The sequence below is a fragment of the Prunus mume genome, linkage group LG5 (genome assembly GCF_029339155.1).
Source record: "Prunus mume cultivar Tortuosa linkage group LG5, ASM2933915v1, whole genome shotgun sequence".
Lineage (NCBI taxonomy): Eukaryota > Viridiplantae > Streptophyta > Magnoliopsida > Rosales > Rosaceae > Prunus > Prunus mume.
Genome location: NC_142702.1, coordinates 17,828,244 through 17,899,965, shown reverse-complemented (window position 1 = coordinate 17,899,965; position 71,722 = coordinate 17,828,244). Strand labels below are relative to the sequence as shown.

Below are 71,722 nucleotides of genomic sequence, written 5' to 3'. Positions count from 1 at the left end.
CGTGCTGATTTTTTTATGTAATTCTCATGTCAACTTTTTAAGGCAAGAGCTGGAATCAGAGAAATTCACTTCCTTCCATTCAATCCTACTGACAAAAGAACTGCACTTACATATATTGATGCTGCTGGTAAAATGCACAGGGTCAGCAAGGGTGCACCAGAGCAGGTGAAATACAGATGTCAAAAAATTTCAGCAGTCCTGTAAACCTTAAGATTGCTTAAAAAATTTTGAGCTCTAATCAAATGTATGTTATGCAGATTCTTCATCTGGCACATAACAAATCAGAAATTGAAAAGAAGGTGCATACAATGATTGACAAGTTTGCTGAACGTGGACTACGATCCCTTGGTGTTGCCCGTCAGGTAATTAATGTCATTTGAATTCTTTACTGCCTGGTGGACTTGTTTTTTGGTTTAGATTTTTGAGACACAGATTTCCTCCAGGAAGTACCTGCTGGAACCAAAGATAGTCCTGGTGGCCCCTGGGAATTTGTTGGCCTTCTCCCTCTCTTTGACCCTCCTCGCCATGATAGTGCTGAAACAATCAGAAGAGCTCTGGATCTTGGTGTCAGTGTTAAAATGATCACTGGTACATACCACTGAGCTTAGAATTTTGTATTTTTACTGGAATTTTCTTTTCCCTTCATATACAGTTTCACCATAAGCTATTAGAGATGTAACCTTCATGTATCACCATTTGCAGGGGACCAACTTGCAATTGGTAAGGAAACAGGAAGGAGGCTTGGGATGGGCACAAACATGTATCCCTCTTCAGCTCTGCTTGGTGAAAGTAAGGATGGGGATCTTGCTACCATCCCCATTGATGAACTCATTGAAAAAGCTGACGGTTTTGCCGGCGTCTTTCCTGGTTAGCCTTGTTCTTTTATTATTTAAGTGCTGGTGGATTTGATTGTTTTATTCTGTTTCTCATCATATCTTTCTTTCCCTTCAGAGCATAAATATGAGATTGTGAAGAGATTACAAGGTAGAAAACATATCTGTGGAATGACTGGTGATGGAGTGAATGATGCCCCTGCCTTAAAGAAAGCTGACATTGGAATTGCAGTAGCAGATTCCACAGATGCTGCCCGCAGCGCTTCTGATATAGTCTTAACAGAACCTGGATTGAGTGTAATCATTAGTGCTGTGTTAACAAGTCGTGCTATCTTCCAGAGAATGAAAAACTATACGGTAACCTAATGATTTCAAAACATCCATGAACTACTTAGCAAAATATTTAATTGTCTAGAACACCTGCTTAGTTTCTTTTTCTTGTTTCCCCTTCCCAGATATATGCTGTGTCGATCACCATACGTATTGTGGTAAGCTTCCCATTTAAGTAACTTTTTTTATATGGAATCTTATAGAATGTTTCTTACCATCAATCTTATCTCATTTCCAACATAAATGTGTATTACAGCTCGGTTTTATGTTGTTGGCTGTCTTCTGGAAATTCGACTTTCCTCCTTTTATGGTTCTTGTCATTGCTGTTCTTAATGATGGTTAGCTTTTCTAGTTTTACCCTTTTCCATCCATTTAATGAATTTTTGCTCCTGCTCATTACCTAACTTGTTAGCTTGCTGATAGGTACTATAATGACCATATCGAAAGATAGGGTCAAACCATCTCCATTTCCCGACAGTTGGAAGCTCAGTGAAATTTTTGTAACTGGAATTGCTCTTGGTGGTTACCTGGGTCTAACGACTGTTTTGTTCTTCTGGATATCCCATGAAACCAACTTCTTTCCGGTAAATGGCCTCCCTTTTCTTGTCATGTTGTGAAGAATTTCATAAAACTTCGAACTTTTGTGGTTAGCTAACAAAATTCCGGGTGCCCTTTTAAATTTTATACATAGCAGAAGTTTTCTTCCTAAGTGTTTTTGTTACAAAAGAAGTTATGTCTTTTGTTGTTTAAAATAGGGTTGTATTCTACAGCTGATATGGTCATTGCAAAGTCTATTGTATGTTCGCTTAAAGAATAGATGAAATCGTGGATAGATTTTCATTACTTTCTTGACTTTGGACACTGACCTTTCTTCTTGCAGGAAAAATTTGGTGTAAGAGACTTCAATCAACACCATTTTAATATGACAAATAAGAAAGTTGCTGCTAAACTAAACAACCAGATGTCGTCTGCTCTGTATCTTCAAATCAGCACCATCAGCCAGGCCTTGATATTTGTCACTCGCTCCCGGGGTTGGTCTTTCACCGAAAGACCTGGCTTTTTGCTTGTTATTGCCTTCATCGTCGCTCAACTGGTAATGAGTTTATAATCTGGTTACATGAAACATACTTTCTGCCAAATATAGGATAGATATGGTTTCTGAAACAGACTATCAAAACTAGTTTAATTAATACAAAAGAGGACCTATTTGGGTCAACTGAAAACCATTCTAAAATCCACCCCCTCATTTTTCTTTCCTTTTCTTGAAGTGGATATTTTCTGATTTATTGCCTATAGTTTGATAAGATAATTCTAGTTTATATGAGATGTCTGATCTCCAGACACATCCTGAGATTCTAGATAAATTCTGGAGGGAAAAGCTTCATTACCTCTGCCCTCTTAATGTCTCAAATTCAGTTTATTAACAGTTCCTACCTTGATATTACCCTTTCAATTCCAATGTTCCGAAATATTTTTAACAGCGATTAATTTTTTGCAGATTGCGACTGTAATATCTGCCACTGCCACCTGGAAATTTACTAACATCAGAAGTATTGGTTGGGGATGGACTGGTATAATTTGGTTGTACAATATTATCATTTACATGCTCCTTGATCCCATCAAATTTGCTGTCCGTTATGCTCTCAGTGGACAGGCATGGGGTTTGGTAGTAGATCAAAGAGTGAGTACCTGACTTCACCTTGATTGCTTAATATTGTGAACAAACTTCTCATAAAATATGCAACGGTGATGAACGAAACTATTGTATACCTTTAATCATCATGAACTCCTTAGTTAAGACTGATTTGGTATGCTTTTATCCATCTTACCAGACCGCATTTACCAGCAAAAACGACTTTGGAAAGGAAGCACGTGAGGCTGCATGGGCAACTGAACAGCGAACACTACATGGACTCCAATCTGTTGACAGAAAAATGTTTTCGGAGAGGAACACTTTTAGGGACATTAATCTCATGGCAGAAGAAGCTAAAAGGCGGGCAGAGATTGCAAGGTAAAGCTTACAATGGTAGAGATAATAGCTGAGTTAAATGCTGAGATATAATGAGAATTCATTTGCCTATTTGCTTATCCTTCTGTTTCTTACTTTGGGTTTTTGACATTGCAGGTTGAGGGAGCTTCACACTCTCAAAGGCAAGGTTGAGTCATTTGCCAAGCTTAAGGGTTTAGATATCGATGCCATTAACCAACATTACACTGTCTAACTGCTGTGATCTTGATAGTGATCCCATTCACATTCTCCTTTATACATATACGTTCTTCATGTATTCGTTAACAAATACCAAGTCCAAGCTGGATTTTGAATAAGATTGATGTATTTCCTGATGATATCTATATAACAAGTCAAATGGAAATGCAGTTATTTAAAACATGTGTCGATACGGAGACATTCTCGTTGTCGCTTTTTCTTACAAGAACACCAAACACCACTGGAAACAAGGTTGTGGGCTTCTGTGAGAATGTCACATTCTCATTTGTCTCTCATTCATCTTAGAGCTCATGATGTTTGACACAGTGGAATTGCAGTTATCAAACCACACCACTGCTGCAATGTTCTGTGTAAAACAGAACTTGGTTGAAATCTAGAGGAAAGCACAAAGTTAAACGAGTGTAACTAAAATCTAAAGGCATATACAACATCAAATTGTAGAGGCAACAGGGAAAGAAAAAAGAAGTAATAAATCGATTCAATATTAAATCATCCAAAACCTTAACAGTAGAAGTGATTGGTAATAAGAAAAACACATGTATAGTTGAAACAGAAGAACAAATAAACCAAAAGATCAAGCACACAAACAAATAAAATAACAGTAGAAGCACATACAGATTTTTTTTATTCCATAGTGGTGCCAGACCAACATCAACAGAAATGCAGACTGCACTACAGACTCTACAAAGGGTAGAAGGAGAAGGGAAAAAGCACAGAACACAGAGAAAACAGAGAACAACAGCAGATGCAAAGCCTAATAAGTAAACTCAATTTATTCATTCCAAGCTCTCCCTTTTGGTTATCATCAGTCTGATCATTCCAACAATCTTAACAAACAAGTCCTTCCTCCTTGTGATTGCGACGTGCGCAAGAACCACTCCAATGACCAACCCACTTCCCAATCCCGCCAAAACAAATTTCCAATCAAATTCAAATGCTCCAGCTGAGCCTGAATCATTTTGTTCCACGCTTGAAGGCGGCTGTTGAGGGGTCTTAGTAACTCCGCATTTGTTTTGCAATGGACCTCCACACAATCCAGGGTTTCCCTCATATGAAGTGCTATCGAATGTAGTAAGTTGCCTTCCTTGTGGTATAGGACCTCTAAGATTGTTGTGAGAGACATCAAATTTTCCAGGGAAGGTAAGCTGCCCCAGTTGTTGAGGGATCTCTCCTGAGAGATGGTTGTGTGAGAGGTCTAATGATTCAAGCTGTGTTAAGCTCCCCAATGATAATGAGATGGAACCAGTGAGAATGTTGTTGGACATATTGAGTGAGCGAAGCCCCTTTAGGTTCCCAATAAATTCAGGAATCCTTCCTTCGAATTTGTTGCTTGAGAGATTAATGACCATAAAGTCTTCTCGAATCTTTTGAAAGTATCTCTCCACACCTTTATTTGTTATTGTACTTGAGTACGGAGCATCTATACCAATTACAGGCAAATCATAGACAAATATGGTTGCCCCCATATATGTGGGCTGGTTTAGAGTGATGCCTCTCATGCCATTCCCAGAGAAAATGTATTCAAGTGGAAACTCACCTGTGAAATTATTGTAAGACAGATCAAGAAAGCGCAACTCGAGGAAATGAAGATTCTTTTGGGGCTTGCCTATCACATCATAGAACTCGTTATGGTCCATGGCTAAAAATTTTAACCTTGGGAGAGTCCCAAACCACAAGGGGAAGACGTCATTGAATTCATTGCTTGACAGCACCATAAACTCAAGCATCACACAATTCGCCAATGACCTTGGTAGTTGCCCTTGCAATTGGTTATGACTAACATCAATCATTCTCAGGTTGCTTCTGCTAGCCGTGGTGTATGTTTGAGGAAGAATGCCATGAAAAAAGTTGTTTCCGAGATTTAAAACTTGCAGATCATCACTAAAGTTTCCAAGACACTGCGGAAGCGTGCCACTCAATCTGTTATCCGACAAATCAAGCAACTGAAGCTGACTCAAACTGCAAATCAATGGTGAAACTTGTCCAGTTAAGTAGTTGTTTGAAATTTGATAGTATTGGACGTTTGGCGGAGGTATAGGTAGTTCTCCAAATAGCATGTTGGATGACATGTCGATGTACTTCAAAGTTTCTGTGCTTGCGTTCCAGATCCATTTCGGTACTTCGCCACTTATTTTGTTTCCAGAAAGCCTCAACCACTTCAAGTTTTCTTGATATCTCAGGAAATCTGGGAACCCTCTTAGGTTGCATGAACCCAGTCCTAGACTCCTAAACTGTGGAATAGTTACGTTCATAGTTCTCGATTCAATGAAACTGAGGTGAAGCTTTTCTAGGGTGGTTAAGTTTCTAATGAGGCTTCTCAAATCGGATTCTCTAATACTCAATCCTTCATCATGAAAGGGATCCAGATTGAGAGATAGATCAAGGGATGATAACTTGGACAACTGTGAAAGCTGGGATGGGACTTGACCAAAAAAGACAGAGGCAGATAGTTGAGGTACGTCAGCTGTGGAAAGTTCCCAACGGTAGTAGGAATTTGGGAGTAATTGAAGTTAGTGTGACCAAGGTTGAGCCTCTGGAGATGAACAAGACGGAAGAGGCTACTGCTGGAGTTGATAGATCCATAGAGACAACTGCTACTAAGATCAAGGCTGATCACATGACCCGTCCTCTTATCACACTGGACGCCGCTCCATGCGCAGCAGTTGCTAGTTCCTCCTTCAGCCGTGTTCCACTATGAAACCCTTGGATAAGCACAATTACCCGAAGCAGATTCGTCAATAACAAAGCCCTGCTTGAATTGCAGCAAGGCGGCCCTCTCCTCATCATGGCAAGAATACGGTTTTAAAGAGGAAAAAGCGCTAGCCACCGCCACAAGATGGAACAAAAGAAGTTTCAAAAGCACACACATGGAAGACCCCATAATATATGTTTTGGAACTCTTGATTTTGGACATAGAGTGTTAAGAAAGAATTGAAGTGAAACTGAGGGATATAGACTCAAACTCTTGAGCAGTATATATATCGCAATATTCTTCGAACAAGTTGAGGATAGAGAGTGGAAAACAGCGTGCCTTGCAATTTGCATAGACTTGTAAGAATTAGTTATTGACGTTGGAAGTACGCTAAGTCAAGTCCGCGCCCAGCTTTTGAAATGGGGTGAGGTGAGACGTTAATATGATCTAATCTTTCATTTGTTATCCTCGTCATGTGCACTAAGTCAAGTAGTATTGACTACTCTGTGCATTAAAAGTCATCAAGAAAACGACATGCAACAAGCTTCATTATTGTTTTGTCCTATGGCAGAATTTTTTTATATAAAAAAACAAAAACAAAAACAAAAAAACCACATGTTTTTACTTCCAAATTATTTACCGTTCTTATTCATTTGGTGGAACTTTGGACATGATGGATTTGGACAATGAATCTGCTGTCCTTAGGAGATGGTATGGACAATGAATCTGCTCTCCTTAACAAGGGGGTATATAGTTGGTAGACATAAGGGCGGAGCCACCTTTAGGCCAGCCGGGTGGAAAACAGCGTGCCTTGCATTTTGCATAGACTTGTACACCAAGTCAAGTCCGCGCCGAACTTATGAAATGGGGTGAAGTGAGAGGTTAATATGATCTCATCTTTTATTTCTTGTCCTTTTCATGTACACTAAGTCAAGGAGTATTGACTACTCTGTTTCTTAAAAGTCATCAAGAAGACGACATGCAATAAATTTCATCTTTGCAACTTGCAAGGCAAGATTTTTAACTCTACTTCTATTAGTCTGGGGTTGTTTTGTCCTATGGCAGAATTTTTTATTTTATTTTATTTTAAATAACATGTCTTTACTTCCAAAATTATTTGGTGGAACTTTGGACATGATGGATTTGAACGAAGAATCTGCACCCTCTAATAAGATGGCTGTGAGACTGTTGGCAAAATGGCAAGTCAAGGAGACAAGGGAACAACTCAACTATATTCTGATGGGAACAACTCAACTATAGTATGATAGGAATACCATTTACAAGGGGGTATATAGTTGGCAGAAAAATGTATTGACAATGTATATTGAGTATATAGGGTTTCTTACAACTTTAGGGTTCTTTTGTTTCTTATTTAAGCCAACTTATGTAGTTGTATTGGGACGTTTTATAATATTATCAATAAAATTCACAAATTTTTCTCTATTTTCTGGTGGATTCCTATTCTTCTTTTAGGATTTGACATTTGTCGATCTCTTTGATCATATTTTCATGCTTTGTTTGTTTGTTCATTGACTTCCAATTCTCATCAAACCAAAGTTGTCCTTTTGTAACACTTATTGAAGAGGAAGTTCCCTATTCATAGTGGGTGGGTTGTCCTCAGTAACTCGGGGCATAGGGCGTGATTAATGCAACCTAACACATCAAATGGCAGTGAACAAATTTTGTGTGTGTGTGTGTGTGTTTTGAAGGCATTGAACAGATTAGACCATCTTGGATCTTGCCCACAACGCAATCACTCTACCTGTATAATATTTTGGCTCTTGGGCATCCAATCAATTTTCCATTAATCTTGCCAATGTGGTGGCACATGTGGGCTCCATCTATGCTGATAATGACAACATATGTGTGCCAGGAGGGCATAGAAATGAAACCAAAGTTGCCCATATTTTCATGCTTTGATTGTTAGTTCATTGACTTCCAATCAAACCGAAGTTGTCCTTTTGTAACACATTGTAGAGGAAGTTCGTCTATTCATAGTGGGTGGGTTGTCCCTACTAACTCAGGGCATAAGGCGTGATTAATGCAACCTCACACATAGTGGCGAAGCCAGAATTTATGTGTGTAGGCCTCTCACAAAATATAAACAATAAAAAATTTGAACTCACAAAACATACCAAGACATCAAAAATCATATTATGTATTCATTACAATCATCATTGTTCTTGACGAGTTTTCATATTTTGAAATCATTGCATAACAATCTCGTCATCTATACTATTGAAAATGTCTCTCTCAATATATGCAACGAAGCAATCATTTATACATAAATTGAAGATCTATTAAAATCAATAAAAAAAAAAAATCAAAATTTTATGAACTGAAAATAAATAAAGAAAGAAAAAAATAAAAAAGAGAACTGCTAAAAAAACTTTAATTGAATAAATTAACCTAATTAAAACTTGATAGTTTAATATGGAGTTTGAGAGAAGAACTCACAGGCAGTGCATTGAGAAAGTCTGCTTTGTTGCTTGTGTATCTCCAAGAAAGGAGAAAAATGGGTTAGGATTTTATCAATTTTTTTAGAAGAGTAAATATATAATAATAAGAGCCATAAACCTTTGGAAAAAGGAAAAGAAAGTGGCTTACGCTTGGTGGAAAGGAAAACAGGGTTTGGCTGCTGGCCCACGTGATAAAATAAACATATTAATTAATATAAATTATTCAATAACAGCAATACATATTACATTTTTAAAAGAAAGAAAAAAAGTTGAGTGGGGGCCAGTGACTGCACTGGTCCCTACGTGCCTCCGCCCCTGCTCACACACCAAATGGTAGTGAACAAATATTTTTGTTTTTTTGGGTATGAAAGCAGTGAACAAATTAGACCATCTTGGATCTTGCCCACTTAGTTTAGTCTCCATCATAGGCAAATCACAACGCAATCACAGTACCCTGAACTATACGGGTGATTATACATTAACGTATATGGCTATCAAAACGTTGCAATATAAACCCTAATATTTTGGCTCTTGGGCATCCAATAAATTTTCCATTAATCTTGCCGATGTTGGTGGCACATGTGGGCACCATCTATGCTGATAGTGACAACACGTGTGCCAAGAGGGCATAGAAATTAAAATTATCAATAACACTGACATTTCTTTTGTTGAAAAGTTATAAAGACTTTTTTTTGGGAGGAGGTGTATCCAATTCATATTTATAAAGACTTTTTTCAATCAAGTGACTTTCATAGAGTTTGAATTGGATACACTAGAGTCTAAACCTAAATTGAAACCTTACCTGACCAAATTTATGTGATTTGGGTCGGGTCTCAACTCTCACCTATACAAAACCGACATCCTTGTAGAATTTTTTTAGAGATTTACTATTCAAACCCCACACTTCTCTTAGTTCACCGCAATACTTAAATCATTAAGCTGTAAGTTTTGTTATTGTGTAAAAAGACAAAAAAGGTCATCACCACACCCCATCACTCTTCATATTAAGTTTTAAAAATATACAAACTCATGTACATTGTATTGCTAGAGATGTAGAACATTGACGAGCATGCCTTTTTAAACTCTGCGTGGGAGCCAATGGAAAGACTTTTTGATTGTTTGGCTGTAATGATCTTATTTTCTTCCCTTTGGTGATTGCTTGGCTGTTGATTGCTTCTTCTTTTTTAATACCTTATGCTTTGGTAAAGTTGTACTATTTCTCTAGAAAGTAATAAATTTCGGATTTGGAGTTCCATTTGTTTGTGTTTTTTTTCTACTGGGAACAGTAATAATAGTCACTTGAGAATTCGGTATGCATCTAAAATCATAATCCTGTTGCTGCTGCTTCAATAGTTGGGTTATTTTTCTTGTTGCTTTTCCACTCTGATAAAAGCTTCAATGTATTCTCCATTGACGGCCGATCAGATGGCCTACTCCTAGTGCAAAGTGTAGCGACCTCAAGTACCAGTTTTATCTCCTCTTGCACGGAACGTTCAAAAGAGTTATCGATTTCAAATGCCAATGAAAATTGACTACCTCATTGTCATTATTAAATACTCAAGAGAGAAAATGATAAAATGTCTATCTTGTATGGTTTAAATAGAAAATTTCTTTTATTTCTTATTTTTTCAGCTTGGGGTATATTTAAGGGTAGTTTGATAAAATAGTGGAGTTTTCTTAGAAATTACTAAAATTTAAATTAAAAGTTGAGATGAACTTGGAATATAAGGTGAACTAAGAGCATCTCCAGCGCTCTTGGGCGGGAAAGGCTGCCCGCAGCCGAGTTGAGTCAGCGGGCCCGGGCCGATTTGGTGGCGGGTCCCACGAGCCCGAAGCCCAAGGGCAAGTCTTGCCGGCTGAAGCCCGAGTTGGTGGCGTCGTGGCGTCGGACGTGTGCCGACCAGCTCCAACGGCGGGTGCCACGTGGCGCGCGGGACTCTCCGATTGAATTTTTCCGGACATCCGGGTCCTCGTTTTTGGCTAAAAAATTGCAAAAATCGAAAAAAATCGAAAAAAATCTGAATTTTTTTTTAAAAAATACCCAAAAATTCTGTATTTTTTCTCTATAAATACCTAACCATTGTATTTACTTTCCACACTAAAATCTTCATACAATTTCTTCTCCATCCCATATTTTTTACTCTTTACTCACATTATTCACTTTCCACACCAATTCTTCATACAAACTTTTCTCCTTCCAATTTTTTTGTTCATCTCCACTCACATTTTTCACTTCCACACCAATTCTCCATACAAACTCTTCTCCTTCAAATATTTTTTACTCTCTTTCTACTACTTTCCATTTGTATAAAAAAAAACAAATGGCATCTTCTATTGAAGTCGGAGGCTCGTGGTCAACGAATGAAGATATTGCGTTGTGTCAATCTTGGGTGAACATTAGTCATGACCCTATCACGGGTAATGAGATGAAGTTTCATCACATGTGGAGCAAAATTCATGGAGAATTTTGTCAAAGATCGGGTTCTATTCGGACCGAAATGGCGTTGTCTAGTAGATGGAAACTTCTTAATAAAGAGTTAGGGAAATGGAGAAATGCCTTGACAAAAGCAAAGGCGAACATTCAAAGCGGTCAAAATTTAACGATGAGGTAAAATATTTATAATTGCCATTTTAATCAATTCAATGTCACTTTTTTTCATATTCTATTTGTTTTTCTTGCATAATTTCTTTTTCTTGGTGCACCTTTAATTTGTCTATATTTTCTTGCATAATCAATTTTATTTTTGCATTTCAAAATAGTTTATATTTTCTTGCATAATAATTTTTGTTTCTTGCACTTCCAATTATTTATTTTTAATAGATGGTACAAGCACAAATGTGGTTCGGTGCCATGGGGCAAGGCAAAAAAAGTTTCGTGCATTTCCAATGTTGGGAAATTGTGAAGGATTGTTCGAGATTCAAAATTATTCCCACCGGTCCGCGGTTGTGATGAATGAGACGCCACTCCACGATTCAACATCAACCGATTCTCCATTGGACTCCCCAATGGAAGGAGTCACCATTTGTGCCACGTCCGCCAAGACCTATTGGGAGAAAGGCGGCAAAGGCCAAGAGAGGGGCCACTTCGACCAATGATTGTGTACAATTATTGGAGCATATAACTAAGAGCGCCTCACTAAGAATGGAGAGAGACTTGAAAAGAGATGAAATGGACAAGGCACGAGAGGAAGCATTTGTTCTCCAACAACAAATGGCACAAGAAAAAGACATAGAGGATAGAGAGATTAAAATCATGGCTATGGATACGAGCCATATGTCTCCCGAAACAAAGGCTTATTGGAAGCAACGAAGAAGAGATGTCATGAGGAAAAAACTTTTCAATGACGACGGACCTAGCAATACGGATTGGTTAAATGATGAAAACCATTAGGAAGCAATTGAAACACCTTTGCCATATGTTGTATTGTTGTATTGTTGTATTATCCTTTAAGTTGTTGTATTGTTGTATTATCCTTTAAGTTGTTGTATTGTTGTATTATCCTTTAAGTTGTTGTATTGTTGTATTTTCCTTTCATTTGTTGTATTGTTCCCTTATCCTTTAATTTGTTGTATTGTTCCCTTTTTATTCAATCAAAAAAGCATTAAATTAAATGACTATTTATTAAAAACATTTGAGCATCAAAACAAATATTAATTCAAAAAAACCTTCATTGATTGCAAACAACACACAAAACAAACCATACATAAAAGCATAATAATAAAAAGCCTAATTCCAAAAAAAAAACCACACACAAAATGAAGCATAATTAAAAACAAGGCATAATTCCAAACAAAGCACTAATCTTGACTTCATCCATTGTGATTGCCTTTCATCTCCCACAAGTGCTCGATCAAGTCACGTTGACGTATCTCGTGAACATATGAAGATTGCATTTCTTGATACCGATCAATCATGGGGTTGTTGAATTGACCATCCCGAAGTATTGGTTCGGGCTCCAGTGGTAGTCCATTTGGTCCAATCGGCCTTTCATATATTCTTGTCAACGATGTGTTCATTGGATCGGGTTCAAACACCTCTTGAGCATCATAGTCATACTCATCCTCCACAATCATGTTGTGAAGGATGATGCAAGTCATCATAATACTCCGCAGCACCTCCTCATCTAGCATCCGAGCAGCACCTCTAATAATTGCCCAGCGAGCTTGCAAGATACGAAACACCTCTCCACGTCTTTCTGTAACCTTCTTGAAAGGAAGCAAAGTTTCTTTCCTTCTCGGATTGGGGATTCGGAACTGTTTTCACGAATGTCGTCCACCTAGGATAAATTCCGTCGGAAGGTAGTGCGCACCAGAGTAAGCGGTATTGTTGATTTGATACGTGACACGAGGGGAATGACCTCGCGATACCTCATCGAACAGGGGATTGACCAAGGACATTGAGGTCATTCGAGAACCGGCAACCCGAAGAAGGCATGCCAAACCCAACAATCGAATGAAGCTACGGCCTCCAAAATTATACTTTTTTGGCCCTTCCGATTCCCGTACTCCCCTTGCCAAGCGATGGACAGTTCTTCCTTTGCCGGTGCATACAATCGATGCTTCAATCATTCCTGGAAACCTCGGGCCTCGCCTTTTTGTAGAAGCCGTTGCAGGTCTCTTGGCGTTGGTTTGCGAAGGTACTCCCTCGTGTACAAATTTTCCACTGCATCACAAAATCTCACCAAGCACTCTAGGACAGTAGATTTTCCCATCCTTGCAATCTCATCCACCTGCTCTGCAGATGCCCCATAAGCAAGCATCCGCAGCGGTATCGGTTTTGCTCGGGATAAGACCTACGGCTCCAACACATCATGCTTTTGAATGAAGTATGTGTCGTAATTACAAATATCATGCATGATTTTTTGGAACAAATGTGGTTGCATTCTATATCTTTCTCGAAACTTAGAAGCAGGATATAACGGATTTGGGATAAAATAATCCTCCATGAGATTCTTACCAAGAGACTCCTATGTCTGTCCACATTCGGGCACGAGGACGACGGTTTTGCCTTGATTGATCCATCATACACACCGCGCAAGCGTAGTTCCTCTTCTTCATCGGCTTCGATCTTCTTGACACGTCTACGCCTTGTTTCTTCCCTTTGTTTCATTTGCCTCTCCAACACCCTCAACAAGTTTGACATTGAGAGTAGAATGTGTTTTCTACAATCTGAGAAATGAAGGAATAGATAAGAGATGGTGTGAGGGGTTTGAAAATCAGGTATAGTTTATAGACGGATTTAGAAGATTGAGATGACACGTGGCATAATTTGAGAGGATGAAAATCTTATCAAAAATCTGAGATTAAATTTTAAAAAATATCTGAAAATGTTATCGACATTTGACACGTGGCACATTTGTAGAGGTGAAAATCTTATCAAAAATCTGAGATTAAATTTTTTTAAAAATATCTGAAAATGTTATCGACATTTGACACGTGGCACAATTGTAGAGGTGAAAATCTTATCTAAAATCTGAGATTAAATTTTTTAAAAATATCTGAAAATGTTATCTAACATTTGACATGCACAATTTTAAAAGGAATTTTCTTTGAATAATTTTTATTAAAATCTAAAATACTGAAAATTAACTACGAAACTTTAAATGCCGTTTTGGAAGGCCAAACGACCTCAAAATGCCAAAATCCATCATACATCACGAAAAGCTGTGAGTTTGACTCGTGGCGTCGTTCCCTTTCCGAAATGGTATTTTGCGTCCTAATCGAACTCGGACGACAAATCTGCAAATTCCACTACGTCCTTTTTCTAACTCAAGCGATAAAATCTGACATTTGTTCTACATCAGACGTGGCACAATTTTAGAGGTGAAAATCTTATCCGAAAATTTAATTACAAAAGATTATCAAAATTAATGGTTTAAACTATAAAAAAATTGAAAATAAAGTACAATGAATAGTAATTGCCTTAGACTTGCCTAGACTTTGCGTGGGTGGAGAAATCTGGTGACACTATTCACGTGAATAATGCCTTGCACTAAACTTTGCTTGTGGGTGGAGATCTCTAAGAGAAGTGTTTTAAATAGAAAATCTCAAAATTTATTTAAAATAAAAAAAGGGAAACCCCGCCATTCAACTGACAGGGAAGCAAAACTGAGAGAGTTGTATGATGAGAGAGGAAGTATGGAGATGGAGCTCATTAGAAAGAAAATGCTTACACCTTCTCCAACAAACGAAAACAACACCCTCACTTCTCCAAATACACGCCTTCATGCTCCGAAACTCCCTCGAAACAAATGTCAATCTCCTCACCAAATTCATCACAACCTGCGGTTCCATCGCCCTTTTCGCCTCTCATCAAAACACACTTGCTCTGATTCGACATGGTCGCCGCGTCTTCAATTACAGACCCAATAAAGATGACACATTTTTCTGTAACTCTATGATCAGAGCCCACACGGATATGCGCCAATTCGCTGAATCTTTCACTCTCTATAGAAATCTTAGGAAGGACACGGGTTTCAAGCCCGATGGCTACACATTCACAGCTTTGGCAAAGTCGTGTGGTTTAGATGTGGCCGTCTGGGAAGGGCAAGAACTTCATTGTCATGTTATTAAAGTTGGTTTGTGCTTAGATTTGTATGTGTCGACTTCAGTGGTTGATATGTATGCAAAGTTTGGGAGGATGAGTTCTGCAAGTAAGTTGTTCGATGAAATGACGGAGACAAGTCGAGTATCGTGGACAGCTCTCATTTGTGGGTATGCAAGGTTAGGAGATATGGGTAATGCAAGGAGGCTTTTTGATCAAATGCCTGAGAAGGACTTGGCTGCATTTAATGCTATGATTGATGGTTATGTCAAATTGGGAGATATGGGCCCTCCTCGAAGTTTATTTGATGAGATGACGGAGAGGAATGTGGTATCTTGGACCAGTATGATGTATGGTTACTGCCATCATGGTGATGTACAATCTTCTAGATCACGCTTTGATGCCATGGCTGAGAAGAATCTAATTTCTTGGAATGTGATGATTTGGGGTTACAGTCAAAACAAACAGCCCCACAAAACCTTGAAATTATTTCATGAACTGCAGTCAAATACGTCTCTTGAACTGGATGGCATGACTGTTGTTAGCATTGTTCCAGCTATTGCAGATTTGGGCTCCTTGGATTTAGGTCGTTGGGTTCACAAGTTTGTACGAAGGAAGAAGCTTGATAGGGTAATCAACATCTGCACTGCGCTTGTTGATATGTACACAAAATGTGGTGAAACTACAGAGGCCAAAAGACGTTTTGATGAGATGCCTGAACAGGAAACAGCTTCTTGGAATGCCTTGATAAATGGGTTTGCAGTAAACGGCCATGGCAAGGAGGCACTGGAGGTATTTTCAGAGATGCAGTGCAAAAAGTTTATGCCGAACAATATAACTCTTATTGGTGTTTTGTCTGCTTGTAACCATTGTGGTCTGGTAGAGGAAGGGAAAAGATGGTTTAAAGAAATGGAGGGCTTTGGGCTTATACCGCAAATTGACCATTATGGTTGTATGGTTGATCAAGCACACAAACAAATACAAATAACAGTAGAAGCACATACAGATTTTTTTATTATTCCATAATGGTGCCAGACCAACATCAACAGAAATGCAGACTGCATTACAGACTCTACAAGGGTAGAAGGAGAAGGAAAAAAGCACAGAACACAGAGAAAACAGAGAACGACAGCAGATGCAAAACCTAATTAGTAAACTCAATTTATTCATTCCCAGATCTCCCTTTTGGTTATTATCAGTCTGATCTCCAACAATCTTAACAAACAACTCCTTCCTCCTTGTGATTGCGATGTCCGCAAGAACCACTCCAACAACCAACCCGCTTCCCAATCCCACCAAAACAAATTTCCAATCAAATTCAAATGCTCCAGCCGAGCCTGAATCATTTTGTTCCACGCTTGAAGGCAGCTGTTGAGGGGTCTTAGCAACTCCACATTTGTTTTGCAATGGACCTCCACACAGTCCAGGGTTTCCCTCATATGAAGTGCTATCGAATGTAGTAAGTTGCCTTCCTTGTGGTATAGGACCTGTAAGATTGTTGTGAGAGACATCAAATTTTCCAAGGATTGTAAGCTGCCCCAGTTGTTTAGGGATCTCTCCTGAGAGATGGTTGTGTGAGAGGTCTAATGATTCAAGCTGTGTTAAGCTTCCCAATAATAATGGGATGGAACCAGTGAGAATGTTGTTGGACATATTGAGTGAGTGAAGCCCCTTTAGGTTCCCAATAAATTCAGAAATCCTTCCTTCAAATTTGTTGCTTGAGAGATGAATGGCCGTAAAGTCTTCTCGAATCTTTGGAAAGTATCTCTCCACTCATTTGTTTGTTATTGTACTTGAGTACGGATCTACTATAGAAGTTATAGAAGCTGTAATAAATGTAAACAAATATGCCTGCTTTCATATATGTGGGCTGGTTTAGATTGATTCGCATGCCATTCCCAGAGAAAATGTATTCAAGTGGAAACTCACCTGTGGAATTATTGTAAGACAGATCAAGAAAGCACAACTCGAGGAAATGAAGATTCTTTTGGGGCTTGCCTATCACATCATAGTACTCATTATGGTCTATGGCTAAAGAATTTAACCTTGGGAGAGTCCCAAACCACAAGGGGAAAACATCGTTGAATTTATTGCTTGACAGCACCGTAAACTCAAGCATCACACAATTCGCAATGACCTTGGTAGTTTCCCTTGCAATTGGTTATGACATCAATCATTCTCAGATTGCTTCTGCTAGCCATGGTATGTGTTTGACGAAGAATGCCATGAAAAGAGTTGTTCCCCAAGATTCAAAACTTGCAGACCATTACTAAAGTTCCCAAGACATTGCAGAAGCGTGCCACTCAATCTGTTATTGACAAATCAAGAAACTGAAGTTGCCTCAAACTGCAAATCAATGGTGAAACTTGTCCAGTTAAGTGGTTGTTTGAAATTTGATAGTATTCGACATTTGGTGAAGGTATAGGTAGTTCTCCGAATAGCATGTTGGATGACGTGTCGATGAACTTTAAAGTTTCTGTGCTTGCGTTCCAGATCCATTTCGGTACTTGGCCACGTATTTTGTTTCCATAAAGCCCCAACCACTGCAAGTTTTCTTGATCTCAGGAAATCTGGGAACCCTCTTAGGTTGCATGAACCCAGTCCTAGACTCCTGAACTGTGGAATAGTTACGTTCATAGTTCTCGATTCAATGAGCAAGTATAAATTATTATTACCTAGAAGGAGGTCCTCGAGATTGTGTAGCTTGAGAAACATGTGAAACTCAACTGTACCGCTGAGTCTATTTTCATATAGATGAAGTCGCTGGAGATTCATGAGATTACATAATGACCTGGGAATGGAACTATTTAATTTATTTCTATCAAGATTTAGATGAGTTAGTCTAGTAAGGTTATCTAGCCAAGGTGGGATTGGACCAGTGAATTAATTTTCATGAAGCGAAAGATGAGTGAGCTGGGTAAGGGTACGAATCAGGAATTGGACCTCCAAATTTGTTTGCAGAAATGTCAAGATAAGTGAGTTGCCTAAGATTACCAAGTGAAGCTGGAACCAACCCTTCTGAAAAATTGCATGCAGGCGCATCCAATTCTTGCAACAAATCAAGCTTTGCGATTGAATGCGAGTTTACGAAAATCGTAGTATACCCAAGTCTCAGTGACACGAGAAGACTACTTCGATTAAGTTCAGGCATATAACCAGTAAGACCCTGGTTGTATTCCACATTCAGATGACGTAGGTTTGGTAATTTGAAAACTCTTACTGGGAATTCACCAAACAGCTCACAGTTCTCGAGTGCCAGGGATGTCAAAAATGATAAATTTGCCATGGAATTGGGCACTATCGAAGATATATTAATGTAACTGAGATCAAGCTTTTCTAGACTAGTTAAGTTCGAACTAGGCTTCTCATATTGGATGGATGGAGTTTCAACAAATTTTCACCAGAAAATCTATCAAGATTGAGAGATAGATCAAGGGATGACAACTTGGACAAGTGTGAAACTTCCGATGGAACTTGACCAGAAAAGGAGGAGGCAGAGAGGTTGAGATAAGTGAGCCTTGGAAAATTCCTAATGCTACTAGGAATTTGAGAGTAATTGAACTCATTATTAGCAAGGTTCAGTCTTTGAAGATGAACAAGACGGAAGAGGCTGCTGTTAGAGTTGATGGATCCGTAAAGACCACTGCTACTAAGATCAAGTCGGATCACATGGCCTGTCTCCTCATCACAATCCACGCCGTCTCATGAACAGCAGTTGCCATTGTAAAATGAAGCAGATGCGTACATAAAGCTTTGCATGAATTGCAGCAAAGCAGAGCTTTCATGTTGGGGGTTTAGGACAACAAGACAATAGTTGAAACAAAGTGATTTTATTAGATTTGGAGGAGAATAGACATGGCTTGGTGTAGGTTAATTGGCCTCCTTAGCATATTGGCTTATTGGCCACCACACTTGGTTTAAATTAATTTGGGCTATTTGGCCCTACACTCAGATTGGTGAGCTTATTGACTCTCAACATAGCTTTCTTTGGGTAGCTCTTGGCTCCCTTAGTTTGGGAGTTTAGTTTGGGAGTACTTTTTGTTGGACTCCACATGGATTGTGGTTGCATGCCTATTTATAGGCTAAGTGTTCCTGCCATTGCCCAAATCCCACCGACTTGGACAATCTCTCCTATCCACATATTTTATTTCTCTAGACTTTTCTACAATTCCTTGTTGCATACTTTCTTGGTTTTTCTGGAACATTCTTCAATCTTTAATTGTGTTAGCCAACATTCCCGTCAAGCTTATAGCACTTTCTTCAAGCTTCTAGATTTTTCTATACAAATGTGTATTAATTTTAACATTTCCTCATCATGGCATGATGGCTGCTGCTGCTGCTGCAAAGAGTGCAAAGAGTTGGCAATAACCACAAGATGAAACAACACCACCACAACAACTAGTTTTGAAAGCATATTGCCAATGGACACATTAAAAAAACACATGGTGTTTTTAAAACTTTATTTTGCACTCATGAGATAAACCTGTACGGAAATGCAAAGTGAGAGACCTGTTTATTGACTGACTGGCATGAGGAGCAATAATTTCACCACAAGATTAAGTTCCAAACATTTGCATGACTTCTTCAAGTCAACTAATAAGTTAAGTTTAGAATGGGGTGAGATAGATCACAAGTTTAAACATGATAGCAGTTCCATACTAAAACAGTATGTCTTCACTTTATCGCGGGTTGATAGTGTGAACACTGAAGAGGCTGCTGTTAGGGTTGATAGAGCCATAGAGACGAGTGCTACTAATATCAAGGCCAATCACATGGCCTGTCTGGACATCACATTCGACGCAGCTCGATGATGAGCAGAAGTTAAAAGCAGATGGATGAGCACCATGTTCTCTGTTTCACATTGTGTCGCTGTATCTCTTTTCTTACCAAGATTTCCATATCATATTATTGTTGTTACTTTTTGACTAAACAGCACAAAATGACTCAAATAAACGAAAATGAAAATCGTACTAACACAATCTGTGTTCCCATACTGTTTGCTTCGTTGGTCTTATTTCGACATCATTGTGTTGTGAAGGGTTGTTGCCACGTAGTTGCTATGATGAGATTAAACACGTGAAACAAATAACTTCTCATTTTCATGCCGGAGGGCGACGGCCATGGCCTGAATGAGAAGGGCCTCAAAAACTTTATAAAAAAAGAAAAGAAAAACATTTAATAGGCACAGTGGGAGAATGAGTTTCTAAAAAAATTTCACAAAACACTTAATTGAATTTATATCTAGATAATCAGTGGGTAATAGCCATATTTCTAGTAGTGTCAGATATTTTCATCTTGGAAGAACAACAACTTCACATGCATGTTATTAAGCCTGGGTTGTGCTTAGTTTTGTAATGTATGCCCAAATTTGAGAATATGGTTTGTGCAACCAAGGTGTTCGATGAAATCACAGAGGCAATTCGAGTGCCGTGGGCAGCACTCAGTTGGAGGCTATATGGAATGGCTATTTTCTTTATTATAAAATGAAAATGACATTTGAAACATTTCACCATATATAACTGATGTAGTTATTCTGGAAGGATTATACATCCATACAGAGATAAATGGTAGAACTAGATGGAAAGAAACAGCACAAGGAAAAAACAGAAAGCAACACCAAATGCATATCCTAATTAACTGAGTTTCTGGGTCCCCTACTCTTCCTCCTTTTCATGATTATCAGTCTGATCCTTCCAACAATCTCAAGGAACCACTCACTCCTCCTTGAGATCGCTACATCCGCAAGCACCACTCCCACTACCAACCCACTTCCAAATCCTGCCAAAGCAAATTTCCAATCAAGTTCAAATCCAGAGCCTGAATCGTTTTCCTCTTTGGTTGAAGGCGGCAGTTGAGAAGCATTAGGATCTCCACATTTCTTTGGCAACACATCTCCGCACAATCCCGGGTTTCCCTCATATGAAGTGACATCGAATGTAGTAAGTTGGCCTCTATATGGTATAGGACCTGTGAGATTATTGTGAGAGACATTGAAATTTCCAAGGAATGTAAGCTGCGTCAGTTGTTGTGGGATCTCTCCTGAGAGCTTGTTCTGTGAAAGGTCTAACGATTCAAGCAGTGTTAAGTTGGCCAGGAATGATGGGATGCTACCAGTGAGAACGTTATTGGAAACATTGAGCAAGCGAAGGCCCTTTAGGTTCCCAATGAATTCAGGAATCTTCCCTTCAAATTTGTTGCTTGAGATATCAACGACCCCAAAGTCTTCTTGAATCTTCGAGTAGTATCTATCCACACCTTTATTTGTTACCGTGATTGAGAACTCATAGATGTAAGGGGTTGGTGTACCACCGACAGTAAGACTTGAGTTTGTGTCCATATATGTGGGTTGGCCAAGAGTGATACCTCTCATGGGATTTCCAGAAAATATGTATTCAGATGGAAACTCGCCTCTGAAATTATTGTGAGACAGATCAAGAATGCGCAACTCAGGGAAATGAAGATTCCTTTTTTGTTTCCCAATCACACCATAGAACCCATTATGGTGCATTGACAAAAGTTTCAATTCTGGGAGAGTCCCCAACCAAAAGGGGAAAACATCATGGAATTCATTGTTTGACAGAATAAGAGATTCAAGCATCACACAATTCGCAAATGGCCTTGGCAACTGCCCCTGCAATTGGTTAAGGCTAACATCAAAAATCCTCAGATTGCTTGTGTTGGTGTATGCTTGCGGAAGAACGCCATGAAAAGAATTATTCCGAACATTTAAAACTCGTAGATCATCGCTGAAGCCTCCAAGACACTGAGGAAGCATGCCACTCAACTTGTTATTTGACAAATCAAGAAACTGAAGAGCACTCAGATCACAAATCAATGGTGAAATCTCTCCAGTTAACTTGTTGTCTGAAATTGTGTAGTACAAGATGCTTGGTTGGGGTATCGGTAGTGGTCCTTGTAGCATGTTAAGATAGAGTCGTAAAACTTGTAGGTTGACCCAGGGAAGGACAACAGGCGAAGGTTGACCAAAGCCGGTAAGGGAGTTTACAGAAAGGTCCAGAAACTCCAAAGTTTCTGTGCTTATGTTCAACATCCATTTCGGCACTTGGCCAGCCAAGTTGTTTCTAGAAAGGTCCAACCAGAACAAGTTTTGTTCATGTCTTAGGAATTGTGGGAACTCTTTTATGTTGCAGGAACTCAACCCGAGAACCCTAAAATTGGGAAGACTTGCATTCCTAGTTCTAGATTCAGTGAGCACTTCTAGTTTGTTAGCAGATAGTTGGAGATGGGTGACATTTTCTAGCTTACGAATCTCCACTGTACCATGCAGACTATTAGCCTCTAGAAAAAGGATTTGGAGATCCATAAGATTGAATATTGACTCGGGAATTGAACTGCTCAATCTATTATAGGAAAGATCTATGTAAGCTAGCCTGCTAAGATTACCCAGCCAAGATGGGATTGGACCAGTTAGTTGATTAACAGAAAGATGAAGATAAAAGAGCTGTGTGAGGTTTCTAAGAGAAGACGGAACGTAGCCACTTAGATTGATGTTTCCAAGGTGTAGATAAGTAAGTTTGGTTTGCTTACCGATCCAAGACAAGGGACCGCCACTGAAATTGTTATCAGAAAGTGACAAATATGTCAGTTGGGTAAGGTTAGCAAACCAATCAGGGATTGGACCACTGAAGTTGCATGCCCTAACATCCAGCTCCTGTAATGAATCAAGGTTCCTGATTGAAGACAAGTTTCCTGAAATGCCACTGCCGCCAAGCTTCAGCGACACAAGATGACTGCTTCGATTAAACTCAGGCAAATAACCAGTGAGATCTTGGTTAGATCTCACATCAAGAGTTTCAAGGTCTTGCAACTCAAAAACTATTGCCGGAAATTTTCCAAACAAGCCACAATCTCTGAGGAGGAGAGATGTCAAAAATGATAAATTTGCTATAGAATCGGGTATTGTTGAAGATATGTTTATGAAATTGAGGTGAAGCTTTTCTAAAGTGGTTAAGTTTCTAACAAGGCTTCTCAGATTGGATTCTCTAATACTCAATAGTTTTTCACCAGGAAATGAATCTAGACTGACAGATAGATCAAGGGATGACAACTTGGACAACTGTGAAAGCTGGGATGGGACTTGACCAAAAAAGACAGAGGCAGAGAGGTTGAGGTACGTGAGCTGTGCAAAGTTCCCAATGGTAGTAGGAATTTGAGAGTAATTGAAGTTATTGTCGGCAAGGTTGAGCCTCTGGAGATGAACAAGACGGAAGAGGCTACTACTAGAGTTGATAGAGCCATAGAGACAACTGCTACTAAGATCAAGGCTGATCACATGACCGGTCTTCTTATCACACTGGACGCCGCTCCATGCGCAGCAATTGCTAGTTCCTCCTTCAGCCGGGTTCCAGGATGAAACCTTTGGATAAGCACCATCACCCGAAGCAGATTCGTCAATAACAAAGCCCTGCTTGAATTGCAGCAAGGCGGCCCTTTCCTCATCATGGCAAGAATACGGTTTTAAAGAGGAAAAAGCGCTAGCCGAAGCCACAAGATGGAACAAAAGAAGTTTCAAAAGCACACACATGGACGACCCCTTAATATATGTTTTGGGACTCTTGATTTTGGACATAGAGTGTTAAGAAAGAATTGAAGTGAAACTGAGTTATATAAACTCAAACTCTTGAGCAGTATATATATCGCAATATTCTTCAAACAAGTTGAGGATAGAGAGTGGAAAACAGTGTGCCTTGCAATTTGCATAGACTTGTAAGAACAAGTTATTGACTTTGGAAGCACAATGAGTCAAGTCCGCCGCCAGCTTATGAAATGGGGTGAGGTGAGAGGTTAATATGATCTCATCTTTCATTTCTTATCCTTATCATGTACACTAACTCAAGTAGTATTGACTACTCTGTTTGTTAAAAGTCATCAAGAAAACGACATGCAATAAACTTTAGAATTGTTTTGTCCTATGGCAGAATTTTTTTATATAAAAAAAATAAACATGTTGTTACTTCCAAATTATTTATGGTTCTTATTCATTTGGTGAAACTTTGGACATGATGGATTTGGACGATGAAGCTGTGTTGTCCTTAGGAGATGGTATGGTATGTACAAAACTTAATAATGGTGGTGATGATGAATTTGCACCCTCTAATAAGATGGCTGTAACTGTTGGCAAAATGTCAAGTCAAAGAGACAAGTGAACAACTCAAGACACAACTATAGTATGATAGGAGTACCATTAATTAACAAAGGGGTATATAGTTGGCAGACATAGGGGCGGAGCCACCTTTAGGCCAGAGGTGGCCCTGCCCCTCCAATGTGTTCTAAGTTTTCACCAATCAAGGCAATGTATTGTGAAATATTAAAAGGATTTTGCATGTTTGAAGTTAATGGCCACCCTAATAAATTCATTTTGAGTAATAATTTGAAGTTATATTGGCTTTTCTTTGTTGAATTTTATATCTTTCTCTTTTGGGTTTTAGTAGATACTAATTTTTCTTTTGGAAGTACACTAAGTCAAGTCCGTGCCCAGCTTATGAAATGGGGTGAGGTGAGAGGTTAATATAATCTCATCTTTCATTTCTTATCCTTTTCATGTACACTAAGGCAAGTAGTATTGACTACTCTGTTTCTTAAAGCCATCAAGAAAACGACATGCAATCAACTTTAGAATTGTTTTGTCCTATGGCAGAATTTTTATTGTAAAAAATACATGTTTTTACTTCCAAATTGTCACTTAATGTCATGATATAATCCTATAATAATCTTAGAACTTATAGGTCCCTGTACTTTGTACTTTGTACTTCTTCCCCATCGACCTAGTTTCGAATTTTCTAGCAAGCAGAATCTAGATTGAACTGAAAACCAAATTTTTGTTCTAATGAATTTGACAATGTATGTGCATTTAATGAATTCTCTAATTTGAATGACATCAATTTTTGATCAATATGCGAGGAGTATTCGAACTTGGGAACTACTAAACTAACAACTAGTCCAGGAGTGACGAGAATGTGATAATCTCATTCATGTCCCCTGTTACACACTTCCGTTATTATAATAAATTTGATAATTTGAAAAATGTAATAGCATAGTTTATATTTTTCTTTCACTGAAAAAACAATGAAAGTTGTAGGGAAATCATTTGTGTTTTTTCCTTCTTTTTTCAGAGAGCCATTGCAAAGGTTGTCGGTAGTGTTGGACTTGATATGAGTTAGTTTGGTTTTCGGCTCAACCCTAACACCGAATCAAAGGTCTAGGGTTGGCTATTTTGGGAACCATACACTGAGCCATTGCAAAGGTTGTTGGTAGTGTTTTGCTTGCTCTATTGGTAAGAGGACTTGATGCTAAGGAGGTATGAGGTTTGAGCCATAATGGAGGTAATTTTTTTTTGTAATATATGGTTTGTGAACTAAACTAGACCAAACCAACCAGTTTGGTTTGGGTAAACCAGTCAATTTCAAAACATCAAACTATAAACTAGACCAAACCAACCAGTTTGGTTTGGGTTGAAACTGAAATAAAATAAAATAAAATAATAATAAAAACTAGACAAAACCAACTCTATCGGTTTGGTTCAGCCAATTTGTCAAGTTCTTGGTCCGATTGCCCACCCCTAGTTGTTGATATGCGATGTGGCCTTATAATTAGATTTCCCTCTGGAAAAATTATAAATGTCAAATAAAAACAAAACCCCAAAATGAAATTGCATCCAACCCAAAGACACAAATTCAGACCGGGTCACAAATTCTCACAGCATTTGGGAATAATTGAAAAAACTGCAGTTCAAAATTACAACCAAGCATTTGAGATAGCAATATTTTGGAACTCATTATTTTGGACTTGAGTGTTAATAAGAAAGAATTGAAGTGAAACTGAGGGATATAGACTCAAACTCTTGAGCAGTATATCACAGTGTGCCTTGCAATTTGCATAGACTTGTAAGAACAAGTTATTGACTTTGACAGTACACTAAGTCAAGTCCGCGCCCAGCTTATGAAATGGGGTGAGGTGAGAGGTTAATACGATCTCATCTTTCATTTCTTATCCTTATCATGTGCACTAAGTGAAGGATACTGTTTTGAAGAGGAAAATGCGCTAGCCGCCGCTACAAGATGGAACAATAGAGAAGTTTCAAAAGCACACACATGGACGAACCCATAATATTTGTTTTGGAACTCTTTTTTTTTGGACTTGAGTGTTAAGAAAGAATTGAAGTAGGGATATAGACTCAAAACTCTTGACTATTCTGTTCATCAAACCAAAGTTGTCCTTTTGTAACACTCATTGTAGAGGAAGTTCCCCATTCATAGTGGGCGGGTTGTCCTGAGTAACTCAAGGATAGGGCGTGATTAATGCAACCTAACACATCAAATGGCAGTGAACAAATTTTTTTTAATTTTTTATTTTTGTTCTGAAGGCTTTGAACAGATTAGACCATCTTGGATTTTGCTCCGTTTGGATGAAGGAATTGCAAATTACATAGAATTCTAAAATGACGGAATTTCAATTTCTGGCAATTGAAGATTTCTGTGTTTGGATTTATATATGTCGATTTTGTAAATGACAGAAATTGAAAATATTAGTGGAGAGATCGCCCTTCCTATTTCGCGGACTGCCCAATTTCCCAAACCGGGCGGACCCGTCTTAGTGCCGACATCACACGATGCGGGCCCACTTACTAAAAACCAAGACATCCTACCAAAATTTTGTGAGTCTCACGTAAAATCTCAAACCCAACAATATTTAACTGCATAATTTACATAAAATAAATCTCAACTGCACAAAGATGCTTTTAACATACAACAAACCAAAATAAAGTGGCCTCCGGCCTCAAGTAACAATCTAACATGGGCGATAATAGAGCATCTAACAGAATTTGTTTATAACAAACAGTTGAGTAGAAGGAATTTACACAGGTCCTATCTACGGATGAAAAGTTTGGAGCTACGCCTGCTCGAGCGCTTTCAAAAGCAACTACTGCCTGAGGACCGCAAAACAGAAATATGTGAGTGGACAAAAATAAAGTTTACATTTTAAATCAACATAATAACCCCACCATGTAAAAATAATGCTCTAGCATGCAGTTTCACAATTCAGAAACCAAAAACTCAAAACACATTATCTCAAAATCCAATAAATCTCCAAATCTCAAATCACAAGTCCATTCCCAAAGATATGCAACTCTCAACAACCCGTAAACACTTATATATATATATATAACTATAATATAATATATACTTCTCTCCATACTAATGTACCGGGGAAACAATCCAACCGGGATTGTTAGTGCGCAGGATTCGAACACTAACGCGTCCGGTGAGTAGTTCAGCAGGGACGGAACTCCATAGCTCACTGCGCCGCGCCAGCGACACGTGTAGCTCACAAATCTCATAACAAGTCCTACGTGCGCAGACGGTATCATCACCCCACCGCACTGCCAGCACGCGTGTGTGATAATACTAAGCAATATTCATACTCTTCCCATACTCGCGCCAGCGACACATATGGGAAGTGTCTCACACTGCCGACGCCAGCGACATGTGTGAGACCCACAATCTCATGGTCTTCCCACCCCACCGCACTGCCAAAGACGTGTGTGGGAAGCCTAGTAACTAGGGAATGGTACTCACCTTATAACATCCCGACTCCAATTATTTCCTATTTTTAATTTAATTAAGAGAAAATATTAATTTACTATTGGGTTAAGGGTAATTTTGGTCAATTTCGTATCCGGGAAGATTTTGGGACAACGAGTGGTGTGGTTGCGTAGGTGATACTGAGACGAAACCGTAGACAGGCGGTAGGCTTGAATCGGACATTTAACGAAGTTTTGGCGATCAAAATATGTTCGGTGGCAGAACCGTAAATATTTTGATAAGTTTGGAGTAAAAAATCAGATTTTTCATTTTTATATCACCCTCTCTCTCTCTCTCCCGCGTCTTCTCCTCCCTTGCGATTTTCCCCCTTCCCTATCACTGTTCATCGGATCGGAAAACTCATCACAGCCACCACCTCCGACCACCACGTCCGACGAGACCGGTTCCATTCGAACCGCCACCTCTCCCTCTCTCTTCCCGGCGGCATAGCTCAGGAACTTTCGGATTCGCGGAAAGCGCAGAAAAGCTGCGGAATCATTGGAACTTCCAGCCGCTCGATCTCTCTCCTCCAGCCACCATTTCCGACGGGTAAGGTGAGGTTTCTCATCCATTTTCTGTGTTCTAGCTGGCTGCTGCATAGGAATTGATCGATTTGCAGTTTAAATTCATGAATTTGGAACCTAGATTTTGGCCGGTTTTCAATCTGAAATTCCGGCCACTTGCCGTCCGAATTGGACGTTGCCGTAGTTGAAAAAGATGCTCCATTCATCGAGTAGTATCTAGGATTGGAAGGGTGGTTCGTAATTTGGAGATTTTCCGTCGCCGGAAATTTCTCTACACACCCGCGCGCCGGCGCGTGTGGCGGCGTGTGGGCAAGGCTGGTGAAGTTGTTTTTCATCTTGACGAGATCCTTAGGTTGTCACGAGTGCGTAGGATTTTGCGGATCTCAATTTGGATGTCGTTTGACTATCGAACGGTTTTCGCATATTGTGCGTTATCCGGGTTCGATAAGTTTTAACCGTTGGATCGTTTCCAAACTGATGTATGTTCATCTAGGTACTCTTAGAAACCTATAGGAATTCGCGGATCGTGAATCGGAGCCCCGGATGTTCCGATTCAATAATTTGAAGTTTAGGGAAATCGCGATTACCGTGCGATCAAAGCGATTCCCAAACCTGTACATCGACCTTAGGATATTCCTTTCGATGTGAGCGCACCGGGAACTTGGGGATTTGAGTATTTCCTTTTGTGAATTTCTATTTTGGAAGTACGTTATATTAATCAAGGGTTCGTATCTCGAAATAGGTACTTCGATTGACCATTCGCAGCAGGCAGGACCCTCTCGGGGCCGGGCAGCTTGGGATTATTTGTGAGTGGACTTTGTTTTAAGCATATGCATGGTTTTATTGATGAAAGATTTGTGCATATATTTTAAATGGTGCTTTTGATTTAATAATTATTTGGTTGATGGATTTGAATATTCTTATACGTATTGGCAATATATTTTGAGTATGGATATATATATTTGAGTATGATGAATATGTTGATATGGATTTCGGGATGCTTATCTATATTGTCTATGTATAGAGTATGAGAGGTTGTTGTGGTGAGATTGTGGAAAGATGTGAGTTTGAGGGATGGTTGTGAGATGTATGAGTATGTTAGGTGAGTACCATTCCCTAGTTACTAGGCTTCCTACACACGTCGTTGGCAGTGTCGGTGGGGTGGGAAGGCCATGAGATTGCAGGTCTCACACATGTCGTTGGCGGTGCGGTGTGTGAGACACTTTTCCATACGTGTCGTTGGCGTGCCGTATGGGAAGAGTATGTATATTGCTTGAGTATCATCACACACGTCGTTGGCGGTGCGGTGGGGTGATGATACTATCTGCGCGCAAGTTATGAGATTTGTGAGCTACACGTGTCGCTGGCGATGCCGGCGTTTGAGCTATGGAGTTCCGTCCCCGGTTGGACTACTCATCCCCGGACGGCGGGTTAGTGTTCGAAATCCTGCGTACGATTAACAATCCCGTTGAATTGTTTCCCCGGTACATTAGTATGGAGTGAAGTATATATTATATTATAGTCCTAGTTATATATATATATATATATATATATTTATGTATGAGCGTTTACGGGTTGATGAGAGTTGTATATCATTGGGAAATGAGTTGTGGAGATGTTTTGGACTTTGGGATATTGTGTTTTGAATTTTGGTTTCTGAATTGTGAAACTGCATGCTAGAGCATTATTTTTACATGGTGGGGTTATTATGTTGATTTAAAGTGCAAACTTTATTTCTGTCCACTCACATATTTCTTTTGCGCCTGTGCAGAGTTGCTTTTGGAAGCGTTGAGTGGTTCGAGCTCCAAACTTTTCGCTTGTTAGGTGCTGTAAATTCCTTTTACTCAACTGTTTGTTGTAAACAAATTCTGTAGATGCTCTGTTATCGCCCATGTTAGGTTGTTACTTGAGGCCGGAGGCCATTTTTTGTTGGTTGGTTCTATGTTAAAAGCATGCTGGCAATTGGAATATATTTATTATGTAAATTATGCAGGTTGAATATTGTTGGGTTTGAGCATTTTACAGGGGAGACTCTGCCAAAATTTTGGTAGGATGTCTTGGGTTTTAGTAAGTGGGCCCGGCATCAGTGTGATGTCGGCACCAAGACGGAATTCCGCCTCGGGTTGAGGAAATTCAGGCGGTCTGTCACTTGGTATCAGAGCATTAGGTTCATTTTCCTTCGACATTTGCACTTTTGCTGCATTGTTGATCTAATGATTTGATGGTTTCTTTGTGTAGAACTATGGCAACTCGCCGACCAAGAACTCGAGGTCGTAGTCAGGGATAAGGCCCAAATCCTCCACCACCATCTCCGTCACCACCTCCTTCACCTCTAGTTCCATCTCCTCCACCATCTCCACCTGCCGGAGAGAATGCCTTGGACTTGCGCCATGTGCTGAGCCAATTTACCCGACGATGACTACCGCTTTGCGGAGGCGAGTGCAGAAAGTTCAAATCAAAGGGTGAAAGAACTCGGAGCCAAAGAGTTCATGGGTGGCCCAGATCCGCAGAGGCTGAGTGTTGGATTACTGATGTGGAGCGGATCTTTGAGTCTTTGGAGTGCCCAGATGAAGATAGAGTCCGTTTGGCTACCTTTCGCTTAAAGGGAATGCTTATCATTGGTGGAAAGCTGCAAAAGGGGTTATGAGAATCCACCGCTATTACCTGGAGGAATTCCAAAGAATCTTTTCCGATCAATTCTATCCACCTTCCTATCGCTAAGCCAAAAAGGCGAGTTCCTATATCGAAGCAAGGATCAATGTCGGTGGCGAATATGAGCACAAGTTTAATGAGCTGTCGAGGTTTGCACGAATTAGTGGCTACCGAAGAGGATCGGTGACGCGGCGATGCGTGGTGGGAGATTCAAACGTGGTTACTTGCCAAGACGTATCCCAACATAAGTGCTTTGGCTCAAGCTGAGTATCTAGGACATGTGCTATGGAGTGCGGAAGACGCCCGAGAGATGCGCAAGGATTGGGTGGCCCAAGTCAGGCCCATCCAAGAGAGGAGGATCTAGTTCGGCTCGCTAGTGGTGGATGGTCGGGTGGACGAGGATCGATTACAGCCTGTAGTGGGAGATCCGGTTCTCGTCGGCATGGACTCGATTTTGAGCGGCGGCTGCATCTAGCACAGCTAGGACTCCCTCGAGCAGACGGGGTTGACATGCTACAATTGCGGGCATGTGGGGCATTTTGCAAAGGATTGCCTAATTCCATTCAAGGGTAAACCAAGCTGGCGGCCCAATATGCTACTTTGTGGACAGTCCGGGCATACTAAGAGGATTTGCCCAACGATTTACCGGTGATACACTAGTGCGGGATCGGCCAGCGAGGCAAGGTATTATGGGTCAAGACGAGTCGAGTGGTGCTACTTCCTCTGCAGCGGGATCTTCTAGTAGCGGCGTCGTCATCTTCTCGGGAAAAAGTGGCAGAAATTCAAGGGTCAGGCGTTCTACCACTCGGCTAGGGTGTTCTCTATGACCCAGAGGCACTGAGCCACTCGCGTGATTACCGGTATGATCCCTATTTTCGGTTATCTCGCTCGTGTTTTAATTGACCCGGGGGCCACACATTCTTTCGTAGCACACAACTTCATACCTTACGTCAGTGTGAGACCGACACCCATGACAGGAAGTTTTAGTATTTCTCTACTCACAGGGGAAGTCATGTATGCAGACCGGGTATTCAGAGAATGCTATGTTCAAGTAGAAGATGCGTGGTTGGAAGCCAATTTGATCCCTTTAGAATTGGTGGATTTGGATATTATTTTGGGGATGGATTGGCTAGAGAAGCATCATGCGTCCGTGGATTGTTACCGGAAGGAAGTGACACTCCGAGTCGGGACCTAAAGTGATTTTCCGGGGAGAACGTAGAATTCTCCCTACTTGCCTTATCTCTGCTATTACAGTTAAGAGGTTACTCAAGAAAGGGTGTGAAGGATTTCTAGCTCATATCATTGACACTCGAGAGATCACTTTGAATCTGGAAGATATTCCCGTTGTCAGTGAGTTCCCTGATGTCTTTCCAGATGATCTTCCTGGGTTACCTCCTGAAAGGGAAATTGAGTTCACTATTGAACTTCTTCCAGGCACCAATCCTATCTATCTAACTCCTTATAGGATGGCACCAGCTGAACTCCGAGAGTGAAGATTCATTGCAGGAATTAGTGGATATGGGCTTCATCCGACCTAATGTTTCCCCATGGGGTGCACCGGTGTTGTTTGTAAGGAAGAAGGATGGGACCATGAGGTTATGTATTGATTACCGGCAGTTGAATAAGGTGACAGACGTAACCGGTATCCTTTGCCGCGGATTGATGATTTGTTTGATCAGTTGAAGGATGCCAAGTATTTCTCTAAGATTGATCTGAGGTCAGGATACCATCAGTTGAGGATTAGAGAAGAGGATGTCCCCAAGACCACATTCAGAATGCGGTATGGTCATTATGAATTTCTGGTGATGCCGTTTAAATTGACAAATGCTCCAGCAGCATTTATGGATCTCATGAACAGAGTGTTTCGACCTTATTTGGATCAGTTTGTGATTGTGTTCATAGATGATATCTTGGTTTATTCTAAGACTTTGGAAGGGCATAAGAAGCATCTAAGGTTGGTATTGAGGACTTTAAGGAGAAGGCAACTCTATGCCAAATTTAGCAAGTGTCAGTTTTGGCTGGATAGAGTGGTGTTCCTTGGACATGTAATCTCAACAGAAGGGATTTATGTGGACCCACAAAAAGTTGAGGCTATTGTGAATTGGGTACAACCCACAAGTGTGACGGAAGTACGAAGTTTTCTAGGGTTAGCAGGTTACTATCGTCGATTTGTGGAAGGGTTCTCCTCGATAGCAACACCTCTCACGCGGTTGACAAGGAAGGACGTTGCATTTGAGTGGATGGAAGAGTGCGAACAGAGTTTTCAGGAGTTGAAGAAGCGGTTAACCACCGCACTGTCTTGGCTCTTCCTGATAACTCGGGGGGCTTTGTGATCTATAGTGATGCATCTTTGCAAGGATTGGGATGTGTTCTGATGCAACATGACCGGGTGATTGCTTATGCCTCGAGGCAACTCAAAAAGCATGAGCGAAATTATCCAGTCCATGACTTGGAACTTGCTGCAGTAGTGTTTGCTTTGAAGATTTGGTGACATTACTTGTATGGTGAGACATGTCAGATTTTTACGGATCACAAGAGCCTCAAGTATTTCTTTACCCAGAAGGAGCTGAATATGAGACAACGGCGTTGGTTGGAATTGATCAAGGATTATGATTGTACGATAGAGTATCACCCAGGCCGAGCTAATGTGGTTGCAGATGCATTGAGTAGGAAAACTACTGCGAACTTAGCCCATATTAAGGCGGTCTATCTTCCGTTGTTGGTGGAACTACGGAAAGATGGAGTAGAAATAGAGATGACTCAACAAGGTGGAATCCTTGCTAGCTTGCATGTGAGACCCATTATGGTGGAGCGGGTAATTGCAGGCCAGTTGGAAGATCCTACACTCTGTATGATAAGGGGAGAAGTAGAAAATGGAACACGGAAGGATTATGCCATAAGGGGAGACGGAGCCTTGGTAAAAGGAGCTCGTCTATGTGTACCTAGTAAGAATGTTGAGCTGAAAAGAGAAATCATGGAGGAAGCTCATTGTTCCACTTACACTATGCATCCGGGTAGCACGAAGATATACCGGACGCTACGGGCATATTATTCATGGCCGCATATGAAGGGAGACATTGCTAAGTATGTGAGCAGATGCTTGATATGTCAACAAGTGAAGGCGGAGCGACAGAAGCCATCGGGACTCATGCAACCACTTCAGATTCCTGAATGGAAGTGGGAGCGTATTGCCATGGATTTTGTTTTTAAGCTTCCACGTACTTCAAAGGGTCATGATGGAATTTGGGTGATAGTGGATAGACTTACCAAGTCTGCTCATTTCCTACCCATCAAGGAGACCTATCCTTTGACAAGGTTGGCAAAACTTTTTGTGGATAAGATTGTCAGATTGCATGGAGCACCTGTGTCCATTGTATCGGACAGGGATCCTAGGTTCACTTCTCGATTTTGGAGGTGTTTACAAGAAGCTATGGGTACTAGATTGCAGTTCAGTACTGCTTTTCACCCACAAACCGATGGACAATTGGAAAGGACTATCTAGACTCTGGAGGACATGTTGAGGTCCTGTGTGTTACAGTTTAAAAATGCATGGGATGTTCACCTTGCCTTGGTGGAGTTTGCTTATAATAACAGCTATCATTCGAGTATTGGGATGGCTCCTTATGAGGCGTTGTATGGGAGGCAGTGCAGGACTCCTATTTGCTGGAATGAAGTGGGTGACAAGAAATTGGAAAAAGTGGATAGTATCCGAGTAACAAATGAGAAGGTGAAGATGATAAAAGAGAAGTTGAAAACTGCATAAGACCGATGAAGAGTTATGCAGATAACAGTCCAAGGATCTTGAGTTTGCAGTTGGGGATTGGGTGTTCCTGAAGTTATCTCCTTGGAAGGGTGTGATGAGATTCGGGAAACGTGGGAAGTTAAGCCCTCGTTACATTGGACCCTATGAGATTACGGAACGAATTGGACCTGTTGCTTATAGACTTGCCTTACCCCCAGAACTATCTCGAGTTCATGATGTATTCCATGTATCCATGCTCCGGAAATACATCTCAGATCCTTCTCATGTATTAGAATACCAACCTGTGGAATTAGAAGAGGATTTGTCATATGAGGAACAACCAGTACAGATCTTGGATAGGAAAGAACAGAAGTTGCGTTCTAGATCCATCCCGGTAGTGAAAGTTTTGTGGAGAAGCCAAACTGTTGAAGAAGCTACTTGGGAACCCGAAGAGCAGATGCGGGCCAAGTATCCTTATCTCTTCCATTGACAGGTATGTGAATTTCGGGGACGAAATTTCTATAAGGAGGGTAGAATGTAACACCCCGACTCCAATTATTTCCTATTTTAATTTGATTAAGAGAAAATATTAATTTACTCTTGGGTTAAGGGTAATTTTGGTCAATTTCGTATCCGGGAAGATTTTGGGACCACGAGTGGTGTGGTTGCGTAGGTGGTACTGAGACGAAACCGTAGACAGGCGGTAGAACCGTAAATATTTTGATAAGTTTGGAGTAAAAAAATCAGATTTTTCATTTTTATCTCACCCTCTCTCTCTCTCTCTCCCGCGTCTTCTCCTCCCTTGCGATTTTCCCCCTCCACACTGTCATCGGATCGGAAAACTCATCACAGCCACCACCTCCGACCACCCCGTCCGACGAGACCGGTTCCATTCTAACCGCCACTTTCCCTCTCTCTTCCCGGCCAAAGATAGCTCCTAAACTTTGGATTCACGAAAACGCAAAAGTCTGCTGAATTGATCGAACTTCCGCCGATCTCTCTCCTCCACCACCATTTCCGACGGTAAGGTGAGGGTTCTCATCCATTTTCTGTGTTCTAGCTGGCTGCTGCATAGGAATTGATCGATTTGCGTTTAAATTCATGAATTTGGAACCTAGATTTTGGCCGGTTTTCAATCTGAAATTCCGGCCACTTGCCGTCCGAATTGGACGTTGCCGTAGTTGAAAAAGATGCTCCATTCATCGAGTAGTATCTAGGATTGGAAGGGTGGTTCGTAATTTGGAGATTTTCCGTCGCCGGAAATTTCTCTACACACCCGCGCGCTGCCGGCGCGTGTGGCGGCGCATGGGCAAGGCTGGTGAGGTTGTTTTTCATCTTGATGAGATCCTTAGGTTGTCACGAGTGCGTAGGATTTTGCGGATCTCAATTTGGATGTCGTTTGACTATCGAACGATTTTCGCATATTGTGCGTTATCCGGGTTTGATAAGTTTTAACCGTTGGATCGTTTCCAAACTGATGTATGTTCATCTAGGTACTCTTAGAAACCTATAGGAATTCGCGGATCGTGAATCGGAGCCCCGGATGTTCCGATTCAATAATTTGAAGTTTAGGGAAATCGTGATTACCGTACGATCAAAGCGATTCCCAAACTGTAATCGGACCTTAGGATATTCCTTTCGACGTGAGCGCACCGGGAACTTGGGGATTTGAGTATTTCCTTTTGTGAATTTCTATTTTGGAAGTACGTTATATTAATCAAGGGTTCGTATCTCAAATAGGTACTTCGGTTGACCATTCGCATCAGTGCAGGACCCTCTCGGGGCCGGGCAGCTTGGGATTATTTGTGAGTGGACTTTGTTTTAAGCATATGCATGGTTTTATTGATGAAAGATTTGTGCATATATTTTAAATGGTGCTTTTGATTTAATAATTATTTGGTTGATGGATTTGAATATTCTTATACGTATTGGCAATATATTTTGAGTATGGATATATATATATTTGAGTATGATGAATATGTTGATATGGATTTCGGGATGCTTATCTATATTGTCTATGTATAGAGTATGAGAGGTTGTTGTGGTGAGATTGTGGAAAGATGTGAGTTTGAGGGATGGTTGTGAGATGTATGAGTATGTTAGGTGAGTACCATTCCCTAGTTACTAGGCTTCCCACACACGTCGTTGGCAGTGTCGGTGGGGTGGGAAGGCCATGAGATTGCGGGTCTCACACATGTCGTTGGCAGTGCCGGTGTGTGAGACACTTTCCATACGTGTCGTTGGCAGTGCGGCGTATGGGAAGAGTATGTATATTGCTTGAGTATCATCACACACGCGCTGGCGGTGCGGTGGGGTGATGATACCGTCTGCGCGCATAGGACTTGTTATGAGATTTGTGAGCTACACGTGTCGCTTGGCGCGGCCGACGTGTGAGCTATGGAGTTCCGTCCCGGTTGAACTACTCATCCTCGGACGCGGGTTAGTGTTCGAACTTCTGCGTACCATTAACAATCCCTTGGATTGTTTCCCCGGTACATTAGTATGGAGTGAAGTATATATTATATTATAGTCCTAGTTATATATATATATATATTTATTTATTTATTTATTTATGTATGAGCGTTTACAGGTTGATGAGAGTTGTATATCATTGGGAAATGAGTTGTGGAGATGTTTTGGACTTTGGGATATTGTGTTTTGAATTTTGGTTTCTGAATTGTGAAACTGCATGCTAGAGCATTATTTTTACATGGTGGGGTTATTATGTTGATTTAAAGTGCAAACTTTATTTCTGTCCACTCACATATTTCTGCTTTGCGCCCCAGTGATGAGTTGCTTTGGAAGCGCTCGAGTGGTTGAGCTCCAAACTTTCGTCAGTTGTTAGGGTCTGTAAATTCCTTTTACTCAACCGCTTGTTGTAAACAAATTCTGTAGATGCTCTGTTATCGCCCATGTTAGGTTGTTACTTGAGGCCGGAGGCCATTTTTTGTTGGTTGGTTCTATGTTAAAAGCATGCTGGCAGTTGGAATATATTTATTATGTAAATTATGTAGGTTGAATATTGTTGGGTTTGAGCATTTTACAGGGGAGACTCTGCCAAAATTTTGGTAGGATGTCTTGGGTTTTAGTAAGTGGGCCCGGCATCAATGTGATGTCGGCACCAAGACGGAATCCGCCTCGGGTTCAGGGAAATTTTGGGGCGGGTCCTGTCACACCTAACATATTCATACATCTCACAACCATCCCTCAAACTCATATCTTTCCACAATCTCACCACAACAACCTCTCATACTCTATACATAGGCAATATAGATAGACATCCCAAAATTCATATAAACATATTCCTCATACTCAAATATATCCATATTCAAAATATATTGCCAATACGCATAAGAATATTCAAATCCATCAACCCAATAATTATTAAATCAAAATCACCATTTTAAAATATATGCACAAATCTTTTATCAATAAAACCATGCATATGCTTAAAACAAAGTCCATTCACAAATAATCCCAAGCTGCCCGAGAGGGTCCTACCTGCGAATGGTCGACAAGTACCTATTTCGAGATACTGAACTCTTGATTAATATAACGCACTTCAAAACTGAAATTCACAAAAGGAAATACTTAAATCCCCAAGTTCCCGGTGTGTGTACGTTCCATGGAATATTCTAAAGTCCGGTTACAGTTTGGGAATCGCTTCAATCGTGGTTATCGCGAATTCCCAAACTTCGAATTATTGAATCGGAACATACGGGGCTTCGATTCATGATCCGCGAATTCCTATAGGTTTCTAAGAGCACATAGATCAACATACTTCAGTTTGGAAACGATCCGACGGTGAAAACTTATCGAACCTGGATAACTCACAATATGCGAAATCCGTTCGATAGTCAAACGACATCCAAATTGAGATCCGCAAAATCCTACGCACTCGTGGCAACCTAAGGATCTCATCAAGGTGAAAAGCAACTTCACCAGCCTTGCCCACGCACCGCTACACGCGCCGGCAGCGCGTGGGTTTGTAGAGAAATTTTCGGCGACGGACAATCTCCAAATCACCAGCCACCCTTCCAATCCTAGATACGACTCGATGAATGGAGCATCTTCTTCAACTACCACAAGGTCCAATTCGGACTGCAAGTGGCCGGAATTTCACATTGAAAACGGGCCAAAACCTAGGTTTCAAACTCAACTTCCAAACTTCAAAATCGTTCTAATCTAACCCCCTAAACAGCTAGAGCACGTAAAAAGGAGAAGAAACCTCACCTGGTTCACTGGAAATGGACGGCGGAGACGGCGGTGCGATAGCACGAAAACCTCCGATTGAACCAGTCAAAATCGATGGCGGGATTCGCGGTTTCCGGGAAATTGGGTGGGTCGTGATCGGGACTTCACGACGAGTCGAACGGACCGTGTCACACTCAAGTGGCGGTGCAGAGAGAACCGAGGAGAGAGAGAGGGTCGGGAGAGAGAAACGAGAGAGAGAGAGAGAGAGAGAGAGAGAGAGATAAAAATGAAAAAATCTGATTTTTACCAAACTTTTCGAAATAATTACGGTTCCGCCATCGAACTTAATTTGATCGCCAAAACTTCGTTACAATTTCGATTCAAGCCTACCGCATGTCTACGGTTTCGTATCAGTACCACCTACGCAACCAAACCACTCGTGGTCCCAAAATCTTCTCGGATCAGAAAATGACCAAAATTACCCTTAACCCACGAGTAAATTAATAATTTATCTTAATTTAATTAAAATAGGAAAATAATTGGAGTCGGGGTGTTACAATTTTGATATCTTGGTCTTTCTTCTACCGACACTGTTATCAGAATATGAGTTCCATCAAGTGGCCCAAAACAATTCTAAACATGAAATATAAAACTAGTATGAAACGTAAGATAAAAAGTGTAAGTATGAAACGTAAGATAACTAGTTGAAAAATAAAATAAAAATCTTAATTTTTTTTCTTTTCTAGTTATATAAGTACCTCAAACCACTGCCATTTGCTTCTTTCGGAACTCCAAACAGTACTTGGCTGGAACTTTATGCATTCTTCACTAATTCTCATCATGGCATATAGGACTCGGTTAAATTGCCAACTAATTGTTTCGATTGAATGGTAATAGTCAAAACCAATGACTCTGTATTTCAAGTTGTGAGCAATTATTTTCAAAAATATTGCTACAAATTCTTCAATTGAAATATTTCTTGTTCGAACTAGCCCACCATTTTCTTCTAAAATTCTACATAACTTTTTGAATGCGCTTTTGCTAATTCGAAATTGATCAATACAATCAACTTCTTTTCCATTGTACATACCGTTCGAATAAGATCGCCTTTCTTCATCCCAATCATGTGAAGTCTCTTTAACACGAAAATTATCATAATACCATTGTACTAGCGTAACCATAAAAGAGATCATTGTACAGACAATAATTTTCCTTCTCTTCACTATAGCATGCTTTTGTCTTAACCTTTGTTAACATGTTATCAACGTTAAAAGTAGCCATACTGTTTATATGTGTGAATTAAACAACTACAAAGCAAGGAAATGATATAGAAAGCAGAGAAGACAAAAATCGATAAACTTAGTAAACAACTACAGAGCAAGGAAACAAAGGACTCTATTGCTGAAAAGTAGTTTTGCTATTATTTTTCAGCCTTCAGTTAGAAAGCAATACAATGCTGGTTATAAACACAAGGTATTGCTGGTTTGTGTTTCTGTGTCATTAGAGTAAGTCACGACTTCCTTTTGGCCTTCCCTATTTTTCCATGAGGAAAGAAGGGTATGAAGCTTAAATTCTTAGCTTTAAGCATCCTAGCTGACAAATGAATTAATATCATCAATAAGCTTGAATTCAATATTTTCATGTGCAGACACTTCTCTGGTACCTATGGAATTATTAGAACTAGAAGGCTGCCCTAAGCCAACAGTTAGTCCCAAGCTACGAAGCAGATACCTTGCTTGGACTGACTAAACAGGACATAAACTATACCCTCAAACCTCTCTGTCACTCTCTCTCTCTCTCTCTCTCTAAAGAATGGGAATGACTATGAGTTTCATGGAATTGGGAAGAGGTCGGTTCATTAATTTCTTTTCCATTTTGTATAGATTGCATTTGAAGTTTTAGTTTTGTGTTTGTCCTCTCATTATCTCACAAACTTAGCTTTTCTCTCTCAAATTTGCCCTCGCAGTAGTTTTTTTCTTTCCTTTTTTGAAGAGGGTCTTTGAATAATTTTATATAACACTTACAATCATCTCGAGCTGGTTATTTTGCATTATAGGGAAGCCATCCGCCGAGATGTTCACTTTTGCAATGGGAACGGTGGTGTACAAGCAGTTCATAGAGAAAGATATAAGAGATTTTGAGATCTTCCACATCGCCATTGTTGATATTATCAAGTAAGCGTGTATAAGTAAAATGTTAATTACAATATGTACGAAGTTAAAAATAATAATACAAAATGCCTTAATTTAACTCAAGTCATCCAAACACTATTTTGTGCTTTGAACTTTACTTGTGAAGAAAAATAATGAATACAAATTATAAGCAAAATTTATTAAAAGCTTCTAATCCTTTGCCCCTTAACACTAACAAGCTCTCCCTAACACACTAACAATTAGCAGGCTGTATTCAAACAACGGAAAAAAGCCAAAGAGGAAGACAGGAAGAACCTCCTCATCGAATTTCTGAAGAAAAATGTGAAGGTTAGCAAAGTTGATGACACACTACCATGATAACTGGAATACTAACACCTCCAATGGCTATGGCTCCTAAAAGAACCGTGGAGATTGTGCTTCAGCTGAAAATGATCGAGGCCATTCCAGACGTCCTTTTCGTACCATCAGCAGCTGTGCTGGTGCTCATTTATGCCTCCAACAGTATCCGCAACCGTGATGGCGCAACCATTTTAGACGTCCTTTTCGCAATATCCGTAATGTTGGCACTCATTTATGCTAAGATCTCCAACATGATGACTTACAGCTGGATATTCCAACACCATCCCCGTACATCGTTCAATAATTCATTCACACAAACATAAAGCAAGGTACATTCTCCAATGCCCTTCTGCTTGTACAACTGACGCAAGCAAAAGCCAATCTCCATCAGTTCTGCTCACGGAAAAAGTCCAGAAAACTCCTCGAAGATCAAATTTACTTTCAATTCCAAGAAATATACAGTTATGTACATGAGAAACAATTTGGAAAAATAAAGCAATTGAGCATCACCTAGCCGACAATCAACCATATTTCCGCCACAAAAACAGTTCATTAAGTGATGCTTAGAAGAAAGCATAAACAGACGTCAAGTATCATATTTGCATGGACTTCCCATTTTTGTCAGCTAAGTTCTTAAAATCTAATCTAATTTGAATCCAAGATAATTCAATTTATTATATGAAGACTGCAAACCCCATCTAAAGTATCAAACTCAATCAATCACAAAAACTTTCTCCAACTTTAAAACTAAATTGGAACCAGATCGATCCATAAAGGGAGAGTTTAATTAATCAAACTAAATTGGAGACTGATTCCTCCAACCAAGAACTTACCTTTGAGAGAATTGCATAGATGAAAGAGGTATTATTCAATTAATCAAAGAAACATGGAAAGGAAACAAAATCAAAGCATACTCAGAACGATTTCAAGTCAAAAATCATAAATTAAATAAAATCTTTTGGGTATTGATTGACAGAGATGTAAGACTTAATGTTGTCTTAAACTTAATCATGAAGAGGTCAGAGTATACCTTCTCTGCTTGTGTTATTGTGTGAGTGGAGCCGAATGGGCTAGCTGCAGATTATTCTGACAAGTTGGGACTGACAAAAAGGCCCAAGTAATAGGCACGGTGGGAGAATTAGTTTCTGAAAAAAAATTCACAAAACACTTTTATGAATTTATATCTAGATAATCAGTGGGTAATAGCAATTAGATATTCCCATATGGGAAGAAAAACAACTTCACATGCTTGCTATTAAGCTTGGGTTGTGCTTAGTTTTGTAATGTATGCCCAAATTTGAGATATGGTTTGTGCAACCAAGGTGTTCGATGAAATCACAGACGCAATTCGAGTACCGTGGGCAGCACTTAGTTGGAGGCTATTCAGGGTCAATACATATGGGATGACTATTTTCTTTATTATAAAAGGAAATTGATATTTGAAACATTTCACCATACATAACTGATGTAGTCATTCATATAGTACAGAGATAAAAACAGCACAAGGAAAAAACAGAAAGCAACACCAAATGCATTTCCTAATGAACTTAGTTTCTGGGTCCCCTACTCTTCCTCCTTTTCATGCTTATCAGTCTGATCCTTCCAACAATCTCAAGGAACCACTCACGCCTCCTTGAGATCGCCATATCCGCAAGCACCACTTCCACTACCAACCCACTTCCAAATCCTGCCAAAGCAAATTTCCAATCAAGTTCAAATCCAGAGCCTGAATCGTTTTCTTCTTTGCTTGAAGGTGGCAGTTGAGAAGCATTAGGATCTCCACATTTCTTTGGCAACACATCTCCGCACAATCCTGGGTTTCCCTCATATGAAGTGACATCGAATGTAGTAAGTTGGCCTCTATATGGTATAGGACCTGTGAGATTATTGTGAGAGACATTGACATTTCCAAGGAATGTAAGCTGCGTAAGTTGTTGTGGGATCTCTCCTGAGAGCTTGTTCTGTGAAAGATCTAATGATTCAAGCAGTTTTAAGTTGGCCAAGAATGATGGGATGCTACCAGTGAGAATGTTATTGGAAACATTGAGCAAGCGAAGGCCCTTTAGGTTCCCAATGAATTCAGGAATCTTCCCTTCAAATTTGTTGCTTGAGATATCAACGACCCCAAAGTCTTCTTGAATCTTTGAGTAGTATCTATCAACACCTTTATTTGTTACTGTGACTGAGTAGTGATAAATGAAAGCCGCTGAGCTAACACCGAAAGTAATAGATGTTGAGTTTGTGTTCATATATGTGGGTTGGTCTAGAGTGATACCTCTCATGGGATTTCCAGAAAAGATGTATTCAGATGGAAACTCGCCGCTGAAATTATTGTGAGACAGATCAAGAATGCGCAACTCAGGGAAATGAAGATTCCTTTTTTGTTTCCCAATCACACCATAGAACCCATTATGGTGCATTGACAAAACTTTCAATTCTGGGAGAGTCCCCAACCAAAAGGGGAAATCATCATGGAATTCATTGTTTGACAGAATAAGAGATTCAAGCATCACACAATTCGCCAATGGCCTTGGCAACTGCCCCTGCAATTGGTTAAGGCTAACATAAAAAATCCTTAGATTGCTTGTGTTTGTTAAAAAATAATGCACACTTGTACTAGAATAATATAGAAAAGTCTAGAAAAATTGAGAAAAGATGACAAGTCAAATTTGAGCTCTACACTAGAAACATCTTATTAATTATATAATGTATTGTAACTAGACTATTCTAGGCTCATATTATAACTAGTGGTTGAAATTACTTAGACAAAGTCAGTTATTGTGCAAACTGACTTAACTAAGCAAAAAGCCAACTTAGATAGTCGGTTCAGCAACTCTATATATAGCTATGACAGCCCACTAATGTATTCAAGTTAAGAAAGCTGAAAAACCACCAGCTGTCTAAACTCGCATCAGTCACCTCTTGTATCCAATCAACTCTAAAGCTCTTGTACCCTTCTTATTTCAATCAATAAAATAAGTTTATCTTGTTACTCTTTTAAAAAAAATTTCTATTCATTATCAAGCTATTGTCCTAAACAATATCAACCATTTTCCTAAGCCTCTCTTCTCCCTAAAACTAACAGTGGTATCAGAGTTTGTTTCGATCAACCTTGGGCGTTGGTTCACTACTCCACCATCATGTCTACCACTAGCCAAAACTCTGACCCTCTTCCTATTTTCATGGAGAAAACTACGACTTCTGGAGTATTAAATGAAGACCTATTTTAGGTCTCAAGATTTATGGGACATAGTTGATAATGGCTTCAATAATCCAGAAAACCCAACTGTAGAACAGTTGAGGCAACTGAAGAAAGATCAACAAAAAGATGCGAATGCCTTATATGCCCTACAACAAGCCTTGCATGATACGATTTTTCCAAGAATCGTGGGAGCCACAACTGCAAGGGAAGCATGGAATACCTTAAAGGAGGAATTTCAAGGCAATGCCAAGGTAGGTGCAGTTAAACTATGAACTTTGAGAAGAGAGTTTGAAAATATTAAAATGAAGGATTCTGAGACCACACAAGATTATTATGCTAAAATAAAAATAATAATTAATCAATTGAGAGCCTATGGAGAAAATATTAATGACTCAAGAATTGTAGAAAAAATACTTATTAGTCTTCCTGATAAGTATGATCCTCTTGTTACTGTCATTGAACAGACAAAAGATTTAACTAGTTGTCAGTTACAGAACTAATTGGCTCTCTTGAAGCTTATGAGAAAAGGCTGAGTAGGTGAAATGAAAATTCAGTTGAAAGCGCCTTTCAGTCAAAACTAAATTTAAGGTCTCAGAAAACTAAAGAAAGGGAAAGGAAAATTGGAGAAAGTTCTAGAAAAGAAAATTATAAATCCAATAAGAATTGGGGAAATAAAAAAGAAATAAAGGGAAGAAAAAACTATCCTCCCTGCGGGTGGTGTAAAAATACAAACCACCTAGAAAAAATTGTTGGTTTCGTGGCAAGCCCAAATGTCGAAATTGTAAAAAATTTGGGCATATAGAAAAAGACTGTCGATCCAAGAACTATCAAGCCAATTACTCAGAAAAAAGTGAAAAGAATGAGCATGTGTTCTATGCTCATCAAGCCACATCAGAAGGAACCAACAAAAAATGGTATATTGACAGCGGCTGTAGTAATCACATGACTGGAGATGAAAGTATCTTTTCCAACATAGATAAGTCCGTAAAATCACAAGTAAAACTAGGAAATGGAACACTGGTGGAGACAAAAGGAAAAGGTACAATCTCCATCCAAACTAATAAAGGAACTAAATATATAAAAGATGTTCTACTGGTACCTAGCCTGGAGCATAATCTATTAAGTGTTGGACAAATGATTGAAAATGGATACTCTCTGCACTTTTCTAGAGACTCCTGCACAATATTTGATAAAAGAAATAAAAATTATATAATAACAAAAGTAAAGATGGAAAATAGAAATTTTCCTATCCAATGGCAACTTGTAAAAGCCACAGCCATGAAAGCAGAAGTAGAAGATTCATGGTTATGGCATAAAAGATTTGGCCACTTTAATTTTTATGCACTAAAAACTCTTTATCAAAAGAATATGATAAGAGACCTTCCAAACATAAAAGAGATCCATGATGTCTGTGAAGGTTGCCAACTTGGCAAACAACATTGACAAGCATTTCCATCTGGAAAGGCTTGGAGAGCTAAGGCCTTGTTGGAGCTTGTTCACACAGACGTTTGTGGACCCATGAGGACTCCATCTCTTGATAATAACAGGTATTTTATCCTGTTCATAGATGACTATACTAGAATGACGTGGGTTTATTTTCTGCGAGAAAGATCAGAAGTGTTTAATATCTTCAAAAAATTCAAAACTCATGTTGAAAAACAAAGTGGCCACTATATTAAAGCTCTAAGAAGTGATAGAGGAAAAGAATATACCTCTAAAGAATTCAACAAATTTTGTGAAGATGAAGGGGTAGAGCATCAACTAACAGTTGGCTATGCTCCTGAACAAAATGGAGTCTCAGAAAGAAAAAATAGAACTATCATGGAGATGGCAAGATCCATGATATTTGAAAAAGGCTTGCCAAACACATTTTGGGCAGAAGCTATGTATACAGCAGTATACTTGCTAAATAAATGCCCAACAAAAGCCTTACAAAATAAGACTCCTATTGAGGCTTGGAGTAATATAAAGCCATCAGCAAAGCATCTCAAAGTATTTGGATGCATTTGCTATGTGCACATCCCTAAAGAGAAAAGACACAAGCTAGAAGAAAAATTTGAAGTTGGTATATTTCTGGGATACAGTTCTCAATCTAAAGACTATCGAATCTACAATCCCAGAACTAAGAAGTTCATGATAAGTCAAGATGTTGAGTTTGATGAATCGGCTTCATGGAACTGGGAGGAAGAAAAAGTTGAAAAGAAAAGTGTAACTATAACACAACCGTGCAGAGAGAAAAATGAAGAAACTCCAGGTACGATTCCTCAACCTACAACTCCTCCAGCTATACAACATGAAGGCTCTCCAGAACCAGAACCAAGAACTAGATCACTCCAAGATATATATGAAACTTGCAACTTCATAACTATAGAACCAGAAAGTTTTGAAGTTGCAGTAAAAGAAGAAATTTGGAGGAAAGCTATGGAAGAAGAAATTAAAACAATTGAGAAAAACAAAACATGGGAACTCGTTGATTGCCCAAAAGACAAAGAAATCATTAGGGTTAAATGGGTCTATAAGACCAAATTTAATCCTAATGGATCAATACAAAAGCATAAGGCAAGGCTAGTAGCTAAAGGCTATTCGCAGCAGCCGGGCATAGACTTCAACGAGACTTTTGCACCAGTTGCTAGACTTGATACTATAAGAGCACTGATAGCATTAGCCGCTCAAAAGAAATGGAAAATTTATCAGCTAGACGTAAAGTCTGCATTTCTAAATGGAGAGCTCGAAGAAGAAATATATGTGGAGCAACCACAAGGATTTATTGAGCAAGGAGGAGAAAATAAGGCACTCAAGCTAAAGAAAGCCCTATACGGACTTAAGCAAGCACCACGAGCATGGAACAGCTGCATCGACAAGTACTTCATCAACGCATGCTTCAGGAGGAGCAAAAGCGAGCCTACTCTCTACACTAAAACTCAAGGTAAGTCTGATATCTTGATCGTCTCTCTATATGTGGACGACCTCATCTGCACTGGAAACAATGAAAATATAATTCAAGAGTTCAAAAAAGATATGATGAAAACATTTGAGATGAGTGACCTTGGGTTGACGCACTATTTTTTGGGCATTGAAATAAACCAAGAAGAAGATGGAATCTTCATATGCCAGAAAAAGTACACTGAGAATCTTTTGAAAAAGTTCAAAATGTACGGGTGCAAGACTGTAGCTACTCCACTTATTAGCAATGAGAAATTAAGAAAAGAAGATGGATCAAGTAAAGCTAATGAATCAGTTTATAGAAGTCTTATTGGAAGCTTACTATACTTAACAACAACAAGACCTGACATCATGTACTCGACAAGCTTATTGTCAAGATTTATGCAAAATCCAAGTCAAATACACAATGGAGCAGCAAAGAGAATATTAAGATACTTGCAAGGCACAATTGACTATGGCATATGGTATAAGCCCACTACAAATCCAAGACTATTTGGCTACACAGACAGTGATTGGGCTGGATCAGTAGATGACATGAAAAGCACATCAGGCTATGCATTTACAATTGGATCAGGAATATTTTCATGGTCATGAAAGAAACAAGAGACTGTGGCTCTATCATCAGCAGGCCGAGTATGTAGCAGCAGCAAGTTCAGCATGTCAAGCTATTTGGCTCAAAAGAATATTTGAAGATATGGGAGAGTGCCAAATAGAAACTACTGAAATACTTTGCGACAACAAGTCTGCTATAGCAATGGCGAAGAATCCAGTATTTCATAGCAAGACAAAGCATATCACCATCAAGCATCACTTCTTACGAGAAGTCTCAGCAAACAAAGAGGTTGAACTCAAGTATTGCAAGATAGAGGAGCAAATCGCAGACATTTTCACTAAGGCACTTCCAAGACCAAAATTTGAACTGCTACGAAGCATGCTCGGAGTGACACAAATGTGCATTAAGGAGGAGTGTAAAAAATAATGCACACTTGTACTAGAATAATATAGAAAAGTCTAGAAAAATTGAGAAAAGATGACAAGTCAAATTTGAGCTCTACACTAGAAACATCTTATTAATTATATAATGTATTGTAACTAGACTATTCTAGGCTCATATTATAACTAGTGGCTGAAATTACTTAGACAAAGTCGGTTATTGTGCAAACCGACTTAACTAAGCAAAAAGCCAACTTAGATAGTCGGTTCAGCAACTCTATATATAGCTATAACAGCCCACTAATGTATTCAAGTTAAGAAATCTGAAAAACCACCAGCTGTCTAAACTCACATCAGTCACCTCTTGTACCCAATCAACTCTAAAGCCCTTGTACCCTTCTTATTTCAATCAATAAAATAAGTTTATCTTGTTACTCTTTTAAAAAAGTTTTCTATTCATTATCAAGCTATTGTCCTAAACAATATCAACCATTTTCCTAAGCCTCTCTTCTCCCTAAAACTAACAGTGTTGGTGTATGCTTGAGGAAGAACACCATGAAAACAATTATTCCGAACATCTAAAACTCGTAGATCATCGCTGAAGTATCCAAGACACTGAGGAAGCATGCCACTCAACTTGTTATTTGGCAAAACAAGAATTTGAAGAGCACTCAGATCACAAATCAATGGTGAAATCTCTCCAGTTAACTTGTTGTCTGAAATTTCATAGAATAAGATACTTGGTTGAGGTATCGGTAGTGGTCCTTGTAGCATGTTACGATAGAGTCGTAAAACTTCTAGCTTGACCCAGGGAAGGACAACAAGCGAAGGTTGACCAAAGCCGGTAAGGGAGTTTGAAAGGTCCAGGTACTCCAAAGTTTCTGTGCTTATGTTCAATATCCATTTCGGCACTTGGCCAGCCAAGTTGTTTCTAGAAAGGTCCAACCAGATTAAGTTTTGTTCATGTCTTAGGAATTGTGGGAACTCTTTTATGTTGCAGGAACTCAACTGGAGAGCCCTCAAGTTGGGAAGAGTTGCATTCATAGTTCTAGATTTAGTGAGCACTTCCAGTTTGTGTTGAAATATAATCCTGTTCTGGCTGATTTATAATCCTGTTACTGATTTGTTCTGTTCTGCCTGATTTCTTAGAGCAGAAGTAATTTTCTATTTTCTGTTCTGTCTATTTTAAATGATGTAATGAGAACCATTAGATCATAGTCTAGGTGGATTCTCTAGCTTAGATTTGGTATGACACGTGTAAGCACCTAATAGGGTGACAGTTGTAATTCTGTTAGAAGAGAATCACATTTCTCTCTCTGTCAGACACACTATGTAAGCTGCAGATTGCAAGAATTCAATAGAACAGTGCCTTCCTCATTTTCTCTTCATGCTCTCTAGCTAAAATCTCCAGAAAATACTTCTCTTCCTAATCTGAAAATACATATACTAACGGCGAATTCTAACATGGTATCGCGAGCCTGGTTCGATTGCTTGAGCTGGGAGTGAATCTGTGATTGAATAGGAGAAATTGGGTTTTGTTTGAGCTAGAACTTGAGCTCATCTGAAGATCGCGATTTCTCAAATCCAATGTCTAATATGGCAGGATCGAGTACCTCTGAGCTGCGAACTCCAATTTTCAATGGAGAAAATTATGAGTTCTGGAGTATCAGAATGAAAACTATTCTGAAATCTCATGGTTTATGGGATCTGGTTGAGAATGGGTTAAGTGACCTAGATCTGAAGAAGGAGAAAGAGGAGGCTGTAGACACTGAGAAGTCTATGATGGTGATGATGAAGGATGCTCGTGCACTTGGACTGATCCAAAGCGCTGTTTCGGATCAGCTATTTCCAAGGATTGTGAATGAGGAAACTTCGAAGGGAGCGTGGGATATTCTGAAGCTGGAATTCAGAGGAGATAAACAAGTACGAAATGTCAAATTGCAAGGGCTACGTAGGGAATTTGAATATACCCGCATGAAGGATAGTGAATCTTTATCTGTATATCAGGTTAGGTTGTTTGATAAAGTAAATCATATGAAGAGTTATGGTGAGGAACTATCTAGAGAGAGAATTGTCCAGAAACTATTGTTTAGTTTACCTAAATCTTATGATTCTATCTACTCTGTAATTGAACACTCTAAGGACCTTGAAACACTTGAGGTTCAAGAGGTTGTTGCTTCACCGAAGAGCTTTGAGCTCAGATTGGATAGACACACTGAGAATTCTACAGAAAAGGCCTTCACTAGTCTGAATGTTGGTAGAAAAAACCTTGAAAATGGAATTGCTTCTGCAGATCAAATATCTCAGAAAAATTGGAAATCCAACGATGGAAACAAAATGGCCTGCAAACATTGTGACAGATTTCATTATGGAAAATGTTGGTATGAAGGAAAACCTAAATGCCATGGTTGTGGGAAGCCTGGACATATGATCAGAGATTGCTATGGACACAAGAATGTGCAGAGAGTGAATTATGCAAATCAGGAGGAAGATTGTGGCACTTTGTTTTATGTGTGTAATGCTGCAACTGATGTGAAGGTAAATCACTCTTGGTATATTGACAGTGGTTGTAGTAACCACATGACAGGAGATGAGGGACTTTTGGTCAATATTCAAAGGAATTTGAGCTCTAAGGTGAAGATGGGAACTGGAGAAGTGGTCCCAGTTGCTGGAAAAGGGATTTTGGTGATAAAAACTAAGTTAGGCAAGAAGCACATTCATGAAGTAATGCTTGTACCTGGCCTTGAAGAAAATCTGCTTAGTGTTGGGCAAATGATGGAACATGGCTATCACCTTGTGTTTGGAGGAAATGAGGTGAGTGTTTATGACAATCAGTCACTAGAAAATCTTATTGTGAAGGTGTAGATGACAAATAACAGATGCTTTCCATTGACAATGATGTCTGCGAGTGAGTTGGTTCTAAAAGCAAGTGTCACTCATTGCTTGCAGACATGGCATAAAAGGCTAGGGCATTTAAATGAAAGAAGTATAAAATTGCTTGAGAATCAAGGGATGGTTCATGGCTTACCTCACTTGGAGCAGAAGTCAGTTGTATGTGATGGTTGTATGCTTGGAAAACAGCATAGGGATTCTTTCCCTTTGGAATCCACTTGGAGAGCTTCAAACCCTTTGGAATTGGTTCACACAGACATTTGTGGACCAATGAAAACAGAATCATTATCTGGAAACAGGTACTTTCTACTGTTTACAGATGATTTTACTAGAATGTCATGGGTGTACTTCATCAGAAATAAGTCAAGTGCATTGGAATGTTTTAGAAAATTCAAAGCTATGACTGAGTTGCAAAGTGGGTATAAGATAAAAGGCTTGAGAAGTGACAGGGGTGGAGAGTTTCTATCTGGAGAATTCAACAAGTTTTGTGAGGAATCTGGTATTCAAAGGCAGCTAACTATGGCATATTCTCCACAGCAAAATGGAGTGGCCGAGAGGAAGAACAGGACAGTAGTGGAAATGGCCAAGTCCATGTTGCATGAGAAAGGTGTTCCCTATGAGTTTTGGGCAGAAGCTGTAAATACAGCAGTCTATTTGCTAAATAGATGTCCTACCAAGGCTCTTAACAAGATAACACCATTTGAAGCTTATACTGGCAGAAAACCAGGAATTGCCCATTTAAAAATATTTGGATCACCTTGTCATGTGCTTATTCCTTCAGCATTGAGGCATAAGTTTGAAGAAAACAGTCACAAGTGTATTTTTGTAGGCTATGGTCTCTGTGAAAAGGGATATAGGCTGTTTGATCCAAGTACTAGGAAGATAATTCTGTCCAGAGATGTGCAATTTGATGAAAATGGCTTATGGAAGTGGGAAAATACAAATGAAGAAGAGATGGTAGTCCCTTTGCCTACTGAGAATCAAAGCTGTGAACCAAGTCAAAGCTTGGATACATCACTGCAAATGAATGAAGAAGTCACATTACGAGCTGAACCAAGTCAAAGCTTGGATACACAAACTCAAATAGTTGAAGATACCACTCTGCAAGATGAAGGCATAGGTGAAAGTTCTCATTTCTTTGATCACACACCAAAGAAATGGAGAAGTGTAAGTGAAATCATGGCTGAATGTAATGTGTGTATTGTGGAACCTGAAAATTATGAAGATGCAACTCAAGATGAGTCATGGAGAAAGGCAATGGAAGCTGAACTGGAAATGATAGAAAAAAATGACACTTGGGAACTTGTCGAGAGACCATTTGCTAAACCTGTGATTGGTGTTAAGTGGGTCTACAAGACTAAACTGAACCTAGATGGTACTGTGCAGAAAAACAAGGCTCGTTTAGTGGCTAAAGGCTACTCACAAAAGCCCGGTATTGATTACAATGAGACTTTTGCCCCTGTGGCAAGGCTAGACACCATTAGGACTTTGATTGCTCTTGCAGCACAAAAGGAATGGAACCTATTTCAACTGGATGTGAAGTCTGCCTTTCTCAATGGCATTCTAAAGGAGGAAGTTTATGTTGAACAACCTCAAGGATATGTACAAGAGAGCAAGGAAACCAAGGTGTACAGGTTGAACAAGGCTCTATATGGACTGAAACAAGCCCCAAGGGCCTGGTATGATGAAATAGATGCCTATTTCAACACTGCAGGTTTTAAGAAGAGCTTAAGTGAAGCTACTCTCTATATCAAAACAAGTGACACCTCAGGTATTATCATTGTCTCACTCTATGTAGATGACATTATATATACTGGAAGCTGTCCTAAAATGCTTGAAGAGTTTAAACAAGATATGATGCAACACTATGAGATGACAGACTTGGGTATGTTGCACCATTTTCTTGGCATGGGAGTGGAACAAACTGATAAGCATATTTTCATTCATCAAAAGAAATATGCCATGAAAATTCTTGAGAAGTTTGGAATGAGAGACTGCAAGTCAGTGGCAATTCCATTAGTGGTGAATGAGAAATTGTGTAGAGAAGATGGAAGTGAAGCAGCAGATGAAAATGAATTCAGACAGATTGTAGGGAGTCTGCTTTATCTGACTGCCACAAGACCAGATGTCATGTTTGCATCTAGCTTGCTTGCTAGGTTTATGCACAATCCCTCAAAGAAACACATGGGAACTGCTAAAAGGGTGCTGAGATACATACAAGGCACATTAGATTTTGGAATTGAGTTTGCAAAGGGAAAACAGCTACTCTAATTGGGTATTGTGACAGTGATGGGCTGGGAGTGAGGATGATATGAGGAGCACCTCAGGATATGCCTTCACACTAGGCTTAGGCATGTTCTCTTGGGCTTCCATCAAGCAAAACACAGTTGCTTTATCTACAGCCGAAGCTGAGTATGTGAGCGCTGCAGAAGCAACTTCACAAGCTAAGTGGCTCAGATTTGTGCTTGAAGATTTTGGTGAAGAACAGGTAGAAGGGACTCCAATTCTATGTGACAACACCTCTGCAATTGCAATGGCAAGGAATCCAGTTCATCACCAAAAGACAAGACACATCAGCAGGAAATTTCATTTTATAAGGGAAGCCATTCAAGCAAAAGAAATCAAACTGGTGTACTGCAAGACAGAAGATCAGATAGCAGACATTTTGACTAAGGCTCTGCCTAAGGATCGGTTTGTGAGGTTGAGAAGCTTGCTTGGAGTGAAATCAGCTAAAGGATTAGAAGGGAGTGTTGAAATATAATCCTGTTCTGGCTGATTTATAATCCTGCTCACTGATTTCTCGATTCTGCTGATTTCTTAGAGCAGAAGTAATTTTCTATTTTCTGTTCTGTCTATTTTAAATGATGTAATGAGAACCATTAGATCATAGTCTAGGTGGATTCTCTAGCTTAGATTTGGTATGACACGTGTAAGCACCTAATAGGGTGACAGTTGTAATTCTGTTAGAAGAGAATCACATTTCTCTCTCTGTCAGACACACTATGTAAGCTGCAGATTGCAAGAATTCAATAGAACAGTGCCTTCCTCATTTTCTCTTCATGCTCTCTAGCTAAAATCTCCAGAAAATACTTCTCTTCCTAATCTGAAAATACATATACTAACGGCGAATTCTAACAGTTTGTTATCAGATAGTTGGAGATCGGTGATATTTTCTAGCTTAAAAATATCCACTGTACCATGCAGACTATTATTCCCTAGATAAAGGATTTGGAGATCCAAAAGATTGAATATTGACTCGGGAATTGAACTGCGCAATCTATTATGGGAAAGATCTATGTCAGCTAGCCTGCTAAGATTACCCAGCTAAGATGGGATTGGACCAGTTAGTTGATTAGAAGAAAAACGAAGATCAAAGAGCTGTGTGAGGTTTCTAAGAGAAGACGGGATGTAGCCACTTAGATTGATGTTTTCAAGGTATAGTAAAATAAGTTTGGTTTGCTTACCGATCCAAGACAAGGGACCGCCACTGAAATTGTTATCAGAAAGTAACAAAACTGTCAGTTGGGTAAGGTTAGCAAACCAATCAGGGTTTGCACCACTGAAGTTGCATGCCCTAACATCCAGCTCCTGTAATGAATCAAGGTTCCTGATTGAAGACAAGTTTCCTGAAATGCTACTGCTGTCTCATCAAACCAAAGTTGTCCTTTTGTAACACTCATTGTAGAGGAAGTTCCCTATTCATAGTGGGTGGGTTGTCCTCAGTAACTCGGGGCATAGGGCGTGATTAATGCAACCTAACACATCAAATGGCAGTGAACAATTTTTTTTTTTTTTTTTTTGTGTGTGTGTGTTTTGAAGGCATTGAACAGATTAGACCATCTTGGATCTTGCCCACAACGCAATCACTCTACCTGTATAATATTTTGGCTCTTGGGCATCCAATCAATTTTCCATTAATCTTGCCAATGTGGTGGCACATGTGGGCTCCATCTATGCTGATAATGACAACATATGTGTGCCAGGAGGGCATAGAAATGAAACCAAAGTTGCCCATATTTTCATGCTTTGATTGTTAGTTCATTGACTTCCAATCAAACCGAAGTTGTCCTTTTGTAACACATTGTAGAGGAAGTTCGTCTATTCATAGTGGGTGGGTTGTCCCTACTAACTCAGGGCATAAGGCGTGATTAATGCAACCTCACACACCAAATGGTAGTGAACAAATATTTTTGTTTTTTTGGGTATGAAAGCAGTGAACAAATTAGACCATCTTGGATCTTGCCCACTTAGTTTAGTCTCCATCATACGCAAATCACAACGCAATCACAGTACACTACTACAAAAAGTGACAAAGACGACTAGAAAAAAAACGACGGTCTAAGTGAAAACCGTCGTTGTTTTTTAAAAGACGACGGTTCTATAAAACCGCCGTGTAATAACACCTTAGACACCTAAAAAATGGAGATTCAAATGGTTGTTCATAAACAACGACGTACCCAATTAAAAAACCGACGTCTATTTGAAACAGGATTTCCGCAGTGTAAAATCAAAGCAAATAAAGAACGGCAGAAGTTATGAATCGACCGACGTAGAAAGTAAAGACAACGATTTCAAAAAAAGCCGCCATTTTTACGCAGAAAATAACACGACCAAGTTTTCGTATAAGGCGTCATATAATTACAAATAAATCCACGGCGGTAAATACAAAATATCGCCGTATTAAATTAATGTACAACGACGGAAAATAAAAATATATCGACGTCTTTCTTGTATAGTTCTACGACGGTATCTTTAAATCTCACCACGTTTGTTTTTCATTTATCGACGTATTATAAAATTTAACGTCGTATTTATTCCCTTTATATGTCATACCTTATATTTAAACCGTCGTCTTAATACGAATTTTTTTTATCAATTTATTTCTTTGATTTTGTTATCATACGTCATACTATATGTAAAGATGACGCTTTTTATATATAAAAAACGTCGTCTATTATATGTAAAGATGACGATTTTTATAAAAACCGTCGTCTATTATGTGTAAAGATGATGATTTTTATAAAAACCGTCGTCTATTATGTGTAAAGATGATGATTTTTATAAAAACCGTCGTCTATTATATATAAAGATGACGATTTTATAAAACCGTCGTCTATTATATGTAAAGACGACGATTTTTATTAAAAACCGTCGTCTATTATATGTAAAGATGACGATTTTTATAAAAACCGTCGTCTATTATTTGTAAAGATGACGATTTTATAAAACCGTCGTCTATTATATGTAAAGATGACATTTTTATAAAAACCGAAAAAATCGTCGTCTATTATATGTAAAGATGACGCTTTTTATAAAAACCGTAAAAACCGTCGTCTATTATATGTAAAGATGACGCTTTTTATAAAAACCGTCGTCTATTATGTGTAAAGATGACGATTTTTATTAAAAACCGTCGTCTATTATGTGTAAAGATGACGATTTTTATAAAAACCGTCATCTATTATGTGTAAAGATGACGATTTTTTAAAAACCGTCGTCTATTATATGTAAAGATGACGATTTTATAAAACCGTCGTCTATTATATGTAAAGATGACGCTTTTTATAAAAACCGTCATCTTTTTTAAAGGGTTGTCTATTATATATAAAGATGACGCTTTTTATAAAAAATGGTCGTCTATTATATGTAAAGATGATGGTTTGTTATAATAACCGTTAAATCATGATTTTTCATTTATAACCGTCGAAATTTTTTGTCCCGTTACTTTATCTCTGAATGTTTATTTTTTTCGATTTTTGGTGTAGATAATCCCGAAGTATAAACAAACAAGCTTGACGGTTGGATCGTTGAAACTAGTTTCTTAGAATGCGTATGCCATCAAAACAATATATTCACTAACAATTAAGAGTTTATTTATACTTTCGTTAAATATAACATAAGATTTTGTGGTATCCACTAGTGTAAATATTTTAAATTGAAGATCAAATTCAGTCATTGTATTCATATAGGGTCAAGGAGTGTAGCAGTAAAAAATCATCAAAATCGGAGTTAAAATAACCGTTAAATCATGATTTTTCATATATAACCGTCGAAATTTTTTGTCCTGTTACTTGATCTCTGAATGTTTATTTTTTCCTATTTTTGGCGTATATAATCTCGAAGTATAAACAAACATGTTTGACGGTTGGATCATTGAAACTAGTTTCTTAGAATGCGTATGCTATCAAAACAATATATTCACTAACAATGAAGAGTTTATTTATACTTTCATTAAATATGACATAAGATTTTGTGGTATCCACTAGTGTAAATATTTTAAATTGAAGATCAAATTCAATCATTGTATTCATATTGGGTCAAGGAGTGTAGCGGTAAAAAATCATCAAAATCGGAGTTAAAATAACCGTTAAATCATGATTTTTCATTTATAACACGTCGAAATTTTTTGTCCCGTTACTTTATCTCTGAATGTTTTTTTTTTCGATTTTTGGTGTAGATAATCTCGAAGTATAAACAAACAAGTTTGACGGTTGGATCGTTGAAACTAGTTTCTTAAAATGCGTATGCCATAAAAAAAATATTCACTAACAATTAAGAGTTTATTTATACTTTCGATAAATATAACATAAGATTTTGTGGTATCCATTAGAGTAAATATTTTAAATTGAAGATCAAATTCAGTCATTGTATTTATATAGGGTCAAGGAGTGTAGTGGAAAAAAACGTCTATTGTATGTAAAGATGACGCTTTTTATAAAAACCGTCGTCTATTGTATGTAAAGATGACGCTTTTTATAAAAACCGTCGTCTATTGTACGTAAAGATGACGCTTTTTATAAAAAACCGTCGTCTATTGTATGTAAAGATGACGATTTTTATAAAAACCGCCGTCTATTATATGTAAAGATGACGCTTTTTATAAAAAAACCGTCGTATATTATATGTAAAGATGACAAATTTTTTTTTAAAAAAGCGTCGTCTTTTAAAACACGCTAAAAAATGGCCGCTTAAGTGAATTCGCGCTCGATAAATTTTCAAATTTTCACCCATCTTTGAAAATCTTATCTCTCATTAACAAGCGTCGTCTTTTAAAACACGCTAAAAAAAGTCTACTTAAGTGAATTCGCGCTTGTCAAATTTTCAGATTTTCCCCCGTCTCTGAAAACCTTATCTCTCCCTTCTTGAATCCTGCACTCTCTAAAACACCCTCATGAAACTCTCTACAAAATCATCAAAAGATCGATATCAATGAAGGAGTTGAGAGATTGAGGTATTAGCAAATCCATAAGATGTAGAGGGATGTTCTGTATTTGAGAATCAAAGCTGGTTGAAATATTTGATTTGAAAGTCACCTAATCTCTTAATACCCTTCTATATCTTGCTAGTGAATTCTGGATTAGTCTCTTTGCGTTTTTGGTATGTTCTTTGTATCCTTAATTTTAGATTTTGTCTCTCTTAATTTGTCTGATTTGTTTACATTTTTTATTTATTTCTGGTTTTTTTTTAGATTTTCTGATTTGGTTATCAGGAGATGAGGAGGAAGCTTGCAGATTTATAACTTTTTCTTTTGCAGGTTTCCTATGTGAGTCGTATGTTTTTTTGTTGTTGAAAATTTGCAGGTTCTCGATGGTCTTTTTTATGCTCATTTTACAAGTTTTCTATGGAAACATGGACCAATGGTAAAATTTCTCTTCCACCTAATTTTTTATGTTTATAATCTTAGCTTCTTCTTTTTTTCTCTCTTTGTCATTTTGATTTATTTACAGGGATGATATAGGAGACTTCAGTTGTGCATCATTTGTATGTTTGGATGAGGAATGCTTGGATTAGGAGTACGTAGGTCTTGTTAGGAATTATGTTTGTTGTAGAATAAAGATTGGTTAACTATGTAATAACTATTGAATCTTCAAGTTTTATGAAAGAAACTATTTTTGATAAAGCATTATGGTTGGTTTTCTAGTTAAAATCGTTGTATAGCATCATAGGAAATCAAAAAGCATTATTGTACGTAAAGATGACGCTTTTTTATAAAAACCGTCGTCTATTGTATGTAAAGAGGACGTTTTTTATAAAACCGTCGTCTATTATACGTAAAGATGACGCTTTTTATATAAAAACCGTCGTCTATTGTACGTAAAGATAACGCTTTTTATATAAAAACCATCGTTTATTGTACGTAAAGATGACGCTTTTTATAAAAACCGTCGTCTATTGTATGTAAAGATGACGCTTTTTATAAAAACCGTCGTCTATTTTATGTAAAGATGACACTTTTTATATATAAAAAAGGTCATCTATTGTATGTAAAGATGACGTCTTTATAAACAATCCACGACGGTTTTCATAAAAAAGCGTCATCTTTACATACAATACACGACGGTTTTATTAAAAACAGTCATCTTTCCTCCTATAATTAACGATCTTTACCTCTAAACAACGACGATTTTCTTTAAAAACCGTCATCTATACTGATAAACAACGACGGTGAAAAGCTGTCGTAATTTGAAACCCAAATAGACGGCAATCAATTTCACGACGGGCAAAAACCTTTTACACGACGGTGGTTTCCCGTCGTCTATTTCGATTTTTGTAGTAGTGGTACCTTGAACTATACGGGTGATTATACTTTAACGTATATGGCTATCAAAACGTTGCAATATAAACCCTAATATTTTGGCTCTTGGGCATCCAATAAATTTTCCATTAATCTTGCCGATGTTGGTGGCACATGTGGGCACCATCTATGCTGATAGTGACAACACATGTGTGCTAGGAGGGCATAGAAATTAAAATTATCAATAACACTGACATTTCTTTTGTTGAAAAATTATAAAGACTTTTTTTTGGGAGGAGGTGTATCCAATTCATATTTATGAAGACTTTTTTCAAGCGAGTGACTTTCATAGAGTTTGAATTGGATACACCAGAGTCTAAACGTAAATTGAAACCTTAGCTGACCAAATTTATGTGATTTGGGTCGGGTCTCAACTCTTACCTGTACAAAACCGACATCCTTGTAGAATTTTTTTAGAGATTTACTATTCAAACCCCACACTTCTCTTAGTTCACCCCAATACTTAAATTATTAAGCTGTAAGTTTTGTTATTGTGTAAAAAGACAAAAAAGGTCATCCCCACACCCCACCACTCTTCATATTAAGTTTTAAAAATATACAAACTCATGTACATCGTATTGCCAGAGATGTAGAACATTGACGAGCATGTCTTTTTAAACTCTGCGTGGGAGCCGATGGAAAGACTTTTTGATTGTTTGGCTGTAATGATCTTATTTTCTTCCCTTTGTTGATTGCTTGGCTGTTGATTGCTTCTTCTTTTTTAATACCTTATGTTTTGGTAAAGTTGTACTATTTCTCTAGAAAGTAATAAATTTCGGATTTGGAGTTCCATTTGTTTGTGTTTTTTTCTACTGGGAACAGTAATAATAGTCACTTCAGAATTCCAGTATGCATCTAAAATCATAATCATGCTGCTGCTGCTTCAATAGTTGGGTTATTTTTCTTGTTGCTTTTCCACTCTGATAAAAGCTTCAATGTATTCTCCATTGATGGCCGATCAGATGGCCTACTCCTGGTGCAAAGTGTAGACCTCAAGTACCAGTTTTATCTCCTCTTGCACGGAACGTTCAAAAGAGTTGTCGATTTCAAATGCCAATGAAAATTGACTACCTCATTGTCATTATTAAATACTCAAGAGATAAAATGATAAAATGTCTATTTTGTGTGGTTTAAATATAAAATTTCTTTTATTTCTTATTTTTTCAGATTGGGGTGTATTTAAGGGTAGTTTGGTAAGATAGTGGGGTTTTTTTAGAAATTGCTAAAATTTAAATTAAAAGATGAGATGAACTTGGAATATAAGGTGAACTAAGAGAAGTGTTTTAAATAGAAAATCTCAAAATGTATTTAAAATAAAAAAAAGGCCATTCAACTGACAGGGAAGCAAAACTGAGAGAGTTGTATGATGAGAGAGCAAGTATGGAGATGGAGCTCATTAGAAAGAAAATGCTTACACCTTCTCCAACAAACGAAAACAATACCCTCACTTCTCCAAATACACGCCTTCATGCTCCGAAACTCCCTCGAAACAAATGTCAATCTCCTCACCAAATTCGTCACAACCTGCGGTTCCATCGCCCTTTTCGCCTCTCATCAAAACACACTTGCTCTGATTCGACATGGTCGCCGCGTCTTCAATTACAGACCCAATAAAGATGACACATTTTTCTGTAACTCTATGATCAGAGCCCACACGGATATGCGCCAATTCGCTGAATCTTTCACTCTCTATAGAAATCTTAGGAAGGACACGGGTTTCAAGCCCGATGGCTACACATTCACCGCTTTGGCAAAGTCGTGTGGTTTAGATGTGGCCGTCTGGGAAGGGCAAGAACTTCATTGTCATGTTGTTAAAGTTGGTTTGTGCTTAGATTTGTATGTGTCGACTTCAGTGGTTGATATGTATGCAAAGTTTGGGAGGATGAGTTCTGCAAGTAAGTTGTTCGATGAAATGACGGAGACAAGTCGAGTATCGTGGACAGCTCTCATTTGTGGGTATGCAAGGTTAGGAGATATGAGTAATGCAAGGAGGCTTTTTGATCAAATGCCTGAGAAGGACTTGGCTGCATTTAATGCTATGATTGATGGTTATGTCAAATTGGGAGATATGGGCCCTGCTCGAAGTTTATTTGATGAGATGTCTGATAGGAATGTGGTATCTTGGACCAGTATGATGTATGGTTACTGCCATCATGGTGATGTACAATCTGCTAGATCACTCTTTGATGCCATGGCTGAGAAGAATCTAATTTCTTGGAATGTGATGATTGGGGGTTACAGTCAAAACAAACAGCCCCACGAAGCCTTGAAATTATTTCATGAACTGCAGTCAAATACGTCTCTTGAACTGGATGGCATGACTGTTGTTAGCATTCTTCCAGCTATTGCAGATTTGGGTGCCTTGGATTTAGGTCGTTGGGTTCACAAGTTTGTACGAAGGAAGAAGCTTGATAGGGTAATCAACATCTGTACTGCGCTTGTTGATATGTATGCCAAATGTGGTGAAACTACAGAGGCCAAAAGACTTTTTGATGAAATGCCTGAAAAGGAAACAGCTTCTTGGAATGCCTTGATAAATGGGTTTGCAGTAAACGGCCATGGCAAGGAGGCACTGGAGGTATTTTTAGAGATGCAGTGCAAAAAGTTTATGCCGAACAATATAACCTTTATTGGTGTTTTGTCTGCTTGTAACCATTGTGGTCTGGTAGAGGAAGGGAAAAGATGGTTTAAAGGAATGGAGGGCTTTGGGCTTATCCCGCAAATTGAGCATTATGGTTGTATGGTTGATCTTTTGGGAAGGGCAGGATGCTTGGAGGAAGTTGAGAAATTGATTGAGAGCATGCCTTATGATGCTAATGGAATAATTTTGAGTTCTTTTCTTTTTGCATGTGGCCATTCTGAGGATGTCACAAGGGCCAACAAAGTTTTAAAGAAGGCAGTCAAAGTGGAGCCATGGAATGATGGAAATTATGTCATGCTCAGAAATTTGTATGCCAAGAAGAGAAGGTGGAGTGATGCAGAGGAAATTAAGAGGTTGATGAGGAAGAATCGAGCAAATAAAGAGGTTGGTTGTAGTGTGATAGAGGTTGATGGTAGAATCAAGGAGTTTGTGTCTGGTGACAGGGTGCATGCGTATTCTGAAGCTATACATTTAACCTTGCGGCAGACGTGGAAGCACATGATGGGTGATTTTATAGAAAAGGGGTGAATTGCTTGAGTCTAGAGAAAAAAATATGCATAACCTATACCAACCCATCCCCTTTCATCAATCGTAGTTTATGTACGGGGTAACCTGAAAAATATGTAGGGGCCCTTTTGAGGAACTCTTCAAATGGCAGCCGGGCATGGGGTTTATTGAGAAAGGCATTTGGAACTTGGAAGCTTGAGATTGCTACCAATTATTTGGCAGAGAAAAGTTTTGAACAGTCCAAATACCAATTTTCTTTGAACTTGTGACTGAGAACATTCCTTTCTTACTGTACTCTCTCTACGGTGTAGATCTATTGGTGTATACGGGGAGGTTAACTATTTATCAATTTATACGAAAAAACATTGGAATATATAAGGGGAAGTAGAGACTCTTCCCATTAATCAGTTTCCGAAAGAGGTGTTGTTTACCAAAACAAAGATACTGCTTCTATATTCTTTCGTAAGGTCGTTGGCCAAACCATCTTGCTCAAGGAAGCAGAAATGTAGGGCAACTACAGCTGCAAGATACCTTTACAAAATGAGAATACAACTGCAGACGCCTGCCCTAAGCCAACAGTTGGTCCCAAGTTGAGAAGCAGATACCTTGCTTGGACGGACTAAACAGGACATAAACTACACCCTCAAACCTCTCTCTCTCTCTCTCTCTCTCTCTCTCAAGAATGGGAATGGCTATGAGTTCCATGGGATTGGGAGGAGGTTGGTTCATTTTCTTTTCCATTTTATGTAGTTTGCAGTTGGAGTTTTAGTTTTGTGTTTGTCCTTTCATTGTCTCTCAACCTTTGCTTTTATTACATGAAGTGTGCAAACCCCCACAAACCCCATCTAAGTATCAAACTCACTCAAACTTACTCCAACTTTAATACTAAATTAGAACCAGATCGATCCATAAAGGGAGAGTTTAATATGACTGATTCCTCCAAACAAGAACTGAAACCTTTGAGAGAATTGCATAGATGAAAGAGGTATTATTCAATTAATCACAGAAACATGGAAAGGAAATAATAATGGAGAGGAAATGATAAAAGAGAATTGCTCAATACCCTGTGCATGCTATTTAAAATGAGTCAAGAGTATCGATATGATCGCGATCGAATGAAGTGCCAAGCTCTAGCAGAAACCATTTCCAATTGCAGGTAAAACCTCTTTGAAGGTGAATTAAACACAACCAAATTACATGTGATAGATATGTACATACATAAGCATAAGCATCAAACCTGTAAAAATATAAAATAAAAATCTCCACAATCTCTCAATCCAAATTCAGAGATTCCAAAACCAATAACTAAAACAATCTATATATGTGTTCTTAAGACAAACTCTTTATACAGGCAAGATTACTCTATCATTTCTCTTCTTAAGACAATGTTTCTTTTAAATATGTTAGTCAAGCCTGTATAAAACCAGTACCAGATATAGAAATGGTCATCAAACCTCTACACATATATCATTTGCAATTTCAATACAGGACCGGCGGACCGCAAATTGAACATTAATTACGGTTGTATGGTAGATCTTTTGGGAAGGGCAGGAGATGCTTTCAGCAAGTCGAGAAATTGATTGACAACATGCCTTATTATGATGCTAATGGAATAATTTTGACCTCTTTTCCTTTTGCATGCGGCCATTCTGAGGATGTCACAAGAGCCAACAAAGTTTTAAACAAGGCAGTAAACTGGAGCCATGGAATGGAATGATGGAAACTATGTCATGCCGAGAAATTTGTATGCCAAGATGAGAAGATGGAGTGATGCAGCAGAGGAAATTAATTAAGAGGGTTGATGAGGAAGAATATCAAGTAAATAAAAGGAGCATTTTTGCTCACCACTTTAACCCAAGGTGTACCCTGACCACCCTTCCCAAAAGGTGACCCATATCCATGAGTTTAACTATAGTTAACTCTTTATTTTTTATTTGTTTGTTGCCATTATTATGAGAGAGAAAGAGTACTTTAATAAGATTTTTCCTAATTTACCATTATTCTATTAATTAACCCAACAAACTTTCCACTTTTATATTAATTACCACTTAAGCAAATAATGAAGGACATGAATTGTTAAATTCGAATTTGGCCTTGATACTCAGAAAACTAAATAAAGCAACCCAATCCCCAAAGTATAAAAAATAAAAAATAAAAAAGCAATACACCACCAAAAAACAAGTAACAAAGGAAGGAAGTCTATTGAGCTGTGAACTCTTGGAGCTGTTAAAAGTCTTCAAATATGAGCATTCAAATTGTGGATAATCAAGAAACTATAAATTCTCAATTCAAGGGACTTCTGTCTTTTTTTTTTTTTTTTTTTTTTTGTGAATAAGAACATATGCTTTTCAGTTTCCATTAATTTGATTTATTTTTTGAATTAAATTAATCAAGAAAAGTGGAAAGTTCGTTGGGTTAATTAATAGAACAAGGGTAAATTAGAAAAAATCTTATTAAATCATTGTTTCTCTCTCATAATAATGTTATCAAACAAATAAAAAATAAAGAATTAACTATAGTTAAACCCATGGACATTTGTCACCTTTTGGGAAGGGGTGGTGAGGGTACACCTTAAGTTAAAGTGGTGAGCAAAAATACTCCCGTAAATAAAGAGGTTGGTTGTAGAAATATATTCCTACGTACAAAGAATACAAAATTATCTAATATTCAAACTTATTCATATTTTAGCATGGTGTCAAAGCGGCCGATCCTAGGTCGTCTCTAAGTTTTCACTTCAATCCTCATACCCTTACACTCAAACACACCCTAAACAAATTCCTCGAATCAAATTCCTACATTTTCAAATCAAAACCCTTTATCAAATCCCTAACTCCAATCCGTTTCCCACAATTCCTACACACAAACTCATATCAAATCTTACTTATGTGCGATGTCAGGCTTGCTGTCAATCATGTTGAACATGTGGCATGGGCTCTTGCTTTTATAGCTACCACCAAAGGTTCTGCTTTCAATACCTCATCTCAAAAACACACATAGATTATTAACTCAAGTGCTACGAATCACATGATATTTGAGCTTGGCCAACTTATTACTCACAAATCATCGACGCAGTCGGTGGTGTTTAATGCTATTGGTACCCCCTCCCCTGTGGTTGGGGAGGACTTTCTATCTCTCTCTAACTTCATACATCTAGATTCTGTGTTGATTGTTCCATCCTTGGACCATAACTTGTTGTATATTACACAAATTACTACTACTTTGGGGTGTACTGTAACGTTTCAGTTAAATCATTGTGTTTTTCAGGGCATCCTCACTGGGAAGACAATTAGTTATGGTACTAGCGTGGCAAACTCTACTACTTGGAATTGGCGCCAGATAATGAGACCAAGGTTGGTCAAGCTTACACAACAAGTGGAGATAGTTCCAAGAGGCAAAGAGACAAAGTTTAGTTATAGCATAAATGCCTTGGGCATGCCTCGTTCGGTTATTTGAAGAAGTTGTTTCCATCATTATTTTCATGTTTTGATGATTCCAGCTTCCAATGTAATACGTGTGAATTGGCTAAGAGCCATCGTGTTCGTTCCCATTAAGTACACATAAAACTTTGGTTCCCTACTCACTTATTCATTCTGATGTTTGGAGGCCTGCTTAGCAGCTACTTAGGCTGGAGCTTGATAGTTTGTCCCCTTCATTGATGATTGCACACGAATGACATGGATTTCACTTCTCAAGACTAAAGGAGAATTGAGTTTGAAGTTTGAATAATTCCACAAAATGGTGGAGACACAGTTTCAAGCTAAAATTCCGACTCTGCATTCTCAACCATGATCTACATAAATTTCTTAAAGATCATGGCATCATACATCAATGCTCGTGTCTATATAGTCCCAACAAAATAGGGTGGCTGAGTGCAAGAACTGACATTTGCTCAAAGTTGTTTTTGCCTTCCTCTTTGATGCCAACATGCCTCGATCCTTTTGGGGAGAGGCAATCGTATTTGTAGCTTGTCTTATCAATCAGATCCCCAAAAGTATCTTAAATTTCCAAACTCCTCTTTAAACACCTCACTACTATATCCAAATATCTTATACCCCAAATATTATTTGTGCACTTACATGAACACCAACTAAGCAAATTCAATCCTTGAGCAGATAAATGTGTTTTCACTCGCTATGCCCCCATCAGAAAGGATACCAATGTTACCACCCACCCAGTCATAAAGTATATACATCCATGGATGTTGTGTTCTAGGAACATGACATGTATTTTTTTGAAGCACCAAAAAGACAGATTGGAAACACGCGATCTAGGGCAAAATGACCTGTCGTCTCCTTTACTCGATTGATTGGTTCTGGAGTTTCACGTCCATGAGGAGTCTCGGCTCGATTCCAACCGGTCTCCTCTCTCATGCGACCAATTGCCCCTTGTGTTCACTGAAGTGCTGAGGATGTGGATGAAACCAACTGGATCACTTATATCCAGTGACCCGTCTACTCGCTGCCAGAATCAAGAAAAGAAAGTTTCTGAGATTTTGCTTGCTCTAGACCCGTACCCGTTTTTAGCCATAGCACCTGTCACAACTAGACTCCACTAGCAAGATATTGTTTGTTTCGGGTCTTTCCTCTCAATTTTTTTCTTAGGGCTCAAGCTAATGCTATCTTGCCCAAAAGGCCTCTTACTAGGAAGAGAAGTGTCCACACATATAGGGCACTTCACCTTTCCCTCCCCGAGCAATGATCGTTTACCGTTCTTGCTTCCTAAGCTCACGAGTCTCACAATACAATACCAATCACCTGATAACGATGTCATTCAAGTAACGTCTTCCCCAGAAAGCATAAAGATACATATACCCTATATACCAACTTCCAGAGAGGAAGAACCGTGGTAAATCTCGAGTACAGTATGAAGCATATCCTAAAACCAAAGGAAAATATCTCATCAGTAATTATATATCTCTAAGAAGATCATCAGAGTCACATGTACATTTTGTGAAGTAGTTGGCCGATATATCTATCCCAAGTAGTGTAAATGAAGCACTAGAAAACTTAAAGTAGAAAGAAGCCATGAATGAGGAAATGCGAGCTCTCTAGAAGAATACCGGACGATAGCTCGTGCCTTTACCTCCAAATCAGGCATAGTAGCCAAGATCAACACCATTAGAGTCCTATTGTATCTAGCAGCAAATCTAGATTGGCCACTATATCAGTTCGATATTAAAAATGTCTTCTTACATGGAGACTTGGAAGAAGAGGTATACATGAATTTACCGCCAGGATGTAATCTAGCTCATGCTATGAAAGATCAAGTTTGCAAGCTCGGAAAGTTATTATATAGGTTAAAATAGTCTCCCAGGACTTGGTTTGGAAGATTTACTAGTTCCATGAAGAATTTTGGATATACTCAAAGTAATTCAGACAACACCTTGTTCCTAAAGCATCATAGAGGAAAAATCACTCCACTAATTGTCTACATATGGATGACATGGTCGTAATTGGAAATGACGAAGGAGAGAAACAAAAGTTACAAAAGTATTTATATCAAAAATTTGAGATTAAGGATCTAGGTCCTCTGAAATACTTCCTCACGGAATTGAAGTAGCTATTAGAAATGTGCCCTGAGAGGCAATACATTTGATGTAATCTCCTTAGAATACATTCATTTATGATCAGAAAGGGCAAACTTATTTTGTTATCTTTTACATCGGTTAAAGAAACAAAGTCTGGGGAATACTAAATAGGAGATAAAGAAATCTAAAGCATATTAGATTCAAGAGACCTTTGATCTCTAACTATAGTATCCCAAAATGTTCCTAATCATAGGGTTATCAAATGGGCATTGATAAACCGTCTAGATTAGCACATATTATGTATTAATAAAAAAGATGTTTAGACTTAAACCAATTATGTAGTTGACACTAACACAAGTATGTGGGTGCTCATTAGTGAATGAGTAAACGCAATCAATTGTAGTTATTGTATGGAATTTTATCTACATGTCAAACGAGAATTCATAGTTGCAATAATGCAAATTAGTCTTTAGCCCTGAGGCATCACGATTGTCCTATGATGCATTATCGATCTTTGATAGCTTGCAAAGGCAACTCATAAAAGATTTACCTTATGTGTTATTAACATCTCTTATATCATCATTGGGGCATATGAATGTACAATAAGGAATCTCTACTTTTGATAAAGAAGGAGAATGTTTCGAGATGTGGTTTAGTAAATCTTTGGCCAAAGTATTTTGAGCTTGATTTAGAATGTTGTTCTTAATCATGTTCTTTCGAATCACATGAGGTTATAAATCATATTAGGGGTTTGACATAATCAATATGTACCCTAATAATATGATTTGAAACAATTTATAAGGTAAAAGACTGTATTGCATTGCAATTCCAACTGAATAGGTTCTTTATCTATTCTGGTTAGCTTGGGTAGACTTGATATATTGCTAAATGTCACTCTTGGCCCGTGAAAGTCCTAGGATTGATTGTGATCGATCCATATAAAGGAAGAATTAAAAAGGGGCTTTAATTCTAGTTGATTAGAAAGAGTTCTAATATTTTCCCACTGCCTTGCTAATTAGAACCAAATGTATCACACACCTTAAATGGTTAACCTTAAGCAATACAAATGAGAATGAGGAAATTAATTTGATTGGTTTGATGTGGATGATTTACTGCATGTAAAAACGTATTTGAGCCTCGGTAATAGTTAACGGGAAGCCCAAATGGTAGGGTATCAAGCCCAAGGGCTTAAGACACCTAAATATTATGATTAGTGTCACAAGGCCTAAAATTGGAAGCCCTCATTGGGGTTTGGCAAAAAATGCTTAAGCAAATGTTTATGGGAATTTTTTCCATAAACTAATTTAACATACAAGCACAATCCAACATCAACAAAATAGGTTTAGGAGATTAAAGACAGATAAAATAGAGTTTTTAAGAGTGAACACTTTCATCTTTCAAAGCGTTTAGATTGAAACCAATCTCGAGAATCTTGCACTAGCATCCTTGTATTCTCAAGATACTTCCTCTCATCTCAAGGTTCCATTGATGTGGAGACTTGGAAGCCATATACTTTTGTGGCTCACATAGAGGAGAAAGATCAAGGAGCAAAGATCAAAGATCAAAGATGAGATCAACAAAGAGGAAATCATCAATAGAGTACCAAACACAAATTGGTTCATATAATTGCATCAAGGGTAATTAGTGATAGGATTTGAATCTCTTCGATGCATTTCATTGATAAACAATATAGGAAATATATACAAAGCCTTTACTTGGTGATTACACAACGTATCTCCTATTCTAGGTAAGGAATAATGTCTTGATTACAAGGAGGATATACAGGAATAAATACATATAATTGGAAAGTAAATCATATCGTAATCAGATCATGATTAACATTCATTACACCCCCGCTAGTTGACGGGGTCGTGGAGCACAGGCAGCTTCGACCCTTTCACGAACAAAATGATAATCCACCTCCACATGATGAGTGCAAGAGTGAAAGACCATATTAGAAGCCAAAGCCTAGGACAAGGAGCTAGAAGATGAAGATCGAGAAATAAAACACGGAGCCATGAGAGAGTGGCGGCAGTGTAGGCAAGTGGCGGTATTCTGCCTCAAGATCTGGAGCAAGAGACATTGCATTGCTTCTTAGAACACCAAGAAATGAAGTTAGTACCCAAGTAAATATAATAACCACCAGTGGAGCGACGGTCATCAGGATTCCCTGCATAATCGGCATAAGAGAAAGCACTGAGAAAGAGAGTGCTAGGAGAATAGAATAACCCATGAATGAGCGTGCCATTCAGATAACTAAGAATACGTTTGACAGTGATCCAGTGAGCAGTAATGGGTTGATGTAAAAATTAATACACTTGATTATAAGTAAAGGCAATATCCAAATGAGTGAGAGTTAAGTACTGAAGAGCCCCCATTGTACTATAGTACTCAATGGGATCATGAAAAGGATCCCCATCAGAAATTCTAAGACGACAGCCACTAATAGCTTGGGTAGGCATAGGGTTAGCTTCCTGCATGTTAACAGGCTTGAAAAGGTCGACAACATACTTGGTCTGGGTAAGAGAGAGCTCATACAGAGTGCGAACAAGCCCTACGCCCAAGAAATAATTGGCGTGGCCAAGATCCTTCATAGAGAACTGGAGGCCCAAATCAGAGATAAAGGTGGTGATGCAAGAATGATCTGAGCCAGTAACAAGAATATCGTCCACATAGATCAAGAAATAAATGTGAATAGAGCCTTGAGTCTATACAAAGAGACAAATCGAACTTAGAAGCAATAAAACCCAACTGAGGCAGGTGAGAAACAGTGGAACCAAGTGCGAGGGGCCTACTTAAGACTATAAAAGGAGCGTCGTAAGCAACAGACATGATCAAGGTATGTGGGATCAACAAAGCCAACAGGCTAGCGCATATAAACCTCCTCATCAAGATAGTCATGTAGAAAGGCATTCTAAACATCCAACTGAGGAACATGCCAACTAAACTACACAGAAAGAGCCAAGATAAGGCAAATAGTAGAATGATTAACAACAAGACTAAAGGTTTCACCATAGTCGAGGCCCGACTACTGATGAAAACCATAGGCTAGCAAGCGAGCATTATAACACTGAATAGTGCCATCAAAATTCCGCTTAACCAGAAAAACCCACTTGTTTAGCAACACATTCATAGCAAGAGTACGAGGAACTAAATTCCAAGTCATGGCATGAAAAAGAGCATTAAAATTATCTGCCACGGCAAGACGTCA

At 38.8% G+C, this 71,722-nt stretch overlaps 6 protein-coding genes and 3 pseudogenes across 10 annotated transcripts in view; 5 read left to right on the top strand and 4 right to left on the bottom strand.

Annotated features, from left to right (window-relative positions):
- LOC103331606 (plasma membrane ATPase 1-like) overlaps positions 1-3,516 on the top strand; it is a 6,356-nt gene extending 2,840 nt beyond the window's left edge. The window contains exons 10-22 of one of the 3 annotated variants that reach the window (XM_089052491.1): positions 43-165; positions 258-362; positions 444-588; positions 703-867; positions 952-1,190; positions 1,289-1,321; positions 1,420-1,501; positions 1,587-1,747; positions 2,044-2,068; positions 2,114-2,256; positions 2,662-2,844; positions 2,996-3,174; positions 3,289-3,516. In XM_089052491.1, coding sequence (XP_088908617.1) covers positions 43-165; positions 258-362; positions 444-588; positions 703-867; positions 952-1,190; positions 1,289-1,321; positions 1,420-1,501; positions 1,587-1,747; positions 2,044-2,068; positions 2,114-2,256; positions 2,662-2,844; positions 2,996-3,174; positions 3,289-3,385 — 1,680 coding nt within the window. In that variant the 3' untranslated portion in view covers positions 3,386-3,516. Of the gene's footprint in view, positions 1-42; positions 166-257; positions 363-443; positions 589-702; positions 868-951; positions 1,191-1,288; positions 1,322-1,419; positions 1,502-1,586; positions 1,777-2,043; positions 2,257-2,661; positions 2,845-2,995; positions 3,175-3,288 lie in introns of all 3 variants that reach the window. The other 2 variants (XM_008234244.2, XM_089052490.1) reach the window with 2 other exon arrangements.
- A 470-nt stretch (positions 3,517-3,986) lies between these two features.
- LOC103331605 (receptor like protein 27-like) lies at positions 3,987-6,431 on the bottom strand. Its single transcript, XM_008234243.3, has one exon. It carries the CDS (start codon positions 5,640-5,642, stop codon positions 4,167-4,169), a length of 1,476 nt encoding a protein of 491 aa, XP_008232465.2. The 5' UTR covers positions 5,643-6,431; the 3' UTR covers positions 3,987-4,166.
- Positions 6,432-14,613: 8,182 nt separating this feature from the next.
- LOC148917191 (pentatricopeptide repeat-containing protein At2g44880 pseudogene) lies at positions 14,614-17,253 on the top strand (annotated as a pseudogene). Its single transcript, XR_016127028.1, has one exon. The product of XR_016127028.1 is annotated as a pentatricopeptide repeat-containing protein At2g44880 pseudogene (transcript).
- A 606-nt stretch (positions 17,254-17,859) lies between these two features.
- LOC148917190 (receptor-like protein 7) lies at positions 17,860-19,122 on the bottom strand (annotated as a pseudogene).
- Positions 19,123-20,537: 1,415 nt separating this feature from the next.
- LOC148917189 (receptor-like protein 6) lies at positions 20,538-23,929 on the bottom strand. Its single transcript, XM_089053164.1, has one exon. It carries the CDS (start codon positions 23,673-23,675, stop codon positions 20,715-20,717), a length of 2,961 nt encoding a protein of 986 aa, XP_088909290.1. The 5' UTR covers positions 23,676-23,929; the 3' UTR covers positions 20,538-20,714.
- A 10,776-nt stretch (positions 23,930-34,705) lies between these two features.
- Positions 34,706-35,219, top strand: LOC148917188 (uncharacterized). The gene has a single exon (XM_089053119.1). It carries the CDS (start codon positions 34,721-34,723, stop codon positions 35,093-35,095), a length of 375 nt encoding a protein of 124 aa, XP_088909245.1. The 5' UTR covers positions 34,706-34,720; the 3' UTR covers positions 35,096-35,219.
- A 5,268-nt stretch (positions 35,220-40,487) lies between these two features.
- On the top strand, positions 40,488-41,826 carry LOC148917187 (uncharacterized; annotated as a pseudogene). Its single transcript, XR_016126994.1, has 3 exons — positions 40,488-40,648; positions 40,856-40,974; positions 41,196-41,826. The product of XR_016126994.1 is annotated as an uncharacterized LOC148917187 (transcript).
- Positions 41,827-42,746: 920 nt separating this feature from the next.
- LOC148917186 (receptor-like protein 6) lies at positions 42,747-49,695 on the bottom strand. Its single transcript, XM_089053363.1, has 3 exons — positions 48,895-49,695; positions 48,731-48,732; positions 42,747-43,874 (listed from the first exon to the last, which is right to left on the bottom strand). Exons 1-3 carry the CDS (start codon positions 49,411-49,413, stop codon positions 42,839-42,841), a joined length of 1,557 nt encoding a protein of 518 aa, XP_088909489.1. The 5' UTR covers positions 49,414-49,695; the 3' UTR covers positions 42,747-42,838.
- Positions 49,696-61,170: 11,475 nt separating this feature from the next.
- AHG11 (Pentatricopeptide repeat (PPR-like) superfamily protein) lies at positions 61,171-63,798 on the top strand. The gene has a single exon (XM_008234242.2). The coding sequence runs from the start codon at positions 61,200-61,202 to the stop codon at positions 63,003-63,005; it is 1,806 nt and encodes a 601-aa protein (XP_008232464.2). The 5' UTR covers positions 61,171-61,199; the 3' UTR covers positions 63,006-63,798.
- Positions 63,799-71,722: the final 7,924 nt, after the last annotated feature.

Bases quoted from the DNA above. Each gene is read 5' to 3' on its own strand.
- LOC103331605 (XM_008234243.3), bottom strand. From the start codon at position 5,642: ATGAACGTAACTATTCCACAGTTTAGGAGTCTAGGACTGGGTTCATGC.
- LOC148917189 (XM_089053164.1), bottom strand. From the start codon at position 23,675: ATGTCCAAAATCAAGAGTCCCAAAACATATATTAAGGGGTCGTCCATG.
- LOC148917188 (XM_089053119.1), top strand. From the start codon at position 34,721: ATGAGATTCGGGAAACGTGGGAAGTTAAGCCCTCGTTACATTGGACCC.
- LOC148917186 (XM_089053363.1), bottom strand. From the start codon at position 49,413: ATGAATGCAACTCTTCCCAACTTGAGGGCTCTCCAGTTGAGTTCCTGC.
- AHG11 (XM_008234242.2), top strand. From the start codon at position 61,200: ATGATGAGAGAGCAAGTATGGAGATGGAGCTCATTAGAAAGAAAATGC.